The following is a 72,089-nucleotide window of genomic DNA, read 5'->3' as shown; positions in this document are numbered from 1 at the left end:
CCTTGCCAATTTGGGGCGAATTTGCCTTTTGCCTCGACCTGATGTGGGAGGATCTTCTTCAATACCTGCTGCCCTACTTCAAACTTCCTGGGGCGCACCTTCTTATTATATGTTCTTGCCATTCTCTTCTGGTACAGCTGACCATGGCACACTGCTGCCAATCTTTTCTCATCTATCAGGCTCAACTGTTCCAATCGAGCTTTGACCCATTCATCATCATCAATCCCGGCTTCAGCGACAATTCGGAGGGACGGAATTTCGACCTCCGCTGGTATCACGGCCTCAGTTCCATACACCAACAAATAAGGAGTTGTGCCTATGGAAGTCCGGACGGTAGTGCGGTAACCCAACAAAGCAAAGGGTAATTTCTCGTGCCATTGTCTGGACCCTTCCACCATTTTTCGCAGTATCTTCTTGATATTCTTATTGGCTGCTTCGACTGCTCCATTTGCCTTAGGACGATATGGGGTGGAATTGCGGTGTGTAATCTTGAATTGTTGGCATACCTCTCTCATCAAGCTGCTATTAAGATTCGCACCGTTATCCGTGATGATCACTTTTGGGATCCCAAATCTGCAGATGATATGGGAGTGAACAAAGTCCACCACTGCCTTCTTGGTTACTGATTTGAAGGTTTTAGCCTCAACCCATTTGGTGAAGTAATCAATGGTCACTAGAATGAACCTGTGACCGTTGGACGCTGCTGGCTCGATGGGCCCAATGACATCCATGCCCCATGCCACAAACGGCCAGGGTGCTGACATCGTATGTAACTCTGTTGGCGGAGAATGAATCAAATCTCCATGTATCTGGCACTGATGGCATTTCCTCACGAAAGTGATACAGTCGTGTTCCATGGTTAGCCAATAACACCCTGTTCGAAGGATCTTTCTTGCCAATACATATCCGCTCATGTGTGGCCCACAAACTCCAGCATGTACCTCTGCCATAACCGACGTTGCTTGACTGGCATCTATGCATCTCAACAATCCCAAATCCGGGGTTCTTTTGTACAATACTCCTCCACTGAGGAAGAAACCGTTCGACAAACGCCGAAGGGCTCTTTTTTGGTCTCCAGAGGCATGTTCTGGATATATCTCCGTTCTGAGGTATTCCTTGATATCATGAAACCAGGGTTTGCCATTTGCTTCTTCTTCTACGGCATTGTAGTAGGCGTGCTGATCACGGGCCTGGATGTGTAGAGGATCAACATACATTTTGTCAGGATGGTGCAGCATTGATGCTAAGGTGGCCAAAGCATCCGCAACCTCGTTGTGAACTCTAGGGATGTGTTTGAACTTCACCGATCGAAATTGCTTGCTCAGATCATGCAAGCATTGTCGGTATGGTACGAGTTTTAGATCTCGTGTTTCCCATTCTCCCTGAATTTGATGTATCAAGAGGTCCGAGTCTCCCAAGACCAAGACGTCTTGGACATCCATGTCAGCAGCCAGGCGCAGACCCAGAATGCAAGCCTCATACTCGGCCATATTGTTGGTGCAATAGAAGCGTAGTTGAGCCGTAACAGGATAATGCCGTCCTGTTTCAGAAATGAGTACTGCTCCTATTCCAACCCCTTTTGCGTTTGCAGCTCCATCGAAGAAAAGCTTCCAACCTGGTTCCTCAGGTAATTCCAAATCATTCGTATGCATCACCTCTTCGTCAGGAAAATACGTTCTTAAGGGCTCGTATTTTTCATCAACGGGATTCTCTGCCAAATGGTCTGCCAGTGCCTGGGCTTTCATGGCCGTCCTCGTTACGTAGATGATATCAAACTCTGTGAGCAGAATTTGCCACTTTGCCAACCTTCCCGTGGGCATAGGTTTCTGAAAGATATACTTCAATGGGTCCAAGCGGGATATGAGATAAGTAGTATATGAAGACAGGTAGTGCTTCAACTTCTGAGCTACCCAAGTTAGGGCGCAGCATGTTTTCTCGAGTTGAGTGTACTTGACCTCATGCACTGTGAATTTCTTGCTAAGATAGTAGATGGCTTGCTCCTTCCTTCCTGTGTCGTCATGTTGCCCCAACACACAACCAAATGAATTTTCCAAGACCGTCAGGTAAAGAATTAGGGGCTTCCCGGGCTTAGGCGGGACCAATACGGGTGGATTAGACAGATACCCTTTGATTTGGTCGAAAGCCTCCTGACACTCTGCCGTCCAACCTACCGCAGCATCCTTTCTCAGCAACCGAAATATGGGCTCGCAAGTTGCTGTGAGTTGAGCGATGAACCTGCTGATGTAATTGAGTCTACCCAGCAAACTCATTACCTCTGTTTTGTTCCTTGGCGGTGGCAAATCTCGGATGGACTCAATTTTGGATGGGTCTAACTCAATCCCCCGTCGACTGACGATGAATCCTAGCAACTTTCCTGATGGAACCCCGAATGCGCATTTGGCCGGGTTAAGCTTGATGTCATACCTTCGGAGTCTTTGGAAAAATCTCCTTAGGTCTGCCACATGGTCCTCCTGACGCCAAGATTTGATGATCACATCATCGACGTACACCTCGATTTCCTTGTGTATCATGTCATGAAACACAGCAGTCATTGCTCGCATGTATGTTGCCCCGGCGTTCTTTAACCCGAACGGCATTACCCGATAGCAGTAGGTTCCCCATGGCGTAATAAACGTTGTCTTCTCAGCATCCTCTTCGTCCATTAGGATCTGATGATAACCCGCATAGCAATCCACAAAGGATCCGATCTCGCGCCCAGCGCAATTATCGATCAGGATATGAATGTTGGGTAGCGGAAAATTGTCCTTGGGACTTGCTTTGTTGAGGTTGCGGTAGTCGACGCACACCCTGATTTTTCCATCCTTCTTTGGGACTGGTACCACATTGGCCAACCACTCGGGATATCGAGTGACCCGAATGACCTTCGCTTGCAACTGCTTAATCACTTCTTCTTTGATTTTTACACTCATTTCTGTTTTAAATTTCCTTAGTTTTTGCTTGACCGGAGGGTATGCCGGGTCAGTGGGCAATTTGTGAACCACTAAATTGGTGCTTAATCCAGGCATATCGTCATATGACCATGCAAAAACATCTTTGAATTCCATGAGGGTATCGATCAATTCTTCTCTGACACTCGGCTCAATGTGGATACTAATTTTGGTTTCTTGGACGTTATCAGCGTCTCCTAGGTTCACAGCCTCAGTGTCATTTAGGTTAGGCTTGGGTTTCTCTTCAAATTGGCACAGTTCTCGGTTTATCTCTTCGAAGGCTTCCCCTTCGTCACATTCAAATTCATCGTCACAAATGACCTCTTGCATCATTGAGTCGGTTTCAGATTGATTTATTAGACTAGGTCGAAGATCCGTTGTGCATGCCATGTCATTAGAACCAGTAAAAAGAGAACTGTTCAGAAAAAAGAACAAAACAAAATTAAAATGGAACAAAAGAAAAGAGCTTTATTAAACATTGCGGGATAAAAAAGGGTTCACACTTTTACAAAAACGAAAGTAAAAATTTGGATTACACCCTTGAATAATCCGGACAAACAAACAAACAAAACATTAATCAAAGCCTACTACCAAGACTCCCCTCGGACTGGAAGAGGAGTAGCCGTCCAATTGTTGGTCTTGGCCTCAGGCCCCACAAATTGTATCTCTGCTCTGCTGGAACCTTCTCCAGCTTCCACCGTATTGACATCCGCGAATAGCCTCTCAAATCTCTGATTCAGGTCTTCATTTATATCGATCAAAGGTCCTCGAATCTTTGGGACCGGTGACCCCTTGGCACTTGCTTTGACAAAAGACCTTGAGAGGCGTGGTACTGGTTTAGGCAGAAACCAGACTCTCTTCTTCATTTTTTGCGCTTGCTTCCTGTCTGCTGCGGTTGGTTTGAACCCCAATCCGAAAGTTTCCATATTTTTAGGAAGGGAGACAGGTTGGACTATCCCTTGAAGCTCGACTCCCAGGCCTTTTCCTGGCATGAATCCGTTTCCCAGCATTTCTGAAACCATCATGATTGTTGCGGCAGCTACCTTGGGGTGTGAGATGATTTCTCCTTCAGAAATTTTGTTGGCCGACCCTGTATTGAAAATCTGGTAGACCCAAGGCCCTTTGTCATCAGCGGTCTCTATGAAAGGTACAATGGTTCCGCCCATGGTGCATGTTGTATCCTCGCCGTGTAACACGACCTCTTGTCTTTCCCACTCGAACTTCACCGTCTGATGTAGGGTGGAAGGCACCGCCTTGGCTGCATGAATCCAGGGTCGTCCTAACAGAAGGTTATAAGAAACTGTGGCATCTAACACCTGGAATTCCATGGTAAACAGGACTGGCCCAATGGTCAGTTCAAGCACAACATCCCCCACAGTGGCTGTTCCGTTTCCGTCAAACCCCCGGACACAGATGCTATTCTTCCGGATTCTTCCGCGGTCGATCTTTAACTGGTCCAGAGTGGATAATGGACAAATATTGGCGCTTGAGCCGTTATCCACCAATACTCGAGTTACCACCGAGTCTTCACATTTGACAGCTAGGTATAGAGCTTTGTTATGCTCCGTACCTTCCACCGGCAGGTCATCATCTGAGAATGTTACCCTGTTCACCTCGAAAATCTTGCTGGCAATGGTTTCCAGGTGGTTTACAGAAATCTCACTGGGTACATGGGCCTCGTTCAATATCTTTAACAGGGCCCGGCGATGTTCCTCGGAATGGAGGAGTAATGACAATAGTGAGATCTGGGCAGGTGTTTTTCTCAGCTGCTCAACCACAGAATAGTCTTGCACTTTCATCTTCCTCAGGAACTCTTCAGCCTCTTCTTCGGACACAGGTTTCTTGGTTGCAACTGGGTTGGTTCTTCTTAGCTCCACCGGAGCAAAACATCGACCTGATCGAGTCAGCCCTTGCGCTTCACAACTGACTTCTTCCACCTGTTTTCCTTTGTACATCACCACCGCCTTTTCATATTTCCAAGGCACAGCCCTGCTGTCAATCATCGGCAGCTGGACCACAGGCTTTATGGTCACCCGTTCTCTACATACCCCTTTCAACACGACCGCCGGTGTGGGCGGGATCCCTGGTATTACCAACTTGCTTGGCTCGGGTTTGCTTGTTATGGCGGACGGGCTCTTTCCCAATATCACTACCGGCTTGACGCCTTCTCCCTGCGACTGTACACTCGTTCCTCCACTGGTTGAGACTTCCTTTGGGGCGGCTTGGATCATCATCACTGTTTGTGAAGGTTTTCTCAATTCTCCTCCTTCACACACCAACTCAATCATGTGAGTTTCGTGGTGCGCTGGCAGTGGGTTTTGGTTGATGTTAGGAGCTTCTGGTGTCTGGACCTCGATCTTATTGGTGTCAATAAGATCTTGTATGGCATGCCTTAATTTCCAGCACTTCTCGGTATCATGCCCGAGCATCCCTGAACAGTATTCACAACTGATTGATCGATCCAAATTCTGAGGTGGGGGATTTGGTTCTCGAGTCTGGACAGGACTAACCAAACCCAATTGCCGCAGCTTGTGGAACAAAGCGGTGTAGGTTTCTCCCAGCTCCGTGAAGGTTCTCTGCTTCCGCAACCTGTCATTCCTAGCATCTGGATTTCCCCGAAAGCCTATCCCTGAAGGGTTTCTATATGCCCTTGGTGGAGGGTAGGTGTTTTGCGGTGGGTAGTTATTATGTGGAGCTGGGTATGTGTTGTGGGGGGCCGGTGCGCGCCATTGTGGGCGAACCGGAGGCTGAGTGTATGCCTGGGCTTGGTGTACGGAACAATGTGGTTCTCGAGGTGGATAGAAATTTTGTGGTGGGCTGTATGGGTATTCTGACCTGTGAGGTCTGGGTTGGTTGTAGTGTGGCCTGCCAGCCCTGGACCAACTGCCTGCCTCGATCGTGGCAACCTCTTCTTTCTTTCTTCTCAACGCACCTCCCGTGCCGTTTTGAATGGCCTGGGTTGTGGCCTTGAGTGCCGAATAGTTCAAGATCTTGTCAGACCTCAAACCCTCTTCTATCATGACCCCTATCTTGACCACCTCGTTGAAAGATTTTCCAACCGTTGTCACCAAGTGACCAAAGTAGGTTGGATCCAATGTCTGTAAAAAATAGTCCACCATCTCTCCCTCTCTCATGGGAGGATCGACTCTAGCTGCTTGTTCTCTCCAGCGGAACCCGAACTCGCGAAAACTTTCCCCTGGTTTCTTCCCAGTTCTCAATAATGTGAGGCGGTCAGGTACTATCTCTAGATTGTACTGGAAATGACTTGCAAAAGCCTGCGCCAGATCATCCCATGTGTACCACCTGCTGAAATCCTGCCTGGTATACCATTCTAGTGCAGATCCGCTCAGACTTTGGCCGAAATAAGCTATCAACAGCTCATCCTTGCCGCCTGCCCCTCTCATTTTGCTACAGAATCCCCGCAAATGTGCCATGGGATCACCGTGCCCTTCATATAAATCAAACTTAGGCATCTTAAAACCAGCCGGGAGTTGGACGTCTGGGAAAGGACACAGATCTTTGTATGCTACACTGATTTGATTGCCCAGCCCGTGCAAGTTCCTGAAGGATTGCTCCAGGCTTTTGAACTTTCTCAAAACTTCATCCTGTTCAGGAGCCTTAACTGGCTTCTCAACCTCTGCCGGCACTTCCACATGCGGATTGTAAGCTTGAGGCTCGGGTGCATGAAATGTAGGCTCAGGGGGATAGTATTGTGTATCGTGAGCCTGAAACAATGGCTCACTGGTCGTCCTTTGCAAAGGGGCTGATGTTGGTCCCACAAAAATGGGAATATTGGGTGTTGGGAGAGGTTGATGGGGTGGTGGAGCTTGGGAATCATGAGGGCTTCTTTCTTGATGATAAAGGGGATTTGGACGGCTTGTGGAAGGGCCAGAGTGAGGGTATTCCGGCATGTGTCCCAGTGTTTCAGGGCTCTTTTGTGTTTTGGCTAGGGCTAGCTGCATTGCATTCATCTCTAGTCCCATCCTTTCAATCTTTTCCATCGCTTCTTTTAGCAACTGGCTCATCGGCCTTTCTTCCTCATTACTATTCTCTGAAGTAGTCATGCTTGTTGCTATCGGTCCTTTGGATCTGGTTTGGTAGGAGTGTGTTGCCAGAGTTCTTTAACGACTAACTTGTCTGAATCAGACAACAACAAACTTTGTTAGCGTTAGATTTTAACAGATTTGATCGCAACACATAGAGGATGCAATGCACCTAGGCAGTTAACCGTTTCTACATGCTTTGCTTCAAACAACATGCGTCATCCCGGTTTGCTCATTCGTCCCTTTAAAGTATTTTGGGAAACCCTGCATTTTATTTTATTTGTATTTTCTTTTCTTTATTTTATTAAAAGCGGTCGAATCTTATGGGGATTGCCTACGTATCACGTCCCCGCGTGAATCAGACCAGGCATAGTTCTGCCTCAAAATAAAGACACATAGAAATTCTTTCGGAGTCACTTAATTTAACAAAATTTGCTATTACACATTGCTTCAAACAAAATAGCAACAGTACAGACTCCACGGTTCTTTGACCCTATTTGATTGAAAGAAAAATAGAAAACAACATATGGGAAAGCATCAAAGCTCAACTAAAACAAGACTCGACCAGAGGTTAATTTTCCAACTTAGGGACCCGCGCGGCATCATTGGGTCTTTTCGCGGTTCTAGGTGCGAGATCCCTTTCGAGCTGCTCCAACTCGTGCATGGTCTGTTTGACATAACCTATCACTGCTGGGAGAACGGTAACGCAGGTCATGTTTTCGCACCGCCGACACCGTCTGATGATGGCATGGGCAATGGCCCTGATCTTATCTCTAGTTTGTTTCTTCTCTATGAGTAGGTGTCTTATCTGATCACTGCACGTCTTGAATACCTGTGAGTCTTGTATATGCTGATTCTTCAGTTGCCGTACTTCTGTCTTCATTTGGGCCAACAGGTCGTAACAATATCTACTCTCCAATTGGAAATCCCTGGCCCGCTTAACTGCTTTAAACTTAAGTGTAGCCATCTCTCTCTTTATTTTGGCAACAGTCTTCTCGTGGTCATGTTTCAATTGGTTCAAGCATCGGCGATGCTTATCTACTCGTGTATCCCACTGTGCCCTGAGCTCTGCTATGACGTTTTCGGATTTCTCCAAACCATCTTGCCATTCCCTGATTTCACCTTTTAGCCTTTTTATCAGCTGCTCGTCTGATCGACGCCTTGGCTGTTCATCCGCATTCATCCTTATCTGTTGGATCTGGGATCTGAGCATTTTGTTTTCCTGAATTAACCTGTTCCGCTCTCCTAGATTGGCAGCAGCTTGCACATTGTGCTCATATTTCAAGCTTTCCACTTGTTGTTTCAACCTGCTGATTTCGGCGCAATAGCCTCTTTCTTTTGCTAACCAATCCCATTGTTTTTGCGATGTTTCAGCGAAATTCAGGATGTGGGGTCTCTTAGCCGGCCTTTCATGCTCAAGTTCCCTTCTATACCACGCGAGGTAACCTGGTGCCGTCTCACCTTTGGCTCGATCCCGTATGCAAGTGTCTGATTTCAAATATTGACACTCACTCCAGACTTGGCGAATTTTCGCTTCTGGAAACTGTCCGTCAGGACTTATCTCAAGTGCTTGAGTGCTAAGATCTTCCTCATGAGGTACTGTCTGGCATCTTCCAAACTGTCTCAAAACTCGGCAGGGTGCGTAAGGTTGAATGCTCTTAAGCCCCATTAGTAAAGAAATGAGTTTTAGCTGCAGACATATACAGGATCTCATCAACAGGCAACCATCCCAACGTCCATTGTATTTGGCTGGCAGTAAGAGCTTGAAAGAACGAGGTCCATGCCAGGACTCCTTTGGGCAAGCTGATCTCTTTGGTTCTCGTGTAAGATTCTTCTATGCAGGTCTTTTCCGGGGAACCATGGCTCAAAATCTCGGAATGATGGCAGAGGTGCTCGGACATCCATATCTGTAGGAGCAAGTTACAACCTTCGAAGAAATCTCCCCCAGCTTTACAAGCTGTAAGAGCTCGAAAGATGTCAGATACCACCATAGGCGCGAGAGTACTGTCACTTTGCGTGAGTAAAGTGCTGACGACCCCGGATATCTTCAAATCAATGTTTCCGTCTTTCCTTGGAAATACCAGAAGGCCCAGGAACATCATCATGAACGCTACCCGTCTGTGCTTGTCCCACTTCTGACGAACTCCTTTGCTGCACAGTTTGTTGATTGGATTATTGAATCCCCCCTCGTGACCGTACCTATCATATATGAAGCATGGAGTACAAAATCCGGCTGCCAGATCCGGGTTGTGGACTGTTCTAGGTATTTTCAATGAATCTAGGAACCGATGTACCGTGACGACTCTTGGGGCGACCAAGTATTTTTCCCTCAAGGGAAGTTCAGTATTCCCGATGTATCCGGCCATTTCTTCCAAAGTCGGGGTGAGCTCAAAATCAGAGAAATGGAAAACATTGTGCGCCGGGTCCCAATAGGTAACCAAAGCTCTTATGATATCTCCCCGAGGCTGGATTTCCAACAGACCCACAAGACCTTTCAGATATTTCTTAACCTCATTTTGTCCTTCAACACCTAGATCATTCCACCATAGCCGTAACTTGGCAGGGATTTTGGTCATTATTGAAAAATGTTCATTTTGCATCGTGCTCATCCTGCACATTTATTAAGGTGATTTTAACAAAAATGACTTGACCCAAAATATTTTACAGAAGGGATCAAGTTTTGAACACGGCCTTTAAACATTTCGGGGACGAAGATCTTAAGGCTGTGTGGGTCTACTGGACAAGATGCTAAACAAGACCCAAAGGTGGCTATTTATGCAAAGTCAGCCTTCCGGCGTCCCTTTCGGGAACATTCGGCTATTTATGACAAAACAACGTCACCCGATTTTTTTTAAAAGTTTGAAACGCATTAATTTTGGCTATTTTAGCAAAAATGGGGGTTGAACCCGGCGAGGGTTGTCTACGTATCTCACATCCGGTGAGAATCAAACCGGCGTAGTTCGGGCATATCATAAATAGAGAAAAATCAAATAAACCTAGAAATCAAGAATAAGTATTTTTTTTAAGGCAATATTTGGATTATTAGTCTGAATTTGTGAAAGAAACAACATTTTTGAATTATGAATTTTCCGTTTCTATTTTTGAATTAAAATAAATACCCTTTCTCTTTTTTTTTTGATTTTGAAAGTGATAAAAGAAAATTTTTATATTTTTTTTCACTAAAAGGACAATTTCAAAATAAGTAATTATCTCCCTACGCTGCTATTTTTCCTCTTTTTTCTTTTTTTTTTTTTAGGAACCGGTCAGCATGCGGACCCGAAGCAAATAAATGCGCAAAACAAATAGGATGCAGCAGGGTGGTCTTTTCATTTCAGGTTGCCTGTCCTAGACGGACCCAACCCCTGTGTTGAGTCCCCTAAGTCAAATGCAACATGATGCAAATAAGCGTTCCTACTAGGGATCCGGCATGAAGTCAAGTTATTCTAGGTTCGTAACCTGGGTATTTGTTCTAGACTGTGTACCCGAGCGGACAACTCGAGTCGAGGAGGGGGCTACGTACCGGGGACCCGCGAGATCGTCCGGCTTTGTAACTTGTCCGACCTCTTTCTTATTTCAGGTATTGACACTAACAGAATAGGGAGTCTCGACCAGCGAGCTTCTCCCCGGAGGTAAGAAGAGAAGGGTTTCGGCACAGTTTATATACAGTTCAGATAATATCAAAGCGGTAAAAACAGCATTTAGCACATTAGGCTCAAAACATGTAATAAAATAAGATAATAAATAAAGCCAAATAATAACAATTATTCTAAGCTCGAATTCTTAACCCTGAACCGGTGGTTCTGGGTCATTTATCCCCAGTGGAGTCGCCAGAGCTGTCACACCTCCTTTTTTCCGGCACCGCGAGGTGCGTAGGGAGTTTTTTCCAATTAAAGGACAGTCGAAACGGGATTGGTTTAATTATTTCAGAGTCGCCACTTGGGAGATTTAGGGTGTCCCAAGTCACCAATTTTAATCCCGAATCGAGGAAAAGAATGACTCTATATTACAGTCTGCGTACCAGAAATCCGGATAAGGAATTCTGTTAACCCGGGAGAAGGTGTTAGGCATTCCCGAGTTCCGTGGTTCTAGCACGGTCGCTCAACTGTTATATTTGGCTTATTTATCTGATTTTAAATACAATATGAACTTATGTGCAAATTTTATCTTTCAACCGCTTTTATCATTTACTGTTATTTTTATCAAGAATTGCAACGTTATAAAATGTATCTCGAACCACGTTACAATCAATGTACCCGTGGTCGTCGACACACTTTGACTCCGTTGAGATTTGGATTTGGGTCACATCAATGTGCACCCGAGTTTAAGGAAATTAAATTATTAAAGGCGCGCCTAAAGCGACTAGCGTATTTATTTTGGGTAGGACCGTGGAATTTTACTAAACGGTCCATCCCGAAGTCTAAACAATTTTTAAAGCAAATATTTACTGAGGGCCCCGCAATTTGTATTTTATTTGGCGAGGCTCATCTCATTCTTATTTTTTTTAAAATGAATTTGCAACGTCATGGACACGCATCTCGAACCACGTCACAATCAATGTACCCGTGATTAGAAACACATTTCGACTCCGTTTATAACAGGATTCAAAATGCTTTTACAGAATAATAAAATGTGACTACACTTATGGACAACTAGTCGAAAATTATGGGCCCAAACCTAGCTCATGCGAGATGGCCAGACTTGGGCCCCTGTTTTTCCGATACGGGCCTACTTGATTTGTTTCGATTTTGGGCTCGGCCTTAATGAGGTTGAGGCCCTTGAACTGATTCTTTGTTATGTGAAATGAGTTTATCAATTTATATGTGACAATCTGACAAAAGAGGAAAGAACTTTAACTAGAGTGGATAGTTTTCCTATTTGGCCTACCTTAGAGAATATATTACACCATCAGACTAAGTCTAAGATACAACTTATTGCACTGGGAATATTTTCACCTAACAGCATACATATATGACTAGCATTCACTAACCTACATTGATATACTAAGCATGTAGACTACTTCTATTATCCAAACGAAAATGTAACTATTACATACTACATGACATTTAAGATAACAGTCCATGTATACATAAAAACAATATGCAGGTCCTCTCTTTTGCATTCATGCTCAAACTTTCAGTTACATTGGTGGTATTAATTGCGTACCTGGTAAGGAAAGAAAGGAAGAAGGAGAGTAATCAGTTGAGTAGTATGCAACAAACACAGCAGCAGCAGACACACAGCACCAGCACAACAACAAACCAACAATCAAAGGTTTTCCACAGCCCTCAGACAACCAACAATATTTCCTAGAAAAAGAGTACCAGCAAATAGTCGAGTACCAAACCAGCAATCCCAGAAAAATAGAGTAGGAAACAACAGCCCAGAATGTCGAATGTAACAGCAACAGAAATCCAATGACCACAAAGAAGCTTGGCCAATGACAGAAAAAAAACAAAACCACAAAGACAACTGATCAAACTGGACTCTTACACAGTTTCTTCTAGACAATGCTCATTCACAATGTTCTGAAGTTTATTTCTGTTTTTTCCTTTTTCAGTTTTCTTACTCACAGGATCTCTCAAGACTCAAAAATTCTTCTTTTCTGGAGACTAAAAGTCCAGCCTCAAGACTCCAAAATTCCTTTTCTTTCTAATCGAAGGTCTGCCTCTTTTATAGCCTAACCTTAACACTTTACAGTCTGTTTTTCAACTCAAAATTGCCCCCCCCTGTTGTTTTTCCACTCACTTCTTTTAAATAAACAAAACTCCCATCAAATCCCTGACAGCCCCTCTCTCTTTTGTTGTTAAAATGTACTAATCACTTGTTTATTTAATCAAAGTATGGGCAGTAGGAATATAATCTGACAGCACATGCTGTCCAATTATTTTAATTCCTTAAAGCTAACCATACACATGCTGCCCACGGTCTAAACCAAATGGCATCGTGTTTTAAAATCAAAGTCTGAATCTGCCATTATAACCTTTCCCCTAGATGTTCTTTAATTCAATTTGAACAAAATCAATAGGCAATACAATTCAGTTCCTAATGGGACTCAAATACGATCACAGCAGAAATAAGCAATACGAATCAAGTTGTTACCATTAACGATTGAAACTAATTGACGACATATATCGACTCGACTATATTAATCGTAACACATAACAATCAATCGTTCATACAAACAACACGTATAGAGTCCCGAATGACTTCAGACAAATTTGTTCAAACACTGGGAACTTATATGAATTAAACTCGTTTGACGACTAATCTAATTGATGAGCATGTATATCACAGGGTATATTCAGAACACAAACAGAAGACAATTGACCAAATAAAAAGGCCTTTAACAGAGATGGAAGAAATCCGAATGAAAAATAACAAAATAACAAACAAACACAACGAAACATGCTGACAACTTAATTAGAACTAAAACAAAAGAAAGGAAAACTTACCAAAAGAGTTTGAAATCAAAATGACCCAAATCTGACTCAACTTCGAACTCTTGAGGCCGAACAAACTTTAATCAGGGTGTTCTCACATGAGAACACCTTGATTAAGGTCTATTAGACCTCAAACCCTTGTCAAGACCGGCCGGATTCCCCAGGTGCATGTGTTTCAAGTTCTGGATTTTCAGATCTGGATTTTTAGGAGTTGTGGGTAGATTCGGACCAAACCAAGCTTGGTTTGGTCACGAGGAAGGTCAGGGGAGTGTCTGGTATGAAGATGGGGTGGTTTGGCATAGATCGAGTTTTGTCTCGAATCTTCAAATCCAGATTCGAGACGATAGGAGGTGATTCGAGGTTCGTGGTTAGTGGATTCGTGTTCAGGGTGGTTGGATGCTTTAGGGGTGTTCAGGAGGTGGCCACCGGCGTTCGTGCCGCCGACTTTAATGGCGAGGGAGACTAGGGCGGCTTGCTAGGGTTTGGGGTTTCAGGTTTGATCTTGGGGACGAAGGGATAGGGTGCTGGTATAGGGGGCGTGGGGTGTAAGGGAAGGTTTATATATGGTCTATGGGATTGGATCTGAGCCGTTAGATCAGATGATCTCAACGGCTTGGATCTGAGGGTGAGAAATGAGACGGGGTCGTTTGGTAGTTAAACGGGGTCGTTTGGTTTAAGTGAGGGGTTGGGTCAGACCGATTATTTGGGTCGGGTTTGAGAATGGGTTGCTAAAAGAGGTCCTGAGCCGTTGGATTGGCCTGGACGGACGGCTCAGATTGATTTGCCTGAAACGACGTCGTTTCAGGAGGTACCTGGGCAGGCCTGGTCTGGACCGGATCAGTGTTTTCGGTTTTGGGCCTCGTTTTGGGGCCCAATCAGATTTTCCTTTCCCTTTTTATCTCAACCAATTAATCCAAAAATTTCTAAAATAGGGTAAATAATTAAAATAAAACTTGCACACATATTGTGTAACACCTACAACAATAAACACACATAAATGGAATAAAAATAAAAATAAAAAATAAAGAAAATGGTTAGATCACAGCTTAGAACGAACGATGCATACATACGTATATTTTTTGAATTTTCTTTTAACGACACATATATATATTTTTTTTTGTATTTTTGTTTGATAATGACTAGATGCAAAATGGACAGACCCACAAATGACTAACAACACATGTCACAGAAAGATAAAAAAAATTGTACAGCGAAGCCATTTGTCACTATTTTTATTTTCTTTTGGAGCGATTGTCCGTGAAGCAAAAATCACGTGCTTACAGTACCCATGTTCAAAATCGTCACAAAAACTTATCCCTCTAAAGTTTGAACCAGTTCCGTCTCTAATAGAATCCTGACCGTATAAAATGCCTAGAATCTAAGGAAGCTTAACCGCTCATTCAACCTGAAATTTTAGGTTGATTGGACTTCTAATTGACTACAAAAAGTTGTCGTTAGTCATTAATTAAACCTCTTTATTTAAAAATCCATCATCACAATCATTGCTTCACTCAAAATTCTCTAAACCGTCGAATTTCTTCTGCTCTCCATTCTTCTCACTTCAAAAAGCCCAATTCAGAATTCATCTTCCAAAATTAGCAAAGATGTCTAACCCCCAAGATAACCTAGGCAATCCTCCACAACCTACCCCCTCTGATTCCTCCACTTCTCCTCAACCCAGCACAACACCCAACCTAGGAGAAGACGAGTGAAAAATGGTTGCTCGCAAAACGGTGGCTACTGGTTCTTTTTCAAAGAAATCAAACGCGAAATTAAAGGCAAGCCAAGCCTAAGATTCTGAGAACTCAGATGATTCTTTCAAATCTGCGAGTGAAGGGGAAGGAACTTGGTCTGCTGTCTCTGAGAAGGCTCAAAATTCCCCTTTTGAGGTACGTTCTGTTTTAGTTGAAAATTTAGACAATAAGTTTGTTATGGTTGGGTCTGTTAGGAATGTTGAATTGCCTGAGTCAAGAAGGATAGGTGGTAAAAATAAAGGTGAAAAAGAAAAGGAGAGTGAGGGTGTGCATAGTGATATGAGGGGAAAAGGGAAAGAAGTGGTTGATTCCTCACCCACTTCTGAATTGGTAAGACCAGCTATCTGTGGGGCTGAACATGCAATTGTGGAAGAGAGTAGCCAGAAGACAGGGGAAAGTGATTCAGGGGAGGCTGTTGAAGGGTTGGTTAACCTTAGTTCACAGGAAGATGAACATGGTTCATCTATTGAAGAGACCCTAGCAGATCTTCTGAAAAAAGTGGGTGCAAGCTATGATCCAAAGAAAAGGAGAACCCCAACACCAAAAGCCACCAACACTACAAAAGTTTCCAAGAAAAGAAAGGCTTATTCTCCAACAACTGCTGAGATTCCTCTACCAAAGGGAAGGGCCACAAGAAGCACAGTGAAGTAGAGTGAGAGTGAGTTACAGAAGGCTATGGCAGAAAGCAAGAAGAAGAGGATAAATAAAGGGAAAGCTAAGGTTGCAGAGCCTGTTGATGTGGATGAGATGGAACAGGTCCATCAGGAAGAGCACAGAACTGTGGAGGTTCAGAACCCCAAGCCCCAAAAGACCAAGACTTCTTCCAAGAAGTCTTCATCTGTGTCTAAGACTGCTGAACCTTCATTGGCCAAGAGGATAAGGTCTGGTGTGAAAAACAAGCAAGTTAGAATTACTGAGGAGGAGGAATGAAGTGGTGAAGAAGAGAGTGAATCTGATGATGAACAAGACAAGCTGGCCAAGTTTGGCAAAAGAAAAATCTTGAAGGGTAGACTTCTGAAGGATTTGATGGAACCAAGGATGGTTTGATTGGTTGATACTCTAGCTGTTCAAGGCTGGAAGGACATGGTCCTTCAGTTGGATGGTAGGCATGCCAGGAATGATATCATTGAATTCATGGCCAATGCAGAAGTCAAGGATGACGGAGTTACCAGCCAGGTGAAAGGGGTCCAAGTGACCTTTGATGCAAAGGAGCTGGGTGAGATTCTTGACATCCCCTCTGAAGGATATGATGATTATACAAGACAAAGATGTCCAAGTCTGGACTCCCTTCCTACTGCCCTTACAATCACTAGGAGATTCTGTGATGTCACTGAGGTGAATGCGGCCAAAGTTGTGCATAAGAGTGAAATGAAGTCACGCCACAAAGTCCTGTTTGAATTTGTCAACAAGTGCTTGCTGCCTAGGCAGAAAAGAAGGCACACTGCTAACTATATGGATTTGGTGTTGATGGAGTGTCTTGAAAGTGGAAGGCAGATCAACTCGCCTGCATTTATTATCAAGCTACTGGACAGGGCTATTAATGGCTCCAAAGCCCATGCCACTCCTTATGGGTTTATTCTGATTACTGTTCTTGATCGTTGTAAGGTGCCACTGAAGAAGTGGGAAATGACCACAAGCAAGGATCATTTTGGAATCAACGTTTTGATTGCTTGTGACTATGAGGTCACTGTCATTCCCAATGAACCTGGTTCATCCAAAAAGACACCGATCAACAACAAAGTCAGAGCTCTGATGCAAGAGAGTGGAGCAAAAGATGCTGAGATAGCTAGGCTAAAGGCTCGTTTAGCAGAGGTTGAATCTGAGAGAGATGCTCTCAGAACTGAGCTCACAAAGGAAAAGGAGAAGAATGATGGCATTCTTCAAGATATGTTGCACCTTCTCCAAGCCAAAACCCAACCCTCTAGTTCTTCCAAGCCTTAAATTCTTGAAACTTATCTAGACCCTTCAGTGACCTAGATTCGGGATTTTTCTTGTTTTGCTCATGTTTTGACTATTTTTGTTTCTTTTTGTGGATTGTAGTCGAATCATATTTGCTATCAATGAAGTTTGTTGTGTTTGCTCTTGATTAATTGTTTATTTTTCCTTGATAGTTTAAATATGTTTGGTTGATTACTGATGATTAATCCATGATTGCACTTGTAGTTGCCCCAGTAACCATGGGTAATTGTTAAAATTCTGGGAATCACACTATGTTTATGCAACTTTTCGATGATGCCAAAAGGGGGAAGAATAATGATATTGTGCTTGTTACATTCTGAATAAGTGATTTTTATAACCTAATGAACCTGGTCCTTGATGATAAGTAAAAATTCTCTAACTTTGCATTGATGAATAAGCTCAGTTCTGACAGGGCTGAAGTGAGTGAAAAACGCAGAGCTTGTCATCATCAAAAAGGAGAAATTTGTTGGCCCAAGTAAAGTTGAGTTTTGAAGACTGACAAAGGAACTAAGACATGGACCAGGTCCATCATAGTGAACCACAGATATGGTCAACTCAAGCATGTGAGATGCACGCAAATGAGATAAACCTCACTTACCAGAAATGATATCTCTTGATCCTGATAGAAAATGTTTGGATAAGGAGAAAGACTTTTTACACAAAGAGAACACAATTTAAGAAATGGATAGAGTTAGAGGATGAGACCAACTAGAACTCTTCCACCAAGGAAGAGTAACATCAGTATTCTAGTCAATCTCTAATTACTAACTCCATAAATACCAGAGTTGTTCTCTTTTACAGGTAATGCACATAAGCAGAAATTAAACGTGAGAGCAAAATAGCAAGGCAATTTTGCAAGCAATTTATATGTGATTCAAGCGTGCAATCCTGAAGCTACTTGAACCAGAGAGAAGAACCAGTTCCAAGTGTCTGTCTTTTATTCTAGTTGAATTGTAGTAGGTGTTTTCATATTATATCTTTCAACTTTATCTAGAAGTAATTATATTAGGTACTCAGAGTTTTCAAGTTAGAGTTAACATGAAGTTGTCGCAACAGTTGAGGCTGTGTGCTACAACGGGATTAGAGTTAATCCTAGGTTTACAAAAGAGTTTTTGTAAATGCAGTTTTTGGCTCAGTGATTTTAGTGGAGAGTTTGGGAAAATCCTACTGGAAGGTGGGTCGTGATTTCTTTCACCTTTTGAGCCAAGTGTTTTCCACGTAAAATCTTCGTGTTCTTTAATTTCTATATTTATAATTCCACAACAGTAGTAAATGGAACACATAGAAAAATCAGGTCCTTCTATAATCAGATTAAACGAAAAATTGGGCACCACACAAATTACCCCCTCTTGTGTGGTGTTGAAGTATAGAACATCATATATGGTGCTCCGTAAGAAGGGGGAAAAAATAAACGAGTAACACCTATCGATTATTTGAAACAAATATAAGAGACCACAGAATGAATTCAGCCGATCTCTATCGTTAAAGCAGTTGCTATGAAAAACAGTTGTTCCATTGTAGCCAACCAAATTCACAAACTAGATCTAAAAGAATGATGATTGCAAAGTTAAACCCTTAAACGCCTTCGTACACCATTTTCTCTTTTCCTTCAGTCTTTCAGTTGGTCACACTGCCACAGAAAAGAAATCTGGACAACGTAAATATCCTATGCTGATCTCATAAATGAAAGTGAGTCGAGATGTACCGATTTGTCAAATAAGAGTAAGTGACAACAGAAATATTTACAACAATTTTACATTTAATTGTCAGCCACAAACATCTTAACTAAGCCCACATTGTTTGGAACTTTCGTGGTAGCGAGTCCAATATACCTAATGCACTTGATAGAAACTAAACTGATATTCACAAGGTGGCAGCGACCATGATTTTACTTGCAGGTGAAGCAGCTCAGTTTGTAGGAGTTAAACGTGGAACAAAACCTGGAGGAAAGTCATCAACAGGTTCCCTTTTAACATCTACACGAGGAAGTTCCTTACCACCCTTTGAGGTTCTTGAAACAAGAGTAACTGATTCAGACCAATTGCAGATAGCAGCACTAACAGTTTCTTTAAAAGAGCTATCACAGCCATTTTTGGAAGTAATCTTCGGGACACAAATGTCTACCCTACCTATATTTTCTCCAGCTACCATGTCTATCTCCATGTCATCCTCATTGGCTTCTTTTAAAGAGCTATCAAAGCCATCTCCGAAAGTAGTCTTCGAGACACAAATATCCACCCTACCTACATTTTCTCCAGCTATCATGTCTATCTCCATGTCAACCTCATTGGATGTACAGACAACTTCCCCACCTATCATGTCTATCCCCATATCACTCACTTCGTTGCTGCCCCCTTCAGCACATCCAACTTTATCTTGCCTCACGTGGTGAAATAATCCCCACAGAAAGTGCTCGCTGTTGAATCCTGCAAGAACAACCACAAGGTGAAATGCAGCTCCGGAATTATCACATAATCTTCTTAGAAGTATTATCTTTTGAAGGGTAAGTCAAGTCTTCCAAAATTTTAGTGAACCACCATAACTAAAGTATGCATCAAGAAAAACCAGGAGTTAACATTCTGCTATAAATATTAAATAGTCCTAATAGCAGAATTCAACCCCTATAAGAGGAACTGTTAGGTGTCCATTCTCTTGCATAAATAAGAAAGCAAATTAGTAGGCTTACATATATATCTTTTCCTTTTCTTAATGGAGAAAATGCGAAAAGAAGGCAAGTGTGGGATATATATAGAAGGCAAGTATGGGATATATGTATATCTTTTCTTACACGTGTAGGGTTATATACACAGCACACATTGTCTTTGACTTTTACATGCCTGTGTGTTACGAGATAAACTTACATCAAGGCACACCAACTGCAGGAAACATAATCCAAGTTGCACGTTTTTCAGCCCCAGCGTGCAATAAAAGATTAGATAACTGATCTGGTCTTTGTCATGAGAATGTACATTCAGTACTTCTGCAGCTAGGCCTCTGGATGACTTAACGCATAAATACTTAACGAAACCAATCAAGATCCCCCACTTAAAAAGGCATAATCTTAGAGAGGTAAATTGATCTTCTTATGTATTACCTAAACAAAATATTGAAAGGTAATAAGGTAATGAGAAAAGAATATAGATATTATCAGTGTACGACTGTACGTCGAGAATCACTGCACAGGGTTGTGGATGCAAGTACAAGCAGCTCAACATCATTTCTGAACGCTCTCATCACCAAATCTTTGACATGCATGAACTCCACCAGAGCAATATATTTCTCAGACCTACAATTAATGGGAAATGCAAATAAATTTCTAGTAAAAACCTTCCTCGGCAAGGGGCGCCACTTCTGCTTTGCGACCCTTACCCTTTGCCGGTAGAGATATTAAGGCAGAAACTGACCTTTCTCTCTCACTTGCAAAGAAATACAATCCTATGTCTTCTTTACCCGGATAACGATTGTGGAATAAACTTGACCAGATATGTCCACGTGGAACTAGTTCAAATTGAAGAGTATCAGGCAATAGCCTCGAGAACTCATACACCTTACGTCTAACTCTTGAAGGAGGATAAGCCTGGATCAGATCTTTGGGCATCTCAGGTTTAAGATCACCAAAGATGACAAAACTTCCCCTAAAATGCAAAGAGGAAAAGAAAGACAAATAATTATATGGAAGAGAGCATGGATTCCTGTTGAAATGGTACAATTTCTTTAAGTAAAAGAAACATCAGTCTGCAGAATAATAGAAGGGAAAATTTTCTGTTTTTTACGCATGACAAAAGACATATTTGACTTTCAAGGACACAAAAAGATCCATTCAAACAATAGCTCAGACGAAAAAACAGCGAGAGTTTAGAAAATTAACTTGCAGAACTGAATTTTTTTTAGAAAATAAACAATACGTGGCTCCCATTTAACCTACAAATAATTGTTTTCCATATATGAACATAAGATGGCCATGATACAATGACGTAGAGCGGCAGTAACTTCAAGTAATGTCACAACTCTCAACTATGTAGGAGCATAAAGTCTTTCCCATAGTTGTGCATATATTTTAACAGTGCAGTATTACTATTGTTTTTGTTTGTGGGTGGGCGGGTGGGTTTGGGGAGGGGGGGGGTCATATTGTTGGCGTCCCAACCAATTTGCTCGCACCTTAAATAATTCACCGGCAACCTACCATCCCACAGGCACAGATTCCCAAGGGAATGCTGCCCTCCAGGGCTAGAACAGATGGGGGAACCAAGTGTTGTAGCTAGGATTTAAACCTGGGGTCTCCAAGTTGTTACACTATGCAACAACCACTAGGCCATCCCCTGGCGGACTAACATTCCATTATGAACTAAAAAGTATATGTTTCCTTACTTGTCAATGGAGAACTTACAGAGAAAAGGTCAATCAGTCAGCCGACAACCAGCCATAAAAAAAAAAAGCTAGCATGCAAAAATAGAGAGGAGCTGAATTTGCCCAGGGACTATGTTAATTAATGTTGGTAATTAAAGTGCATGATAAAGGGTACTTACTTCCAGGAAGGAACTCCAGCTGGATCACAAGGGTGTGTCTTCGGTGGAATCATCATTCGACTCGCATTCACAGCATCCGGGCTCCTAAGCTCCAGAATGGCAGAACCACCACAACCTTAAAAGTAGGCTACATCAGTTGGATGGAAGTACAAAAGTAAATAAATTTTGCTAACAAAGCTTTACTGATATACCTAGAGTCTGTTGGATGGTGTAAGGAAAATCATTTCCAAAGAGAATATTCAACTCTAGATATATCAGTGTCATTCATTTAAATTTTAATTGAATATATGATAGAACGTGAAATTTCTTAATGAGTAAAAGATATATGAAGAGAACGAATCAGAACAAGTAAAGAGTACAAGAGCTGTCTGTGAACACTTAAACCTTTAGATGATTGACCTGGTTTCTTGGTCATTTCAGTGATTTTGGCTTTTTGAGGATTCTGAGGTTTCAAACATCCTGCTGCACCTAAAGAACGCTGCACTGTACTCTTCTCAGGAAAAGAATTTGGAATTTGAGCTCTAGGCTTGTTAAAATTCCTCCCAGACAGAGTTGCCATGGATTTGGCGGATACAGGTCCTGAGGAGCCAGTAATTTTCAGCAGAGATCCATATGTCTTGATGCCTGATGATAGGCCAAGTGCTTCTTCAACAGACAGATATCTCGTTTTCCCAGTCTGTACCTCCTTTTCCCAGTTAATACAATGCCCACTGGGAAACTTTCTTGGTTTCTTGGGTAGCTCAGTGCTGTGACCAATCTTTGCAGCGGTATGTACCTTGGATCCCTCAGATAACTTATTTTCGGGTCCAGGTGATGAATACACTTTTTTTTCCTTGTCAATATCACATTCTTCACAGCACCAATCATTTGGGGCATTTTCAGAATAGGCTAGCACACAATACCTGGAAGTAAGAGAAAGGCAAAACTTTCAAAAGCAAGAAAAGGACTATGTGTGCAGAAAAGACAGACATTATTTAAGAGAATATCTGTTCAAACAAGTAAGGATTTTATAGATGACAAAAAAAGCAAGCACAGAGACAGCGCTTGTAGATTACATAATCTGGGATCCCCCTTATACAAAAACAAGAAGAGAGGATTCCTTATGCACAAGAATCTTATTCCTGTAGAGAACACAGATGTAGTCTACATGCTATTTCATCCTTTACATCTTGAACATTGCACCAAAAAGCCAAAAACCATAGACATCTAAACTTTCAATTATTTAGGAGAATTGAATGCCACATCATGCTAATGAAAGAATCAAAGTGTCCCTTAAGAGGAACCCAAGGTCCAATACCCTTTAGGATCCGGCAGTGGAAGAATCCAGAAAGACCAGACAATCCCTAAGAGGTTATTATATCAATTTCATTTAGGCTTTTTGTTCCATTATACACTTTATCCCCACTTAAAATTCCAAAAAAGGGGAAGAAAAGCTGGCAATCTAACTAGCAATTTCCTTCTAAGAGGAGCAGACCCTTGTGTGGAAAGATCAACTTCTCACTTAGAAATGTCAAATCACCCAAAAGAGAAGGGGTTTGGGATCGGGAAGTTTGTTCGTAAATCTACGGTTTCTTAGGAAAATGTTTGAGGTTTACAAAGAACATATAGTTATGGCATAAGGTGATTACAAGCAAGTAAAAATTAAGAGTCATGGAATACAGCTTTCTGCCCGATTGTCCACATGAAAGGATTGCTTCTTGAACACCAACATCATTCTGTGCAATCATTTTTACACACACACACACACACACACAGAGAGAGAGAGAGAGAGAGAGAGATTACTGATGGACATGAACATTTTTACACCGACAGCAGGTAATAATTGCTTCTTGAACACCAACATCACCGCAATTTCCACAAACTGTTTCCTGCAAGTTCATACAGAAAACACACAAAAATTCAGAAGCTGATTGAATCCAGCTTAATTGAAGATCTTATTGCCTTCTAGTTTTCGCAATGAACAAGCAACTTGGTGCTATCAAAATGCTCCTTTTTTATCAAGTTTCTATAAAAATTGCTTCCTTCAACTTCTTTTGTTGCATAGAATAAGATTACCATATGAATATCATGAAGAACGAGGAAACAAAATGGCATTAGCTACACAGCGCTAAATCATAATCAGCAAAATCAAGTTCTCGTGGTCTTTGAGCTCACATACTTATCTTCCACTATAAATCCTCCTTTTGCACCATATGCATATTCACCAGTGCATTCCAATTATTGTACAAACATATTACTTTCCCAGAATATTCTTGGTTACATTCTATCCAAACAGAAACACCTCCAGTACTCTTTGCAGAAGCACTTGAACGGAGTAAAGAACTGTAAAAGCACAATACCAGTTTTCTTCCTGCCATTGTAAATAAATGACATAAGAAATTCAATTTGCTTCTCTTTTGTACTTGTACCATTGGACACAATCTATGTTGCGCTATCAACATCCTTCCCTACATCTTCTTTTGGACCGGAAAGGAGATTTATCAGAACAATGAAGAAGGCCTGTTGTAGTTAGAGAAGAAATTCCTAAATGCACAAATAAAGCTCTCCAATCTACTTGTCCATCAATGCACTCTATCATATAGTAATGTTTATCTTTGCAGCAAAAAGAAAGAAAAAGAAAAACCTAACTGTAATGCAGTACTCATTGATGTTAAACTATTTTAACCAGGTTGACTCCTAGAGTAAAACATCCTAAACACTAGCTAAATTTTATTCCACATCTGCTAATACATGCACAGAGGTATTACTAGTAGAACAAGGTAGAAGCAAACATTCTTAGTAGCGAAGAAGCAACAGAATATCTGAACATGAGGCAAGCATTGAGTAAAAATCGATCAGGATATGGGATATTGAATTGCACTCAAGATAAATTAGGACTTGGGACAATAGAATTCCACTCATATAATAGATGCAGAAGTACTGAATATACAAGGTCAAAGCTTCACAGGTCTGACTGGTTATCCTATAGATAACCGCTTGTAATTACAGTTACCTAGCTATCTCTATTGACTAAATAAGAGCACAAAGCCTGAAACACCAAATTACATAGAAGACACGACAGAAAAATTAGAGCACGAAGCCTGAAGAACAACAAATTTAGCTAGAACCTTAAGCTCCAAGGTCAATTGTTCATTCCTACGGACAGCACGCAAGTGACAATGGAGAATATTAAATTCTCGTTTGAAACTTCAGGCCTACATGCTGTGGAATCATACTAATCTTTATGTGAACTAGGAGAAGAAACATCTGTTAAAAACTTGAACATGAATTAACAAGTTTTTCCTTGCTTGCCAGGTGGAACTCCAAAACCAACAAACCTTTCCTAATGTGCAAACACCACAAATAAGGGAACTAAGGAGTAGCCACAATTTCATGCATCGGTTGCTGCTTTGTAGTGTTTCCGCTCTCCAAACCAGGTTTCTTGCAACAACTCAAATCATCAACCTATGCAGTGGGACAACATTTCCATTGACCTTTACTGCTCCAAACATTCCTTTGCTCTAGAATAGAAGGGGGTAGTTAACTCAGACAAATGAGCTTGAGCCCAAGATGTCAATTTGGTATTAAAGAGTATGCTGAAAGTGCACGAAACTCAGAACTTAAACAGTCAACATCTTGAAGAAGACCATCTATACACTCTTTTCCAGTTATAAAGATCTTAAGCCAGAGATGCTTGGCAGTCTTGCTCTCTCGCATATTTCTGAAGTGGTAAACTAGAAAGCCAGAGGACAGTTATCATCAGGGAGTAACATATTGGAAGAACAAAAACTTGAAAAAGATCGAAAACAACTTTAAGACAATTTAGCTTCACATTAAGCCAATGGAGTTGGAAGATTTCCAAAAATCTAATGAGGTTTGGTCAATGCCTGTAATATATATTGAGAATCAAGAGAAGTTCATCTATAGGGTCAATACATGATATAAGACAATGAACAATCTTTAAGATAAGCTAGCTTATTTGCAAATTCAATTTGCAGTTAACTCTTGCTAAAGACTCTCTTCTTCTCACTTCCCTTTGCACCAATCGTCCCCAAAAATAAATAAAGAAAGAAAAAGAGCGTGATATAAGACAGTTTTTGATCTAAAACATTGTATCATACGGAGGGCCATCCCAGAAATGTGTAATTTACATAAGGAATTCTCTGGGAAATAATTGATCCTGGCAACAGCAACCAAGCAAATAAAATTTGGAGTACAGAAACTAGGTGACCATTATTGGGTTGAAACGTGATGACAATGCAAATAGTAACATGCTATGAGTCACTATGACAAAACAAAGGCTATATTATAGTGATAGAACCAGGGTGATGAGCACAATTAGCAAGAATTGGCATTATCTGATAACTGAATGCTAGAGATGGCAATTCAACGTATTGTAACTATAATCTAGCATTTATTGTACAACCAGAAGGACCCAACTCCCAGAAGCATATTGATTACTAGTGACTAATGGAGATAAAATTGAAGCTTGCTAATAGTTGTGGGACAGCAATATATGTCATAGATCACAAAAGTCGATACATTGTTTGACGATCAAATCCAGAATTTTATTACCACGCTGTTGATGAAGAGAAGAGGGCAATGTTATGAGTTAAATTGTTAAGGTTTTGTGTCAATCTAGTTGCCTTACTGATATAGAAGATGTTACTATAGTACTTGTACTGAATTCAAGCTTCTTATAAAAGGAAAACACACCAGACAAACTTACTTGAGAGTTGAGAATTTGAGAAAGTTAATGTTGTCTATTCTCGGTATGTGCAACATGTCACCCCTTACATCTGATGGACTATATCAATATTTGGAATATAAAGATACTATCCATCAAAGACTGTTAACCATAGGAAAATCATCTAGTGAGCTGGTCAAACGTACCAAATATTTGTACCACAAGGTATGACCCTCAAACAACACTGTCTATCAGGTATTGGCTAAAGGGACCATCCGAACAATATATTGTATAAGGTAACTTATTTTGGTAAGGCAAGACATGTGAAAATAATGACCCAGTAAGCACCACAACATATCCATTTATCGAGCAATTTTTGGTTGGAATGCAATTTTCCATCCCAAGTGTTGTATTTAACCGCTATAACACGATATCAACAACTGGAATAAAAGGGGCATATTTCGCCCTCCTTCCAAAATCAAGAGCATTAATTTGCACATATATGCATATAAGGATAAATTGAAAATTTTAGTGTAAATAATGAAGTGAGAATCAAATGTGAGTTAGCTTCTTAATAATACACTGCTCAAAGTAGAACCACTAATGCGTCGTTTGGTAGAATTCATTAGATAAAATAATGCATGCATTAGCTTTGTGTATTAATAATAACTTGTTTGGTAGATATTTTGAACCTATGCATTAGTTATGCAGGCAATAATTATACATTCTATTTGGTATTATTCTATGCATAACTAATGCATAGAAAACAATGGTATTAACAATGCAATGGGTTTTAATGCATGCATTAGCTTAGTTAAAGATAAAATTGGTCTTCAAAATTTATGCTTGATTAAAATATGTTAGTTAATATATTAATGCAAGTATAAAATAATCCAAATAGTGAGAAATAAAATTATATCTCTTGTAAATAAATAAATAAATAAATAAATAAATACTTAGCATATTTCCTTTTTCTATAAATAAATATTTGGTTCTATATCACAATATAGGTAGACAAATTAAATAATTTTTTTAAAATTTTTTCATATAAAAATATTTCTCAACATATGTTTCTTTTAAAAAGTTAGAGTGATAGACTGGTTTTGAGGGCATTTTTGAAAACAAACAATTCTTTTAGAAATTGTACAATGCTTTAATACATCAAATCAATCAATTGATAAGAAATATGTTAGCAAAATTAATATCAGCATAACTAATGCAAGCATAACTAATACCAGCATTACTGATACACCTTATTCAGCATTATTCTTATGCACCCTACCAAACGACCCCTAAAAGTTTAGATATTAATAAGCTCAAGAAGATAATTAGAGGACAAAATGCATAGAATTAAAAATTGACCGGAGCTGATCAGTCCTTTTGGCCCGAGAATTAAAAGCATGAATTTTCTTCTTGTTTAAGTGATTTCAAATTTAAAACTGACCCGCAAAATTATAGTCAGTTTTCTTGGCCTTTTCTTTTTGTACTGGTAAGAGCTAAATTTATAAATGTCAACAGCCAAGCTCAAAGACAGTGCTTGTGAGTGACAAGATTATGGATCCCCTTATATAAAAGCAAAAGGCAGATAGTATACTCCTTCGTCCTTAACCAAAGGTCTCAGGTTCGAGCGAGCACTTGGTATGGAGTCGCCTTTGTTAGGGAGCGTTTTACCCCCAATATGGGACTTACCGACGCGAATGCGGTTTAGTCGGGTCCCAATATGGATACCGGACACCGGGTGGAAAACCCGAAAAGAAAAAAAAAAAAAAAAGGCAGATCGTAACTACACAAAAAAGAAACTCTATTCTTGTAGTGAGTTTATGAACTCTAACATGCCGTATTCGTCTTTTAGATCTTAAATGTTCCACCAAAAAGCCAAAAACCACAAAATATTGTAATACTTATTTATCATGGAAACTGCTAATCAATGCCAGATTTTCTATTAATGTAAAGAATTTTTTCACTATCAGCTTACCTTTACTTATAGCACATAACTTGCATTATCTTCAAGGCTACAATCTCATTTTTATTAGGGATACCTATAATATCTTTTGGTTAACCTGATAATCTGAAAATTCTTTACACTATCGGTGTAAACATAAGTTAAACTATTTAAGTGTACTCGTCTAATTGAAACAATAAGGGTAAAAAAAATGACTTTTTGATTTTTTCTTTTTTAAACTTCAAAAATTTTAAGCAAATTCAGTTAGCTGAAATGACTAATATTTAGGACCAAAATTAGGATTAATTCTAATAATCTATTTGTGCCGGGTATGGTATAACTCCAATTCAACGCACCAGAAAATACATTTTAAAAATGCTACAGAAAAGATAGGTTTAGCGACACTGACTCGAGGCATACAAACACCAAAAACTGAACAAATCCTTCAGACATTTTTAGCAACCTCTATACGAACATTGAATCCAGTAAAGATCAAAAACTCGACATCTTATCTAACCTTTTATTTTTAAATTATTTATTTTCCTTTGAAAATAATACAAGAAACATAAACACTCTACTATTAAATACTCCCTCCGTATCTATGTGAACTTATTTCCTTTTTGGTCCGTGACAAAAAGAATGACCCCTTTACTTATTTGGAAATAATTTAACTTTATGCAATTATTTATAACCGCACAAAATATATATGTTTTATTTTACACCACAAGTTTAAAAAAATTATCTCTTTTCTTAAAATTCGTGCCAAGTCAAATGGGATCACATAAAACGGAGGGAGTAGTATATTTACAACCTTGCCCTTGTAAGTTTTGCTTACAAATCCGCTCTTCTTTTAATAAAAAAAGGAAAAGTGAAAGAAAAAGGAACAGGGACACACATAAACCCACAGTAATCATCTCAAAAAGAATGTCGGCCTTTGCCATTGGAGTGGCTGTGAATGTCACTTAAAAACAAATGCAGAAGCCAAATAAATAATAAAATAAGTAAGGAATATAGCAACAAAAAACCTAGGGTTTTACCATGTGGGCCTGAAATGCTGCTGTTTGGTTCCTTTTGCCTCGGACAGTGAATGGTCAAATGCGTTCCACGGCGGATCACCGACAAAGAAGAAAAAAATGCAAGGGTCCTACACAGCACCCAACTTTTGGCCTTTTGATTATTTACGAATTAATTAATGAGGAAAAAAAATCACAGCATTTATCTTCGGGACAGTGCCAGTTGAAAACGCCGGTTCATCACTGCATTTAACTGGCACAATTCGTGTTTTCTGGAAAGTGGAGAGACCAGTGAGAGATTCTTTACATTTATTTTCTCGTAAAAGTCCTGTACTTTTAATAATTGTTCGTTTGCACCTTGTGGTTTTGATAATTGCACTTAGACGTTTTGCTACTACTAATTTGGGGCAATAGGTCCCAAAAACTAAAATTGGTTCATTTATTTGCAGTTAGTCATAAAAGTGAGAAGTCATGTATTCTGTATGTTAGTGAAAAAATTGCTTTATTGTTAAGAGGTCGACATCAAAAACTTCGTTTTTAGGAAAAAGTCTTTAATTTTTACTTCAGAGCGGGTGTTCGTGGTTCAGTTTGGATCGGTTTTTCCCTAAAAAGAAATCAAACCAAGTAAGTCGGTTTTTCAAATATTAGAACCAAACCAAACCAATTAAGTCGGTTTTTCTCGGTTCGGTTTATGTCGGTTTTTTCTTAAATATAAGACATACACTAGCAAACACATATTCCGGCAACCACATTTTCAATGTAACACTATCAAATCAATTGCCCTTTGAGAAATCTATTATTTACCAAAATATATTGATGATAAGTGAATCAAATAGTGATGAATAATTTAAGGACTCAATTAAAAATATGTTATTTTAACACGAAATAGACTCTTACACTAAACAAAAGAAAACTATCAATCTAACTAGAATGTAAAGGTAAAGAACTATATTAAAAGTGCAAACTATTAACATTTACCATAAAGTTTTGAAACTTTGTATAACAATATATATATATATATATATATATATATATATATATATATATATATATATATATATATATATATATATATGTGTGTGTGTGTAATAATAAATTTGAAATAGCTACTTCTATAGTCGGTTTGGATCGGTTTTTTCTGATTAAAACCAAAACCAAACTAAATAAAAAAGTATCGATTTTTTTGATCGGTTTGGTTTGGTTTTCGGTTTGGTTCGATTTTTTGGGTTTTTGTGAACACCCCTGCTTCGTAGCAATGAAGTAAAATAAGTAAAGGTGGCACATCATATATTAATTCTCGTACAGCATGAATATTTTAATTCCAGAAACTGCATGTTATTTTCAGAACGTTCATTTCATGGTGGAAAAGGTACATTGTACTAACTTTTCGTCGATTAGTGCCATTTACAATGACTTTATAAAATTACTAAAATGCCAAGGGTAGCAGAACGACCGACTACGCGTATTCGGAAGGGTAATTAAGTCAATGACAATGTCGGTTTGTTAAATATATCTTCAATTTAAGTCAAACTAACATAGTTTTTTCGACTTCAGTCTTTTCAAATCATATAACATAATATATCATATTCTTCCAAGTTTTACAAGGATATTTTATATATAAACAAAATTAAAGATATAAAATGAAATATTAGTGAGGTACTATATCTTTAGTAAAAGTTTCAAAAATTGACCATCATGAAATTACATTACAATATAATGTAGGGTGAGGAAATTTAGTGACATGACCTGCAGAGCTATAGTGTTGCTTGTTTTACCATCAAAGGATGTGGTGCAGTGGATGAGACTGATCCTCCTTAACCAGAGGTCTCGGGTTCGAGCCCTGGGTACGGAAAAATTCTTGGTAGGGAGCGCTTCCTCCCAAATGGGGTCCTACGCGGCACGAATCCGAATATAGTCGGGCTCCAATGCAGGTACCGAATATCGGATGGGAAATAAAAAAAAATAGTGTTGCTTGTTTTAGACATCTAAGTAAACTTTTAGTGGATATACTTGTAAACTAGATACAATTATATTTTTTTGTTGCTAAATAAGGTCATATGGATTATAATGCACATAAGTAAAATAAAGACCCTACACCGTTAAGTGGGGTGTACATAGGTCAAGTTGGTTCGAATTCTACAATTACCAAACCAAATCAATTGTATCGGGTTATTAAATCTACAGACCAAACCAAACCAATAAAACTCGGGTTTTTCACTCTCGGTTTTTCTCGGATTTTCTCGGATTTTTGGGTTATTCGGGGTTTTTTCCCTGGTAAATCTTCATAGAACAAAACATATAAATTATGCTCAAAATATTTCTTTAATCTTAGTAGATACAAGTATATAAAGTATTTTCCAAGAAAATAATACGAAATATGAGATGTGTCATGACAATATCCTAAAATATTCTACAATAAAGACAATAAAATTATGTAATATATATAAATATTGCTAATTAAAAAGCCATAATAAAAATAAGCATAATCTAAAAGTACTAAGTCATGCTAAAATAAGTAGACTAATAAAGGAGTATTAATTACATGACTAAACGCTAAAGAAAAAATAAAAATAAGTTACGCATTTTTATCTAAATTATTGCAAACAAAAAATAGATATTCAATACATTCTCGTTCGTAGTATTGAATTGAATGTCTTTTGTTAGCATTAGTATTGATTTGATTTTGGTTTGGTCTTTTGTTAGCATTATTTAATTTACAAGTATTAATGACTATAAAATTTATTGGAACATTCAAAAGTTCTAAGTCCAACCTTGAAATAATACCTTAAAAGATAAAATTATGAAATTTATAAATTTTTCAAATGCGTGCTTGAAATATATTTCAACATACGTACTAGTCAATTGTGACTCAAATAAGGGTACAATTATCCATCGCCCAATTAATGAAAAGACCACAACAAAGCGTCGTTGTCACCCTTATTTTGCTGCAGCCTAAGCGGTTGTTTTATTTCAATACAATTTTTTTTTAGCGTGACTAAGATATATAGTCATATAGTTACCATGTTTTAAAAGGTGAAGTTGTTGTTTACTTATAACTCACGTCTAGGCAAATTACTTATAAGTTCAACAAGAATAATGTATATGATAAAATATGTTCATACTAAATGATCGCATGAGAAAGCGATACATGGAGCCGAGGACAGAAGACAATCGGGTTCGAAAGCAACGATCTCGTTTGTTATCGGAAAGAATGGTATTCGTAAAGGCGAAATAAATGACTGTCACTCGGTAACAATTAATGGAGAATATTCTATATCATTAAGTATATATAGTCTGTTATAGAGAATATGACATTTACTGCATGTCGTTACACATTCTTCAATGACCCTCATAATTGTCATTAAAGAGAGACTTGATCCTAGGACTTTGTTCCCTTGGTGCAACTATAAATAGTAAGCTCTAAAATCATTGTAAATGACCCGAATTTTCTGACAAGCATACACTATACTCTATTCAAAGCTCAATAAAATTTTACCTTCTTGGTTGTTTATATTGTTATTACTGCCTTCAGAAACTCTGCTCCCGGAACCAAGATTTCTGTTGTTTTGTCTCAACTTCAAGGTTAAGTTTTACATTTTTGTCTAATTTATTTATCATTTTAGGATCAAATTGATTCAATTGTCTATAAATCATGTATAAATTCAATTGTACCGTTTTATAGGTAAACAAATAATGCCTTGATAAGTGAGGCATTCGATAATACGCCTTAAGGTGGTCTCTTTACGTCACGAGAACGACTATGCAGGTTTCATGCCATGTATTGTCCGTCGTTTAGAAAACTATGTTTTTAAAAATGAGTATACGTAACCTTTTTACTTATATAATCTACATGTGATTCTATATTTGGAAATTTGATGAGTTAGAGCATTATGACTCACGTAAATATTTACATAAATATAGCATATATAAATATCAAATATTTATTGTTGTAATTTTATTTATACTTTCTACACTGTTTCTTTTAAAACCTATTTTAAACAGAGTATGTTTATTTTGATATTGAAAATTAGCAAATCATTACCTTGATTTTCACACATCCACTCAGGGATGCAATCTATGTTCTCCCAACATGTGCAAGGGTCTGATACAACAACAACGACGACGATCCAGTATAATTCCACAAGTTGGGTCTGGGGAGGGTAATATGTACGCAGACCTTACCCCTACCCCGAAGGGTATGATAATAGAAAAGAATATACAAGTCATTATCATGTATATTTTGACTTGCATTTGATTTTGATTTTAGGTAGTTGAGTACGGTTTCACTGTTGATCAACTAAAAGCGGGCTACGAGTCCGCTCTAAACTTGTTTTGTATATATTATTATTATTTTTTTAATTTTTTTTGTATCAAGAGTTTAAAAAGTGGTCACTGGATTTGAACCAACAAAAAAATAAATAAAAAAATAGATTGGAAACAAAAAGTTACTAGTACTATTATCTTACGACATTATAGAGGGGAAGGTAAAAACAAAATCAAGGCAGTCCTAACATACCAACTTATAGTACATAATAGCATAACATGCATATATATGCCAACTTCAGCACATAAATTTTTAACATCGACCCACGACTATCCTATAGTACAGACAATAGAACTTCTCTTGTTCCAGTTCAAATTAATGCAAGTGCAGAAATAATAATGGTTATAAAGGAAAAGAGGCTGGCATTTTGCAGTGAAATCCCAGCATGACTTATATCTGTGTTCATGCCAGCACCCGACGGGCCTAAACCATTGTTAACACCTCCTAATATGCCTGTGTTTGTCACGTATGGAGATCCGCCTGTGGTGGCTGTGCTAGTCGATGGTGTTTTTGTGGTGGGGCTGGTAGTCCCTGGAGTTGTAGGGGTGGCGCTGCGAATTAAAGAAGCAACTTGTCGTTGTTAACCTCAGAACAATTCAGGACACAAGTAATCAAGAGGAAAAGAGAAGACCAAGATACACTAATTAACATGGCATCTCAATCGGCAACTTACTAAGCTTCGCCCCATGCGCACGGCACCTTGCGGCGCTACTTGCACGATGCTTAGCCGTTCTGTTGCCAAAAGCCATCAGCCGCCACGAGCGGTTCCAGACACAACCCACAACAACCGATGGCAATCGGCAACTTACTAAGCTTTGCCCCATGCGCATGGCACCTTGCGGCGCTACTTGCACGACGCTTTGCCGTTCTATTGCCAAAAGCCATCAGCCGCCACGAGCGATGTCGCCTCCCGATGTTGCCCGCAACAACCGATGGCAATCGACAACTTACTAAGCTTCGCCCCATGCGCACGGCACCTTGCGGCGCTACTTGCACGATGCTTAGCCGTTCTGTTGCCAAAAGCCATCAGCCGCCACGAGCGGTTCCAGACACAACCCACAAAGGTACAGATAGTAACAACATAAAAAGGTTTCTTCTTTCCTTGAGGCATGCATGTTAAATAATTAATTGGAACGCGTGGTCTAGTTTTTATAAAATAATCCATCAAATTATACCTCTTTATTTCAATCAATTTCAATTTCACATTGCAGCCTTTGAGTTTCAAGTAGTAAATTAGATGGTTACTGACCGGCTTAGTTTTACTGTGGCTTTAGTTAAAACAACAATGCCATGCCTAAGCCAAAACACCCTTTTCTTTGCTACATTTTTAATGTGAAATGTCACTCCATTTCAGTAGAATGTGCATTACCTACATAAATTGCATCTAGTTGCTCAATATAACCACAAGAACATAATGTAATGAAGACCTCAGTCTAAAGGGCCCAAAGTTAAGTACAAAGGAAAAACTTTTAGCCAATAGATCCCATACACAAGCTTAGTATTATTCTCAGTTAAATTTACTAAGCTATAATATTATATCTTGTCCAGCAACATCCTTAATGTAGTAAAGCTAACCTATTTTGAAGATCACTTCTATCTCAACCATGGCAAACTCTGATAAGACCCACAGCAAACGTCCTCCTCTAATTAGTTGAATCACATGTCTATTTTCAAGATTACTTCACTCAACTTTATGTTTTTTACCCTATACATCTTATACCTCCTCCCCCCACATTTATGCCTTCTCAAAACACCCCCAATAATATATGTCAATATTAATTTATAAAGATTCAACACCAAAATTAAGATGTAAGATTATTGTTATAAAGATATTACATAAAAAATAATTAGGCATATTAGGGACCTATATGAAAAAAGTAAAATTTATAATATGTTAAATTAAAAATATTATACAATAAAAAATAATAACAAATATTGATGAAATAGTAATGGTGTTGATGAATAGTATTACACTAAATTTAGTATAACACTATTCACATACCAAAATGGTGTAAGAAATAGTATTGGGTTAGACCATCTCCAACACTAACACCAAATTTCACATCAAAATGGTGTAACACCAAATTAACTCCAACCATTATACTAAAAAAGAATATTTCTTTTTATATTTTTCTCTCTTCTATATTATATTATTATCTTCTATTTCCTTCAAACAAATTCTATCTTTTTTCCATATTCATCACATTCACCACTTATATAATCATTTATTACAAAATTATTTTAAAGAATAAATTAACTAAAAGTGAAATCATTGATAAAAGATAATTAAATAAATATTACATCATAGTCAAATTTAATTTAAGTATCACGTAAATATTCAACTTTTGCCTCTATTCTCCCATAAATGCTCAATTAATGCATTACGAAATGTGAAATGCGTATTTTTATCCTTAATTTTTTTGTGTCGAGCTAAATATTGTTCAAATCGGTGATCTTCATCTACTGTCATTTCTACCGTAGGAGCTGGACATTCACGTGCATCTTGAATTGGTGCATTAAGATCACGCTTGTCCTCAATTATCATGTTGTGCAGTATAATACATGTGGTCATTATATCACGTAGCACCTCTTTTCTCCAAAAACGTGATGGACATGCAACAATTGCAAAACTCTGAATACAAGTTCAACATGATTCTTGTTTCATTGCAAAATATTTCTTCTTTGCTGAACGTGGCTCCCGAATGGTTTGCACAATAGTAGACCATTTTAGATATATACCATCAGCTAAATAATAACCCATGTCATATTATTTTTCTTGAATAACATAACGGGCTGGAGGAGCAATACCATTGCGAGATTGGAGAATAAATGTGATGATTCTAAAATATTAATGTCATTATTGGTGCCGGGTATACCAAAATATGCATGCCATATCCAAAGGTCGTAATCAGCTACAACTTCAAGAATAATTGTTGGGGATCCACTACATATTGTCGAGCTAGGGGTGTTCATAAAAATCCGAAAACCGAACCAAACCGAAAACCAAACCAAACCGATCAAAAAAAACCGATACTTTTTTGTTTGGCTTGGTTTTGGTTTTGAAATTTAAAACTGATCAAATTTGGTTTTGATTTTAGTAAAAAAAAACGAACCAAACCGAATATAGGAGTAGCTATTTTAAATTTAGAATTACACTTATGTATATGTATACTTTTATACAAAGTTTCAAAATTTTTATAGTAAATGTTAATCGTTTGCACTTTTAGTGCAGTTCTTTACCTTTACATTCTAGTTTGATTGGTAGTTTTCTTTTGTTAAGTGTAAGAATCTATTCCATGTTAAAAATAATATATTTTTAATTGAATCCTTAAATTATTCATCACTATTTGATTCAATTATCATCAATATATCTTGGTAAATAATAGATTTCTCAAAGGACAATTGATTTGATAATGTTACGTTAAAAATGTCGCCGAAATATGTGTTTGGTAATGTATGTCTTACATTTAAAAAAAACCGACAAATAACCAACTTAATTGGTTTGGTTTTAATATTTAAAAACCCGACTTACTTGGTTTGATTTCTTTTTAGGGAAAAACCGATCCACCATATGTCTAGCCCATGCCGTTGGACAATTTTTCCATTTCCAATGCATGCAATCTAAACTGCCTAGCATTCCTGGAAAACCACGTTGTTCACCGTTGTACAGAAGCCTTGCAACATCGTTAGTGATCTCAAATACTGATCGCCAAAAACCACTACGACAGCTCGACAAAATCTCTCCATGCTTTCAATTGTAGTTGACTCTCCAATTTTGACATATTCATGCATCTACCGGCAAACCATATGCCAACATTCTAAACACGGCTGAAATTTTTTGTAGAGTGGATAATCCAAATCTACCCACCGCATCAGTGCGTTGTTCGAAGTACATATCATGACCTTTAATTGCATCAATAATTCGAAGGAATAAATTTCGGGACATTCGAAATCGACGACGGAACATACCCTCATTAAAGCGTGGATTATTCGGAAAAAAAATCGAGAAATAAATTATTATCAGCACCTTCCCGATCTCGATGGATTACCAAGTGACCTGGAATGGAGCCAACTCTCCTAGGATAATTATTTTGATATTCTTAAAAATGCTGCAACATATAATTGTTCATTTAAGTATTTTGCATGAATAATTACTACTTAACTTCATCATCGGCGGTGAAAGATGAAGAGGAATTTTCATCATCATTATTAAATGAACCTCCCATATAAAAATTTATTTTCACAAGAAAAATAAGAACACTTGATTAAATTTTGAAATGAATTGAATGCCCGATATTATTTTCTAAATGATGTTCGATTTTATATAGTGAAAAATGTGTAGAGATAATTTTAAAAAAAGAAATGTAGAGATAATGAGGAAATCCATCCTACGGTTGATAATGGAATGAAATCCGATCCGAGGGTTGATATTAAGATAAGAGATATTTTTTTTGTTTAAAGATAATGAGAAAATCCATCCTACGGTTGGTAATGGGATGAAATCCATCCGACGGTTGATATTAAGATAAAATCTATCCTTTGTGTCTACTTTATCTCTATATATTGAAGTGGGAACATACTAATCCATAACCACAACTAGCTTTTGTTTTTCTGTAATCATATAATCCATTTTTCCTCTAATCACTTAAAAATGTCCGGTCGATCGGCAGGATACACTGCAAATGAAGATAAGTTATTATGTCAAGTTTATTTAGATGTTTCTCAAGATCCTGTAACAGGAATCTATCAATCTAAAGATAATTTTTGGAATCGAGTAGTTGCAACTCATAATCGTTGAAAGGAAGAGAATTGGGTGGAGTGCAACCAAAGATCGATGCAATGTCGACTTCAAAAAACTGAGAAGCCTGTCATAAAATTAAACGGATGTATTCGGCAAACCAAACATCATTTAGAAAAATAACATCGGAAATTCAATTCATTTCAGAATTTAATCAAGTGTTCTGATTTTTCTTCTGAAAATGAATTTTTATATGGGAGGTTCATCTAATAATGATGATGAAAATTCCTCTTCATCATCATCATCTTTCATTGTTGATGATGAAGTTGAGCAGCAATTATTAATGCAAAATACTCAAATGAACAATTATATGTTATAGTATTTCCAAGAATATCAAAATAATTATCCTTGGAGAGTTAGCTCCATTCCAGGTCACTTGGTAATCCATCGAGATCGGGAAGGTGCTGATAATAATTTATTTCTCGATTATTCTTCAAATAATCCACGCTTTAATGAGGGTATGTTTCGTCGTCGATTTCGAATGTCCTGAAATTTATACCTTTGAATTGTTGATGCAATTAAAGATCATGATATATACTTCGAACAACGCTGATGCAGTAGGTAGATTTGGATTATCCATTCTACAAAGAATTACAGCCGTGTTTAGAATATTAGCATATTGTTTGCCAGCAGATGTCATTGATGAATATGTCAAAATTGAAGAGTCAACTGCAATTGAAAGCATAGAGAGATTTTGTCGAGCTGTCGTAGAGATTTTTTGCGATCAGTATTTGAGATCACCAACAACTAATAATGTTACAAGGCTTCTGTACATCGGTGAACCACGTGGTTTTCTAGGAATGCTAGGCAGTTTAGATTGCATGCATTGGAGATTGAAAATTTGTCCAATAGCATGGGCTGGACAATATACAGGTCGTAGTGGATCCCCAACAATTATTCTTGAAGTTGTAACTGATTACGACCTTTGGATATGGCATGCATATTTTGGTATGCCAACATTAACAATGACATTAATATTTTAGAATCGTCACATTTATTCTCCAATCTCGCAATGGTATTGCTCCTCCAGTCCGTTATGTTATTCAAGGAAAATAATATGACATGGGTTATTATTTAGCTGACGGTATATATCCAAAATGGTTTACTACTGTGCAAACTATTCAGGAGCCACGTTCAGCAAAGAAGAAATATTTTGCAATGAAACAAGAATCATGTCGAAAAGATGTTGAACGTGCATTCGGTGTTTTGCAATTGTTGCAGGTCCGTCACGTTTTTGGAGAAAAGAGGTGCTACATGATATAATGACCACATGATATTGCACAACATAATAATTGAGGATGAGCGTGATCTTAACTCACCAATTCAAGATGTACGTGAATGTCCAGCTCCTACGATAAAAATGGCAGTAGATGAAGATCACCGATTTGAATAATTTTTAGCTCGACACAAATAAATTAAGGATAGAGATGCGCATTTCGCACTTCGTAATGCATTAATCGAGCATTTATGGGAGAATAGAGGCGAAAGTTGAATATTTATGTGGTACTTAAATTAAATTTAACTATAATGTAATATTTATTTAATTATCTTTTATCAATGATTTCACTTTTAGTTGATTTATCCTTTAAAATAATTTTTTAATAAATGATTATATAAGTGGTGAATGTGAATTATATGTAATGAATATGGAAAAAGGAAAAAAGATAGAATTTGTTTGAAAGAAATAAAAAATAAAATTTAAGTAGAAGATAATAATATAATGGCGTAATGGCTTCCTGACCACTTAAACTTGTAAGGCTTTTGAAAGCCGATACACAAACTTTGGACTTTCCCATTTGAACACTCAAACTCATGAAACCCTTAACTAATAAACACATTTGATCCTTGACCCTACGCGCGTGTATTACACATTCACAGACTTGTCCATCCAGTCAGCAAATGACCAATGGGATTGTTACACGTCAAGGGCCACTGTGCTGGAATAAATTTATTAATTTATAATTTTTCTTCTATTTCCCTTATTTTCTTCTTCACCAACTGATAGAATTAGGAGGCAGGAGCTTGAGATAGTGATGGGGAATGAGCACATATCATTCACTACATCTAAGATTGGTTCACTGATGAATGTGCAGACCAGTAAAGATCCTGACGGACTTCGTATCTTCTATTATCTTGTCCAGGATCTCAAGTGTTTTGTGTTCTCTCTTATCTCTCTCTATTTCAAGATCAAACCCATTTAAGTCGTGATTTTGCCATGGACAATCCCTCAAACAAGAAAAAATTAAAGATGATATTCATTTTAATTTTTTGCAGAGAAGCTTTTAATGAAGAAAAATAATTGTCTATTTTGATTTTTAAGGATAATATATTTTTGGGTATTTTTCAGCAGTTTTAATTGGGAAGGAGACAAAGGTTAGTAGGTGTAGGAGATATTGTGATATTTAGGAAGCTAGACCATTGGTTTATTTGATGTACTTTTTTCGAGCATAAATCCACCATTGTTGTGCAATGAAGAGCTTCAAAGCCTCTAATGAAGAAGGGGAGGGGGGAAGGCACTTTTAGGCGTAGATGGGGAGAAGGGACTGGTTGGGTTCGTTTGGACGTTGTTGTGGGTTATGGGTGAAGCCTTTTTTCTGGTCGTTGGGAATGGTGCGAAGATACAGGGGTGGTGTATAGAAGGCGAGATCCGGGGGGGGGATGTTTCGATTATGGAAATCGGCACACACACGTCATTTGAATGTGACTTGTACGCACTATGTCCACGTAAGATAAGCTACCGCCACATAAGCATAGTCAATGGTCAAATGTGTTTATTAGTTATAGGTTTCACGAGTTTAAGTGTTTAAATAGGAAAGACTAAAGTTTGTGTATCGGCTTTCAAAAACTCTACAAGTTTAAGTGGTCAGGAAGCCATTTCGCCTAATATAATATAGAAGAAAGAGAAGAATATAAAAAGAAATATTTTTTTTTGGTGTAATAATTGGAGTAAATTTGATATTACACTATTTTGATGTAAAATTTAATGTTAGGGTTGGAGATGATCCGAGCTACCGTCCCTCTTTGAAGGTTTTTACAGTTTTCAATTATTCATTTTGTAAATACTTGCCACTTGCCAGCAAAGACTAATTTGTTACTTCAATGTGGACAAGGACAATACCCTCTCTAATGGTCAGTGTCCGATGACACGTATCCCCACCACGCCATCAAATTTTGACCACATAATTTTTCAGGTACAACTGTGATTTACCTTTCTCTGTGTATGAACAGTGTTAACTAGGGTTCCGTAATAACTGTAGTTTTACTGAAGTGTGAGAAAAAGATGTGAATATCGTGTGATGTTCAATAATTGCAGCATCGTAAAAAAGCTAAAAATCAAATAAAAAAGTTAAAAAAAGAAAAGAAAAACCTAATGAATAGTACAAAAGCAATAATTTTGTCAATCAGTCAAAAGCATCATGATGCCAGTGCGATGCCTTTTCAACGATGGAGACAAAAAGAGAATAGATTAGATCAAAAGTGAAAAACGAATTAGAGGTAATTGGATTTGATTTTGAATATATATCGATTAATTTCTAAGGCAAAGGAATTTGAAAGATTGAGACTCAACTGCTTTATCATTTTACTCTTTATCTAATCTATTCTCTTTTGACCAAATTACGTACTTTCTTCAGTAGTATATTTAAAGAATAGGCATGTCAAGTATATTCTGTGTGAAACCAACTAGCTGACTATAGAAAATTGGTGAGTTGAGAGCTTTAGATCTCACTATTTGGACCTTATTAAATGATGAAATACTTTTGGAGTTCAAATTCTCTCGTTAATATTATTGAATAGCTGAAGTAGCTTGAAAGTTGTGAAATCATTGTTTTTAACCAATAGCCAAAAAGATGGCCAAGGAATGGAGGGGTAGAAGTATAATTTCTTTTCTCCTTTCTTTTGTTTCCTTCCTAACAACCTATTAGCTATGTTGTTAAGCAAATGCGGATCCAAAATTTTAAGCTTATGAGTTCCTACAATAATCTCAAATTAATCTACATGATAATTGAACCAATGAACTGGTTCCAAGCTAAATATTGTTATACTTTTAATAAAAATTTTACTAGGTCTATGCAAAAGTTACTGGGTTCACAAAAACCCGTATTCTTTTCTCTAGATCCGCCCATGTTGTTCAGATTCTCTTCAAAAAATGAGTATTAATTTTGGAGGAACTAACACGCACTCATCAATATTTTCAAAGAGTCCCAACAATGTAACTTATTAGAGTGATGCTTCTATCCTGAAGCTGTAAGGCATTAACTGTGCATTAAATAGGTAAAAACAGCACAGTAGCAAAAAGGAAGGCTATTTTGAATACCTAGCCTTCGCATTAAAAAGCATGATTTAATTTTGACTTCAAGCGGACCAAGAATGGAAACGGAAGCAGTGGTGCTTCAAAACATTGACTGCACCAAGGGCGGATTTAGGGGCGGACAGCGTCACCCTAACCGCCCTTTATCAAAAATTATATTGTATATATTATATTTTAAATCTATTTGACATAGCTCAAAAGAATAGTTTAATGTTTAAGGAGATTCAAAAATTTGGTGAGAACATTGGTTCAATTTCTATTAGTTATAATATTTTTTTTAACTTTTTTCTTTTTTGAACCCTTAGTAGAAATTCTATCTCTGCCACTGAACTGAACTATAAAAAGAATACTTACATTCTACGAGATTAAGTAGTAGCAGTGTAGTGCATGAACACCTTAATTAAATATGTAAAAGAACATCAGGCAATCCGCTGAAACAAAATAGGACAAAACCAAAGATTGCCCCGGGTTAAGGACCTGGTAAATGAGAGAATTAAACTTATGTATATTGTCAGTATAATTAATATTTATATTATCATTATAATTTATTATGCATTTTATGGTTTTTTGAGCCGAGGGTCTCATGGAAATAGTCTCTCTACCCTTCGGGGTAGGGGTAAGGTCTACGTACATATTACCCTCCCCAGACCCCACTTGTGGGATTATACTGGGTCATTGTTGTTATATAATTTAATATGCTGTAGCAATTAAGTAAATTTTGTTGTCATGTTACTAATTACAATACATATTTTATTAATAACTATTAAAGTATCGATAATTATATTTCAAGTGATGTAACACAAAGTGGAAAAAATAATAATAGTAACACCGGTAAAGAAGTCTTACTTACCTTGCACTAACAGGGTAAGCACAGCCAGCTGTGCCTGCGTACATCAAAATAAAGCGAAACATTTATCACCACGAAAAATCTCCAAGAGATAAATAGTGGAGTAGTACTAATAACAGAGCTATAGTGTATGGAAATAATTTTAGTGATGTGTGTAAGCAGTGGCGGATATACATTGGCATTTGTGGGCGCTTAAGCACCCATTATCTTTAATCATATATGGTAAATTTGTATAAGTAATTATAAAAATATGAAGATAAATACTGAGTTAACACCTACAATTAAATTTCTTTTTTCTCTTTTTTTGAAATTTACGTAAGAATTGACTTACTGGGGTCAGTAGCAGTAACAGTGGCAGTGCCAGCAAAATCACATGCTGTTGAAGTTTGGCCCTTCTTCTGGAAATAGCTGTTGACAGCATAATTGCAGTGAGCTCTTACGGTGTTGGGATTAAAGCAAGGGCCATTTGTATGGATCGGATTGCAGTCTGCTCCAGCTCCACAAGCATAGTCCAATGTCTTTTGCAAAGCTGCATCACTCAATCCTTTGCAAGCACACCATGCAGCACCTACGCCCAAAAATCCCAAAAAAAAAAAAGATTCATTAGAAATACGAAGGCCAGAAAGTACGTGGTCTTGCAAATTCAAGAAATTACCAGGGGTTCGAGAATCTAATTTGTTTAAGTTAATGGATTCTAAATTAATAAATTATTCATATTCGATGAATTTCTTAAGATATATACATGATATGGAGAAAAACTATTGTGTTCGACCGAAACTCTAAGTCGTGTTCTAGCTCCGTCCCTACATATGAAGCATATGAAATTAAAATATGTAGCTCATTTATTGTGGTTTATGCACGTATGGAAGGTGAAGGAATTCAGAGGGAGGAAACAAGATACTGTAGGCCCATTTGAAATGAGAAGATAACACATTTTTGCAAATGTAGAAAGAATATAAGGTGGATGTGAATGGCTAAAAGGCAGACAACAACACTAGTTAGTTAGATGCAGCTTTCGGCAGGAACAACATAAATAACTTTAAAAATGAAAGATAAAAGCTTACTAGAGTGGCCAACCATGGCCAAAAAGAGGAGTGCAAAGAGAAAACCAGCCATGAGAAAAGGATAACAGAGCTTGGGATGAAGAAGAGGTCACAATATTTAGAAGATAAAACACTAATGCCAGTAAGCAGAAGACTGTGAGTGGAGAGTGTGATGATAGAGTGAGGAGTGTAGAGTAAAGTGATGGATTAATTCAGACAGAAAAATACAAGCAAGTTGATGCAGCTATCTGGATGATGCGGATAGAATTTTTATCAAGAGGTATCAAAATATGAATAATTAGATATATAAAAAAATCAAGAAAAGTCAACATATAATAAATATGCAAAAAAATTAAAAATAATTATCTAAAAAAATAATATAATTTTCGAGCGAAAGGGTGTGACTTGACACCCCTTACGGCTCCGCGACTGACATGATGGTATATAGGTGGCCCCATGGTAGCCTTACCTTTTGTTAAGTTTTTCGGGCATGGTGCATAATTAGCATATCCTCTTTTTTATTTTTGTTTATTTTTTTCAATTTCCCTCTCTCTAGATCGCCAAAAGGTCCGGATAGCTTCTTTATCCATGTAAAATTAATTGGGTTAGTACTTTCTTTGTCATTTTTCGTTCCTTTCCGCTAGATTTAATTGAAATTTAAAAAATAATATCATAAAAGATAATTTTTAAAAATTAAAATTTTGTTAGGACATGTATTTTACTTGAAAAAAGTTAAAGTTTTATGAGTAAAAAACTGAAAAACTAGTCTAAACTGAAAAAGCTTTTTAAAATATTTTTGGAAAAAAAAAATTATGATCAAACGGAGGCTTAATTTTGACTAATATGATTTGAACTTGAAACATAAATTACTGTATTATATTTACGAGTAGTAATTCTTATTGAGCCATATACACAATTTTTATTACTATGGCTTTTGTGCTTTGCAAATAAAATAAAAGGTTAAATTACATTTGAAGTAGTGAAAGTAGGTCCCATAAAGTTCTTTTTGCAATATTAAAAGAATTAAAATAAGCTACATAAAATATTTTTGAAGAAATTACATCAGATATTATTTGGGCCATATAGCCCATTCGAAAATAGCCAACATTTGAAGTCATTATCTGGTTTAGCCCACATTGTATATATTGTGAAATTTAGTTTTCACCGTAGCCCACAAATATTAAAACAAGGATTTTCCTTTTTAAATTTCAATTTCTCTATTTCTTTTTCTCTCTCCTCCTCACGCTTTTCTCAGAGACGAAGGCAACCGACCTCCATTGTTGGGTTTCAAGTACTTTTTCGAGCTTTCACTCTTATTTTCAAGTAATTTTCGTTTCATTTTATGCTTTTACCACGGTTTTGGTTTTGAATTTTGGTTTGTTTTTAATTTTTTTTGCTTTTCTGATTATGACTATTTTCTTTACAATGTTGTTGTATTTTCGTTTGATTTTGTGTTCCTTCTATCTTCGTTCTGGGCCTAAACTTGATGTTTCAGTTTGTATACTTTGTTATTTCGACTTTTAGAGTAAATTTTTTTTTTTTGAGTTTTGTTACAATTTGGGAAAATTAGCCTCTGCTTTGTGTGCATGACCTTTATTTTCGGTTTGATTTTTATGTTTTCCTTCACTTGTCTTCACTTTTGTTAAAGCTTTGTTTGTTTATTTTATTGTAGAAAATGCGTTCAAAAATACATGCTTCTAAAAGCAAAATGAAGGTTGCTGGAAAAGGCGTTAAGTTCGATTTTGCGAAAAGATTGAGGGACTTGCCCTCAAGCCCTGATTCTGAAGCTAATGTGCATGTCCAGGCCCCAGATGATGATGATTTTGAGTCTCTTGCTCCTCCTAAAAACTCGCAACAAGAGAGCAGTCGAATGACTCGTTCGCAAACGAGGAATACTCCCACTCCAGTTAAATCATCGAGGGACTTGCCCTCAACACCTGCTTCTGAAGCGAATAGGCATGTCCAGGCTCCTGATGATGATGAATTTGAGTCTCCTACTCCTAAAAAAAGTTGCAACAAGAGAGCAGTCGAATGACTCGTTCACAAACGAGTAATACTCCTACTCCGGTTAACATCATTAGAATAAGGAGTAAGAAATGTGGGAGACCTGAAAAATCAAAAGAAAAGCTGAAAGTTGATTTGGTTAATGAAGATGATATAAGCCCTAGTGTTACTCTGAAAAGGAGAAAGATCAAGGACGATGGTGAGAGTGGTCTTGATTGCATATCGAAAGAACAAAGGTTTGCTATTTGCTGCAAATTGAATGAGAGAAAAGCTAAGCTGAAGGTATTCCCTGTGTTGCTATTAATTTTATACATGCTTATACAATTTCATACAAAGTTATACAGTTGTTTATACATCTTTATACAAGTACTGCTACACTGATTTATACATGTTTATACAATGTTTTAGTATAGTTTTTGTTCTTGATCTATTTCTTGTTATTTTTCCATATGCAAGGTTGGAGACTTCTATATACAACCAGTTGATCATTTTCATAATAGGATTAGTTCCCATACCGAGACTGATATTGTGAGCATTTTGAAGCAATGTTTGACTGACACGCAGCTTCAAATGTTCTGTGCTAGTTATTTTGGGTACTTCTTGGACATCCCACAATTGAAAATTCATTGTATACTATTGAGGGAAGTCATCCCAGGACGTGAAAAGGAGTTGTGGGTGAAAATTAATGGTTGTTTTGCTGCGTTTTGGCATTGGAGAGTTTGCTGTTATCACTGGTTTGAAGTGTGTAGAAGAAGATACCACTTTCTATGACAAACCAAATGTCAATAGGTTGCTAAAAGAGTATTTTCTAGGAGATGAAAAAAGGCTATAATGAGGGGGCGGCTTCTTGATCGCTTCAAGAAAAAGGACTGGAAGTCGGACGAAGATGCGTTCAAGATGGCCTTTATGATGTTTGTCCATCATTTCATATTCTCATATGATAATAATCATGGTATCAACAAAGATGATTTTGATATCATTGAAAGTGGTCAATATCAGACGTATGCTTGGGGAAAAAATCATTTGAAGATATTTTAAAGACAATGAGGGACAGACAATGTGACTATTTGACAATGTATATGCTTAGAGGTTTGCCACTTGCATTACAAATATGGTTTTTTGAGTGTTGCTCTATGGTTGACAAGCATATAGATGTTTGTGTTGTAACAAATGTGCCACGCATTCTTAATTGGAAAGTCACTGAAACTCCAACATATGTGAATTTGACTGGCGGGGTGATCATGTCTAGTATCGACAAGGTAAACATTTTGTACCATAATACTTCTTCATATTTGATTTCAATTTTTCTGTAAGTGGGTATATTTATGAATATGTTACAATTTCTTTTTTCTACTATTGTAATCCAGTTTTTCTTCTTGTAGTTGAACTATAGGAATATTTCCCCTACTCGTGAAGAGATGTCAACTCTTAACACTGACACGTTTTTTGAAGTCAATGTCGATGATGTTGCATCAGGGGAGGTGCCTGCCTTTCACACTGATGATTCTATTGCTGCATCTCCACCTTGTCCTCAAAATATGGAGCAACAGTCTAAACGACCTTATCCTTATAATACGGAGCAACAGTCTAAACGACCTTTTCCTCAGAATATGGATCGACAGCCTAACCCGAGTTATGATCCTTCGGTGCGCATTGATCTGTTGAATGCTGAAGTTGAGGAGCGCTATTGGAAAGGTACTGGAGCTTTAGCTTTTCTGTAGTTTATCGGTACTTTTTGTATATACATGATTTTTTGGTTATAAACATGGTTGTTGATTTACTTTTGTTTTTTTTTTGTAGTTGACTGATATAGTTACGACACTCAACAATTATGTAGTTTCTTCCTTTGAAAAAGTGTTCAGTTTTCTGAATACGAAGGAAACCAAGCAAACGAGGGAGGATGTTACTGATTCTAAGGTAATTTTTTACCAATAAAACCAAATCACTCAACAATTATGCCTTCTCTGAATCATCGCTCAACAGCTATGCCTTCTCTTTCTATTATTTTTTTATTAGATTCGTCAACGCGTGTCTGATGACAATACATCTGGTCTCGACGAATTTGATGGCTATCAATATGATGTTGTTCTTGAATTTGTCGATCAAGTGAATCAAGATAATGCGCTAGCTGACAAGGGAGTTACTGATGGTGTCGATCATGGTATTCGATCTGAATTTTATCTTTTTTGTCTTATTTTTATTTTCTTCATTTTGAAAGTTTTTTATTATTGGTTTTCTCTGTCTAAGGGGCAGCAGGTGACGTCAAGGGTGACACATTTTGGGATGACATTGGCGATGAAGATTTAGCTGCGCTACAGATGTCCCAAATTGTGCTTCACAAACCATCCATCATAGACGTAGAAGATGATTACATTTCTCCTCAACAGTTAGTTCGAATGAAAATACCATGAAAATATGCCTGTAAGCACGTGATTTTTGCTTCACGGACAATTGCTCCAAAAGAAAATAAAAATAGCGGCAAAGGGCTTCGCTGTACAATTTTTCGGTCTTTCCGTGACATGTTTTGTTAATCGTTTGTGAGTCTGTCCGTTTTGCATCTAGTCATTATCAAACAAAAATACAAAAAAGGCCTGTCGTTAAAAGAAAATTCAAAAAATGTGTGTATGTGTGCATCGTTCATTCTCAGCTGTGAGTTAACCATTTTTATTTTTATTTTATGTTAAATTGTTATAGGTGCTAACCAATATGTGTGTAAGTTTATTTTAATTTTTACAATTTTTAGGAATTTTTAGTTTAATTTGTTGATTTGAAAAAGAGAAAAAAAAAAAAAAGTAAGTAAAAGAATGAGGGAAAACCGGTTTGGGCCCAAAAGAAATGAAATAAAACAGGCCCAAACCAGCACTCAGACCCAGTCCAAGTCCAGGCCTGCCCAGGTGCCTCCTGAAACGACGCCGTTTCGGGCAAATAAATCCAAGCCGTCCGTCCAGGCCAATCCAACGGTTCAGAATCCCTTTCAACAACCCGTGTTCAAACCCGACCCAATAACTAATCCGACCCAACCCCTCACTTAAACCAAACGACCTCGTTTAATTACCAAACGACCCCGTCCCATTTCTCAACATCAGATCTAAGCCGTTGAGATCATCTGATCTAACGGCTCAGATCCGATCAACCTCACCATATATAAACCTTCCCTTACACCCCACGCCCCCTATCCGAACCCCACCCCTCACTCGTCTCCTTCCCTGAACCCTGAAACCCCCAAACCCTAGCAGCCGCCCTAGTCTCCTTCGCCATTAAAGCCGGCGGCACGAACGCCGGTGACCACCCCCTGAACACCCTAAGACCCCCTCACTCCCCTGAACACGAATCCACTAACCACGAACCTCGAATCATCTCCTATCGTCTCGAATCTGGATTTGAAGATTCGAGACAAAACTCGATCTACACCAAACCACCCCATCTTCATACCAGACACCCCCCTGACCTTCCTAGTGACCAAACCAAACTTGGTTTGGTCCGAATCTACCCACAACTCCCAAAAATCCAGATCTGGAAATCCAGACTTTTGAAACACATGCACCTGGGGAACCCGGCCAGTTTTGACATAGGTTTGAGGTCTAATAGACCTTAACCAAGGTGTTCTCATGTGAGAACACCCTGGTTAAAGTTTGTTCGGCCTCAAAAGTTCGAAGTCGAGTTTGATTTGGTTCTGTTTTGGTTTAAACGTTTTGGTAAGTTTTCCGTTCTTTTGTTTTATTTCCAAATAAGTTGTCAGCATATCTCTTTGTGTTTGTTTGTTATTTTGTTACTTTTTCCAGATTTCTTTCATCTCTGTTAAAGACCTTTTATTTGGTCGATTGTCTTCTGTTTGTTCTGAATACACTCTGTGATAAACATGATCGTCAGTTAGATTAATCGTCAAAGGAACTAATTCATATAGGCCCAGTAATTTAATAAAAGTTGTCTGATGCCCTTTGGGTCCCTAAACGTATTGTTTATGTGAGCGATTGATTATTATCTGTTATAATTAGTATAGTCGACTCGATAAATGTCGTCGATTAGTTTTCTATAACTAATGAAACAAACGAACTAATAATGTCGCATGACTAATGAGCCTGTATTGTGGTTTGAATTGGGCATTGCCTATGAATATTAGTTTGTAACTACCTTGTAAACAATTAAAAAAGCCAGGCTGGGGCAATTCTGAAATCGAATGGTTAAAGCCCAAAGTGCCCTGATACTGCAATGGGCAGGGCAGTGATAATCAAGGGCTAGCAAGGGTAGTCTGGGGTTTGAAAAGAACAAAAATGATTAGTTTAAATGAGCTGACAAGTAGGGTACTAATTTGGGATTAAATTAATGCCAATGGGGAACAAGACATAAGAGCATGGGAATTTAAAATGAATACTAAAAATGAACCCATAACTCTTGATTAAAGAAAGCCAGGCGTGGGGAACAAAAAGGGCTGGCATCAAAAGATGCTTAGGATGGGCTTAATAGGGATGGGCAGACTGCAAAGTGGAGGAGGCAGGCAGCTTAGCTGCACTAGGTCGATTAGCTTATAAATAAGTTGTTTTAGAACAGAAGGGGGGGCTGAAGTTTAAGGGTCTGAGGCTGGACTTTTAGCTTTCAGAGAAAAAAAAAACAAAAGGCTGTAAAATTTTTAGTCTAAAGAGAGGTCTAGTGAGCTTAAAGAAAACTGAAAAGTATAAGGCAGTTTCCAATAAACATTGTAACCAAACACTGCCTGAAAGTTGTATAAGAGTGCATATTGGTCAAGCTGTCTTGGCCAAGTTCTATTGTTTGCATTGACTGAGCTGTTTGGGGTTGTTGAACTGGTGGTTTTGCTGCATTGAACACTCAGTTATTGCTGTTGTTTCATTATTCTTTCCTGGGATTGCTGGCTTGGTTTCGACTATCTGTTAGTCCTTGTATTCTGGGAGATATTGTTGGTTATCTGTGGCTGTGGAAAACACTTGGTCTAGTTGGTTATTGCTGTGTTGTTGCTGCGTGTCTGTGTTGCTGCTGTATTTACTGCATACTGCCCAGCTGATCATTTCCTTCTTCTTTTGTCTCTCTATACCAGGTACATGACTAATACTCTGTCAAATGTAATTGGAAAGTTGAGCATGAATACAAAAGAAAAGACCTGAAGAGTGACTTTTATACATAAATTGTTACATTAGACATCATGTACTGTATAATGATTTTCATTTCTGTTTTGACAATGGAAGTAGCCTGTATGCCCAGTATATATCAATGTGGATTAGTTGAATGTTAGTTTATATATGTATGTTGTTAGGTGGAAATATTCCCAATATAATAGGTTGTATCTTAGACTTAGTTTAACTGTGTAGTATATTCTTTAATGTAGGCCAAGCATGAAAACTATCCCCTACTAGTTAATTTCTTTCCCTTTAATAGGCGATCCCTTTATACCACGCCAATAGAACCCAGAACGAGTTCACGGCCTCAACCTCACAAGGGTCGAGCCCAGGTCGAAGACAGACTAGACAGGCCCGCATCGAACGAGCAGTGGCCCAGGTCTGGCCAACCGCGCGTGGGCTGGATTTGGGCCCATGATTATTCGTTTGGCCGACTGTGCACGCAACTTCGGTCCTGATTTTGAAGCATTTCCTAATTACATCACAAACAACTTGCAAGCATATAATTAATTAGGACTATCTACTGTTCTCGATTGATAGAGACGAACACGACAAGAAACGTAGTTGCTATAGGATATCCTTTAAAAAAAATAAGAACGAGATGAGCCTCGACGAAAAATAAACAAAACACGCAGATGCGGGGCCCTTGTTAAATGTATATTATTGAAGCATTTAGTTTCCGGGACGGGTTGTTTAGCAAATCTCACAACCCTCCTAAAATAACAATACGTTAGTCTCTTTAGGATGCGCTTTAATAAGCCTTGCCTTCTTAAAAACTCGGGTGCACATTTATGTGACCCAAATCCAAATCTCGACGGATTCGAAATGTATTTCTAATCACGGGTACATTGATTGTGACGTGATCCGAGAGGCATATCCATGACGTCGCTAATTCCTTTTAAAAGTAGAACGAGACGAGCCTCGTCAAAAAATGAAAAATGTACACAGCCACGGGGCCCTCCAACTGTATATATATTAAAACACTTAGAATTCGGGATAGGTCATTTAGCGAATGTTACGGCCCTCCCCAAAACAACCATACGTTAGTTGCTTTAGGCGCGTCTTAAATAATTTATTTTTCTTAATTCGGGTGCACATTTATGTGACCCAAATCCAAATCTCAGCCGAGTCGAGATATATCAATAACCACGGGTGCATTGATGTAGCGTGGTTCGAGATATGTTTTCACGACGTTGCAAGTCCTATAAAAATAACGGTGAACGATAAAAGCGGATAAAAGATAAAATTGGCACATAGGTTCATAATTGTATTAAAAATCAGATAAATAAGCCGAATATAACAGTTGAGCGACCGTGCTAGAACCACGGAACTCGGGAATGCCTAACACCTTCTCCCGGGTTAACAGAATTCCTTATCCGGATTTCTGGTACGCAGACTGTAATATAGAGTCATTATTTTCCTCGATTCGGGATTAAAATTGGTGACTTGGGACACCCTAAATCTCCCAAGTGGCGACTCTGAAATAAATAAACTAATCCCGTTCCGATTGTCCTTTAATTGGAAAAACTCCCTTGCGCCCTCTCGGGTGCGGAAAAAGGAGGTGTGACAGCTCTGGCGACTCTGCTGGGGAACATAAAACCCAGAACCAATGGTTCAGGGTTAAGAAGTCGAGCTTAGAATAATTGTTATTATTTGGCTTTATTTATTATCTGATTATTACATGTTTTTGAGACTAATGTGCTAAATGTTGCTGTTACCGCTTTGATATTATTTGAACTGTATATAAACTGTGCCGAAACCTTTCTCTTCTCACCTCCGGGGATGTGCTCACTGGTTGAGACTCCTTATTCTGTTAGTGTCATACCCTAAATAAAAGAGGTTCGGAAAGTTTCTAAGCCGGCTGGCCTTTTGGTTCCCGGAAAGGAGCTCCTTCCTCAACTCGAGTTGTCCGCTCGGGTACACTGTCTAGAACACCGACCCAGGTTTTGAACATAGAATAACGTGACTTCATGCCGGATCCCTAGTAGGAACGCTTATTTGCATCACGTTGCATATGACTTAGGGGACTCAACACAGGGGTTGGGTCCGTCTAGGACTAGCAACCTGATATGAAAAGACCATTCTGGTGCATCCCACTGTTTTCCGTGCATTTATTTGTCTCATGCCCGCATGCTGACCGGTGTTTGAATATTTGGAATATTGTGAAAAAAAGGAAATAACGGTTAGGAATTGATTGTTTATTGTTGAAAAAAAAAACAAATACTGTCAAAACTCTGCCAAAATTTTGAAAAGTCGTTGTTCTGCCTTTTATAATAAAAAATATATCAATAGAAATATAGAGTTGTCTTGTCATAAAAATAAAAAAAATCTTATTTTAAAATTTTTTTTATAATAAAAAAGAAAGTCTTGTGTGGTCTTTACTTTTATTATTTGTTACAAATATATGTATATATATATATATATATGAAAAATTCAAAAGTTTTGCTTTATTTCAAAATGTATATATCTTTATTTATGGCAAAAGTATTTATCTTGTTAAAGGTCTAGAAAAGTCCTTTCAGGCTCCCAGTTTTTCGAAAAAAAAAAAAAAAAAAAAAATCCAAAATATTTTCCGTTATTGACTTCTTTAGAAAGTTTTATATATATATATATGAAAATTCAAAATTCACAAAAAATCGCATATATTTTTGTTTTTAGCAGGATAAGTGTCGTTTGTTAAAATCTTGTTAATAAATGTGCAGAATGAGCACGATTCCGAATGAACCCTTTTCAATCATGAATAAAATTCCCCTCCAATTGCGGCTCTGGTGGAATGATTTGGGCAAAGAGGGGCATGACGAAATCAAGAAGTATCTGAAAGGCCTCACGAGTTTGTTGGATATCAGGCCACGAGGAGATATCATAAGGGCACTAGTCCCCCACTGGGATCCTGCGCACAATGTCTTCCGCTTCTCAGATTTCGAACTTACCCCAACTTTAGAAGAAATAGCAGGGTATATCGGCAGCACTGAGACTCCTTTGAGGCACAAATATCTGATTGCTCCAAGAGCTGTAGCAGTACACCGGTTCCTGGACTCCTTAAAGATAGTCAGAACAGTTCATAACCCTGACTTGGCAAAAGGTTTTTGCAGCACGAGTTTCATATATCAAAGATATGGTCACATAGGAGGATTCGACAAGCCAGAAAACCAGTTGTGCAGCAAAGGTAATCGCCAGAAGTGGGAAGAACATAGACGAATTGCTTTCATGATAACTTTCTTAGGACTACTAATATTCCCAAGAAAAGATGGGAATATTGACATAAAGATAGCAGGGGTCGTCAGTACGTTGCTCACACAGAGTGATAGTACGTTGGCGCCCATGATAGTATCTGATATATTCCGGGCACTCACTTCTTGCAAAGCCGGAGGAAGCTTTTTCGAGGGTTGCAATTTGTTGTTGCAAATGTGGATGATCGAACACCTATGTCACCGAGCCCAGTTTCTGAGCCATGGATCCGCTGGAAAGACCTGCATAGAGGAGTTCTATACCAGAGTTGATGAAACCTACCTACCAGAAGGAGTTGTAGCATGGACCTCATATTTCCAAACCCTCAACGCCAGTCAAATACAGTGGGCGCTAGGATGGTTACCGATCGACGAAGTCATATACATGCCAGCAGCCAGGCCCCATTTTCTTTTAATGGGACTTAAGAGCATTCAACCATACGCGCCGCATCGGGTTTTAAGGCAACTTGGGAGGTATCAGATAGTGCCGAAAGACGAGGATCTGAGCATCCAGGTAATCGAGATCAGTCCCGACGGCCAGTTTCCTGAAGCAAGGGTTCGTCAAATTTGGAGCCAATGTCAATACTTAGAAGCAAATACTTGTGTAATGAATCGGGCAAAAGGGGAAGTTTCGCCCGGGTATCAAGCCTGGTACAAAAGGGAGACATCACCTGGAAGACCGACCAAAAGACCTCACCTGCAAGAATTTGCCAAATCTTCACAAGAACAGTGGGACTGGTTGGCCAAAGAGCAAGAATATCTTGTCAAAGCAGGCAAACTGAAGCAACAAATCCAGGATATGAAGTTTGAGTGCCAATTACAGTCTGCTGCCCACAAGGGAGAAAAGAACCAGTTAATCAGAGAAGGCGAGATCCTCAAAGCTCAGATCCGGAGAATGAAAAAAGAGGCTAATAGCCAGCTAAGAAGCCAGGCAGATAAAAGATTGATAGCAGGGTTAAAAGATCAGGTTGCGGAATGCCAGGAAGATTTGGAAAAAGCCAGGGCCAGCACAGCAAAATTGCGAACCAAGTGGGCAAAGGGTGCGATGGCTCGGAGGCAGCGCCTGCAACAAGTCATAAGGGAGTATGAACTGAGCATCGGGACATTAAGGGAAACGAATGCCTCTCTTCGAGAAAGGATCCTCAAGCAAACACGAAATGCCCAAGACGACAGAAGGCAATATTACGATGCAATGACCAGAATGGAAAGGCAAATGGAGATGTTCCAGGATCAGCTTGCCAACAATGCGCAAACACTGGGATTGAAGAACCAACAGATAAGGCATTTGTTCACAGAAAGGGACAACATCCGGGGAAGGATTGATGAAATAGGGCATTACATCTACATGAAATGCTTGGCATATGAGCGAACACCTCGGAAGACCCTCCTTGTTTCCATCATGGGTTGCGTCCGCCGGATTATGAACGAATTGAAGAGCTTGCAAAGAGACCTTACACCTAGAGCCGCAAAAAGGCCGGATGATGCCTCACGGCCCCTTAAATTGGAGAATTAGTTTTGGTCAAGTCCTGTTTATTTGGCTTTGGTTGTTTTTCCATATGTTGTTTTCTTTTTCGTTAAACCGAGTTTGAAACCGTCGAGTTTGTACTATTGCTATTCCTTGCTTGATGTAATTTGTAATAGCAAAACTTTGAGAATGAATTCAATGATTTCACAAAAATTGTGTGTTTTTACTTTAAGGCAGAACTACGCCTGGTCTGATTCACGCGGGGACGTGATACGTAGGCAATCCCCATAAGATTCGACCGCTTTTAATAAATAAAGAAAAGAAAATGTAAATAAAATAAGACGCGGGGTTTCGCAGAATACTCTAAAAAGAGACGAATGAACAAACCGGGATGACGCATGTGGTTTGAAGCAAAGCATGTAGAAACGGTTAACTGCCTAGGTGCATTGCATCCTCTATGTGTTATGATCAAATCTGTTAAGCTCTAACACTAACAAAGTTTGTTGTTGTCTGATAACCAGACAGTTAGTTGTTAAAGAATTCTGGCAACACATTCATACCAAACCAGATCCAAAGGACCGGTAGCAACAAGCATGACTACTTCAGAGAATAGTAATGAGGAAGAAAGGCCGATGAGCCAGTTGCTAAAAGAGGCAATGGAAAAGATTGAAAGGATGGGACTAGAGATGCATGCAATGCAGCTAGCCCTGGCCAAAACACAAAAGAGCCCTGAGACACTGGGACACATGCCGGAATACCCTCACTCTGGCCCCTCCACAAGCCGCCCAAATCCCCTCTATCATCAAGAAAGAAGCCCTCATGATTCCCAAGCTCCACCACCCCATCAACCTCTCCCAACACCCAATATTCCCATTTTTGTGGGACCTGCATCAGCCCCTTTGCAGCGAACGACCAGTGAGCCATTGTTTCAGGCTCACGATACACAATACTATCCCCCTGAACCTACATTCCATGCACCCGAACCACAGGCTTACAATCCCCATTTGGAAGTCCCGGCAGAGGTTGAGAAGCCGGTTAAGGCCCCTGAACAGGATGAAGTGTTGAGAAAGTTCAAAAGCCTGGAGCAATCCTTCAGGAACTTACACGGGCTGGGCAATCAAGTCAGCATGGCATACAAAGATCTGTGCCCTTTCCCAGATGTCCAACTCCCGGCTGGGTTCAAGATGCCCAAGTTTGATTTATATGAAGGGCACGGTGATCCCATGACACATTTACGGGGATTCTGTAGCAAAATGAGAGGGGCAGGAGGCAAGGATGAGCTGTTGATAGCTTATTTCGGCCAAAGTCTGAGCGGATCTGCACTGGAATGGTATACCAGGCAGGATTTCAGCAGGTGGTACACGTGGGATGACCTGGCGCAGGCTTTTGCAGGTCATTTCCAATACAATCTGGAGATAGTCCCTGACCGTCTCACGTTATTGAGAACTGGGAAGAAACCCGGGGAAAGTTTTCGCGAGTTCGGGTTCCGCTGGAGAGAACAAGCAGCTAGGGTCGATCCTCCCATGAGAGAGGGAGAGATGGTAGACTACTTTTTGCAGACATTGGATCCAACCTACTTTGGTCACTTGGTGACAACGGTTGGAAAATCTTTCAACGAGGTGGTCAAAATAGGGGTCATGATAGAAGAAGGTTTGAGGTCGGACAAGATCTTAAACTATTCGGCACTTAAGGCCACAACCCAGGCTATTCAAAGCGGCACGGGAGGTGCGCTAAGAAGAAAGAAAGAAGAGGTTGCCACGATCGAGGCAGGCAGTTGGCCCAGGGCTGGCAGGCCACACTACAACCAACCCAGGCCTCACAGGTCAAACTATCCATACAACCCACCACAAAATTTCTATCCACCTCGAGAACCGCATTGTTCCGTACACCAAGCCCAGATATACACTCAGCCCCCGGTTCGCCCACAATGGCGCGCACCGGCTCCCCAGAACATATATGCACCACCACAAAACACTTACCCTCCACCAAGGGCATATAGAAATCCTTCAGGGGCAGGTTTCCGGGGAAATCCAGATGCCAGAAATGACAGGTTGCGGAAGCAAAGAACCTTCACCGAACTGGGAGAAACCTACACCGCTGTGTTCCACAAGCTGCGGCAATTGGGTTTGGTTAGTCCCGTCCATACTCGGGAACCAAATCCCCCGCCTCAGAATTTGGACCGTTCAATCAGTTGTGAATACTGTTCAGGGATGCTCGGGCACGATACCGAGAAGTGTTGGAAGTTAAGGCATGCCATACAGGATCTTATTGACACCAATAAGATCGAGGTCCAGACACCGGAGGCTCCTAACATCAACCAAAACCCGCTGCCAGCGCACCACGAAGCTCACATGATTGAGTTGGTGTGTGAGGGAGGTGAATTAAGAAAACCCTCACAAACAGTGATGATGATCCAAGCTGCCCCAAAAGAAGTCTTAACCAGGGGAGGAACAAATGTACAGTCGCAGGGAGAAGGTGTCAAGCCGGTAGTAATATGGGGGAAGAACCCGTCCGTCATAACAAGCAAACCCGAGCCAAGCAAATTGGTAATACCAGGGATCCTGCCCACACCGGCAGTCATGTTGAAAGGGGTATGTAGAGAACGGGTGACCATAAAGCCGGTGGTCCAACTGCCTGTGCTTGACAGCAGGGCTGTGCCCTGGAAATATGAAAAAGCAGTGGTAACGTACCAAGGAAAACAGGTGGAAGAAGTCAGTTGTGAAGCGCAAGGTTTGACTCGATCAGGTCGATGTTTTGCTCCGGCGGAGTTAAGAAAAACCAACCCAGTGGCAACCAAGAAGCCAGTGTCAGAAGAAGAGGCTGAAGACTTCCTGAGGAAGATGAAAGTACAAGACTATTCTGTGGTTGAGCAGCTGAGAAAAACACCTGCCCAGATCTCACTATTGTCATTACTCCTCCATTCCGAGGAACATCGTCGGGCCCTGTTAAAGATATTGAACGAGGCTCATGTACCCAGTGAGATTTCTGTAAACCACCTGGAAACCATTGCTAGCAAGATTTTCGAGGTGAACAGAGTGACATTCTCAGATGATGACCTGCCGGTGGAAGGTACGGAGCATAACAAAGCTCTATACCTAGCTGTCAAATGTGAAGACTCGGTGGTAACCCGAGTATTGGTGGATAACGGCTCAAGCGCCAATATTTGTCCATTGTCCACCCTGGACCAGTTAAAGATTGACCGTGGAAGAATCCGGGAGAATAGCATCTGTGTCCGAGGGTTTGACGGAAACGGAACAGCCACTGTGGGGGATGTTGTACTTGAACTAACCATTGGCCCGGTCCTGTTTACCATGGAATTCCAGGTATTGGACGCCACGGTATCTTACAACTTGCTGTTAGGACGACCCTGGATTCACGCAGCTAAAGCGGTGCCTTCCACCCTACATCAGACAGTGAAGTTCGAGTGGGAAAGACAAGAGGTCGTGTTGCACGGTGAGGATACAACATGCACCATGGGCGGAACCATTGTGCCTTTCATAGAGACCACTGATGACAAGGGTCCTTGGGTCTACCAGATTCTCGATACAGGGTCGGCCAACAAAATCTCTGAAGGAGAAATCATCCCGCACCCTAGGGTAGCTGCCGCAACAGTCATGATGGTATCGGAGATGCTGGGTAACGGATTTGTGCCGGGAAAAGGCCTGGGAGTTGAACTTCAAGGGATAGTCCAACCTGTTTCCCTTCCTAAGAATCTGGAAACCTTCGGGTTGGGGTTCAAACCAACCGCAGCAGACAGGAAGGAGGCGCGAAGAATGAAGAAGAAGGTCTGGTTTCTGCCTAAACCAGTGCCACGCCTCTCAAGGTCTTTTGTTAAAGCAAGTGCCAAGGGGTCAGCGATCCCAAAGATTCGAGGACCTTTGATCGGTGTAAATGAAGACCTGAATCAGAGTTTTGAGAGACTATTCGCAGATGTCAGTATGGTGGAAGCTGGAGAGGGTTCCAGCAGGGCAGAGATACAATTTGTGGGGCCTGAGGCCAAGACCAACAATTGGACGATTACTCCTCTCCCTGTCCGAGGGGAGTCTTGGTAGTAGGCTTTGATTAATGTTTTGTTTGTTTGTTTGTTTGATCGGATTATCCAAGGGTGTAATCCCAATTTTACTTTCGTTTTGTAAAAGTGTGAACCCTTTTTATCCTGCAAATTTAATAAAGTTCTTTTCTTTTGTCCCATTTTAATTTCTGGTTTTGTTTTCTTTCTGAACAGTTCTCTTTTTACTGGTCCTAATGACATGGCATGCACAACGGATCTTCGACCTAGTCTAATAAATCAATCTGAATCTGACTCAATGATGCAAGAGGTCGTTTGTGATAATGAATCCGAATGTGACGAAAGGGAAGCCTTCGAAGAAATAAATCGAGAACTATGCCAATTTGAAGAGAAACCCAAGCCTAACCTAAATGACACTGAGGCTGTGAACCTAGGAAACGCTGATAACATCCAAGAGACCAAAATTAGCATCCACATTGAGCCGAATGTCAAAGCAGAATTGATCGAAACTCTCAGGGAATTCAAAGATGTTTTTGCATGGTCATATGATGATATGCCTGGATTGAGCACCGATTTAGTGGTTCACAAATTGCCCACTGACCCGGCATACCCTCCGGTCAAGCAAAAACTAAGGAAATTTAAAACAGAAATGAGTGTAAAGATCAAAGAAGAGGTGATTAAGCAATTACAATCTAAGGTCATTCGGGTCACTCGGTATCCCGAGTGGCTGGCCAATGTGGTACCAGTCCCAAAGAAGGATGGAAAAATCAGGGTGTGCGTCGACTACCGCAATCTCAACAAAGCAAGTCCCAAGGACAATTTCCCGTTACCCAACATTCATATCCTGATCGATAATTGCGCTGGGCGCGAGATCGGATCCTTTGTGGATTGCTATGCGGGTTATCATCAGATCCTAATGGACGAAGAGGATGCTGAGAAGACAGCGTTTATTACGCCATGGGGAACCTACTGCTATCGGGTAATGCCGTTCGGGTTAAAGAACGCCGGGGCAACGTACATGCGAGCAATGACTGCGGTGTTTCATGACATGATACACAAGGAAATTGAGGTGTACGTCGATGATGTGATCATCAAATCTTGGCGTCAGGAGGACCATGTAGCAGACCTAAGGAGATTTTTCCAAAGACTCCGGAGGTATGATATCAAGCTTAACCCGGCCAAATGCGCATTCGGGGTTCCATCAGGGAAGTTGCTAGGATTCATCGTCAGTCGACGGGGGATTGAGTTGGACCCATCCAAAATTGAATCCATCCGAGATTTGCCACCGCCAAGGAACAAAACAGAGGTAATGAGCTTGCTGGGTAGACTCAATTATATCAGCAGGTTCATCGCTCAACTCACAGCAACTTGTGAGCCCATATTTCGGCTACTGAGAAAGGATGCTGCAGTAGGTTGGACGGCAGAGTGCCAGGAGGCTTTCGACCAAATCAAAGGGTATCTGTCTAATCCACCCGTATTGGTCCCGCCTAAGCCCGGGAAACCCCTAATCCTTTACCTGACGGTCTTGGAAAATTCATTTGGTTGTGTACTGGGGCAACATGATGACACAGGGAGGAAGGAGCAGGCCATCTACTATCTTAGCAAGAAATTCACAGTGCATGAGGTCAAGTACACTCAACTCGAGAAAACATGCTGCGCCCTGACTTGGGTAGCTCAGAAGTTGAAGCACTACCTGTCTTCATATACTACTTATCTCATATCCCGCTTGGACCCATTGAAGTATATCTTTCAGAAACCTATGCCCACGGGGAGGTTGGCAAAATGGCAAATTCTGCTCACAGAATTTGATATCATCTACGTGACAAGGACGGCCATGAAAGCCCAGGCACTGGCAGACCATTTGGCAGAAAATCCCGTTGATGAAAAATACGAGCCCTTAAGAACGTATTTTCCTGACGAAGAGGTGATGCATACGAATGAGTTGGAATTACCCGAGGAATCAGGTTGGAAGCTTTTCTTCGATGGAGCTGCAAACGCAAAAGGGGTTGGAATAGGGGCAGTACTCATTTCTGAAACAGGACGGCATTATCCTGTTACGGCCCAACTGCGCTTCTACTGCACTAACAATATGGCCGAATATGAGGCTTGCATTCTGGGTCTGCGCTTGGCTGCTGACATGGATGTCCAAGACGTCTTGGTCTTGGGAGACTCGGACCTCTTGGTACATCAAATTCAGGGGGAATGGGAAACACGAGATCTAAAGCTCATACCATACCGACAATGCTTGCATGATCTGAGCAAGCAATTTCGATCGGTGAAGTTCAAACACATCCCGAGAGTTCACAATGAGGTTGCAGATGCCTTAGCCACCTTAGCATCAATGCTGCACCACCCTGACAAAATGTATGTTGATCCTCTGCATATCCAAGTCCGTGATCAGCACGCCTACTGCAATACCATAGAAGAAGAAGCAGATGGCGAACCCTGGTTTCATGATATCAAGGAATACCTCAGAATGGGGATATATCCAGAACATGCCTCGGGAGACCAAAAAAGAGCCCTTCGGCGTTTGTCGAATGGTTTCTTCCTCAGTGGAGGAGTGTTGTACAAAAGAACCCCGGATTTGGGATTGTTGAGATGCGTAGATGCCAGTCAAGCAATGACGGTTATGGAAGAGGTACATGCGGGAGTTTGCGGACCACACATGAGCGGATATGTATTGGCAAGAAAGATCCTTCGAACAGGGTGTTATTGGCTCACCATGGAACGCGACTGTATCACTTTTGTGAGGAAATGCCATCAGTGCCAGATACATGGAGATTTGATTCATTCTCCGCCAACAGAGTTACATACGATGTCAGCACCTTGGCCGTTTGTGGCCTGGGGCATGGATGTCATCGGGCCCATCGAGCCAGCAGCATCCAACGGTCACAGGTTCATTCTAGTGACCATTGATTACTTCACCAAATGGGTTGAGGCTAAAACCTTCAAGTCGGTAACCAAGAAGGCAGTGGTGGACTTTATTCACTCCCATATCATCTGCAGATTTGGGATCCCAAAAGTGATCATCACGGATAACGGTGCGAATCTTAATAGCAGCTTGATGAGAGAGGTATGCCAACAATTCAAGATTACACACCGCAATTCCACCCCATATCGTCCTAAGGCAAATGGAGCAGTCGAAGCAGCCAATAAGAATATCAAGAAGATACTGCGAAAAATGGTGGAAGGGTCCAGACAGTGGCACGAGAAATTGCCCTTTGCTTTGTTGGGCTACCGCACTACCGTCCGGACTTCCATAGGCACAACTCCTTATTTGTTGGTGTATGGGACTGAGGCCGTGATACCAGCGGAGGTCGAAATTCCGTCCCTCCGAATTGTCGCTGAAGCCGGGATTGATGATGATGAATGGGTCAAAGCTCGATTGGAACAGTTGAGCCTGATAGATGAGAAAAGATTGGCAGCAGTGTGCCATGGTCAGCTGTACCAGAAGAGAATGGCAAGAACGTATAATAAAAAGGTGCGCCCCAGGAAGTTTGAAGTAGGGCAGCAGGTATTGAAGAAGATCCTCCCACATCAGGTCGAGGCGAAAGGCAAATTCGCCCCAAATTGGCAAGGGCCTTATATTGTGACCAGAGTCTTGGCCAATGGTGCCTTGTGTTTGACAGATGTCGAAGGTGGATGTGTCGACATGGCTATCAATTCAGATGCAGTCAAGAGATATTATGCGTAATTTCTTTAAATTATGGCAATTTTGGTTTATTTGTTTGTATTTGGCATTTGTTGAATAATGAGATGACGGAGGCAATTCTTTCTTCTATCCAAACACTTTTAACCTTCGCTTTCCCCTTTGAGCCTTGAGCAAATTCTTTCAATACCCCTCTTTTGGAATCACTAATGGGAAAGATATAAAAAAAAAAAAAAAAAAAAGAAAAGAAAGGAAAAGAAAAGAAAAAGAAAAAGAAAAGGAAAAGAAAATGAAAAGAAAGAAAAGAAAAATCAAGGAATATAAAACCGTGGGAACTACGTTTGACCTGATTCCTCAAAGAGGATACGTAGGCGCCTCACGGCTCGGTCATAGTATGCATCATAGCAAATATAGGATGCATAATGTACATAGTGTGCACAATATAGCACAATGTGCGTAACGCACGTAACTCAACATAAGCATAAAAAATAAAATTCCCCAAGCAAGAAAACTGGGGCAGAGGTTATGTTTTAAGTTCCAACAAAGGTTAGATTCCAAAAGTTGTAGCACATCACCCTTCAAATTGTTTTCATTTTTGTAGCCTTTCTTCAATCCCACACCAAAACCAACGTCAACATCCAAAAGACCTCCCGATCAATGTTCGAGAGATGCCAAATCCGGCAAATAAGGCCGAGAATAATACACCAAGCCCCAGCAAAGAAGAGGATCGTAAGATTGGGAACGAATTGATAGTCAAAGGAATCTCCAGAAAAGAGGGTCGTATCTACAACACCCCGATTCCTCGAAAGAAATAAAATGAGAGAGTCTCATCGGTGAAAACCTTCGCAGGCACCGAGAGGCGATGTAAGATGAGGGATATAAAATGAGAGAGTCTTATTGGTGAAAACCTTCACAGGCACCATAAGGCGCCGGGAGATGAGAGAAAAGAGAGAGTCTCATTAGTGAAAACCCCTCGAAGGGCACTATGAGGCGACGAGACAGATCAGCGAAGCCTACCACATTTGCAACAAGATGAACATCCATTTATCATCCCCAGCAAGTCAGACCGTCGGACAAATTGATTGATACAAATAGACTGGGTCGGGAATCTATGGTGCACGTCATGATCACGGGGACCAATTGTGTCCTCCAGATAAGTTCTTTGGATTGTCTCCTCCCACAAAAATATTGGTTCAGAAAGTTTTTCTTTTTTCCATATCTTTATTTCTTTTCCTAAAATGTGTCTTGAAAGGATTTTTCAAAGCTTACTACCAGAAACCAAAGGAGAATTCATCCAAATGCCGGATGATACAAACAGTCGTAAAGGCCGGTCCCAGGCAATGCAGGGATTGTGCCCGGAAATTTTGGAAGAAGTAAGCTCCAAAAGGGAGTGGTTTCGGGAGTTAGAAGCAGACCCCCACATCATGTGTTTAAAGAGAAAGAAGAAAAGGGGATAAATTGAAAACCGATCCCCAGCAGGCGAGAGACCCCCAACAGGCAACTTTGCCCGCCAACCAATTATGGGGACAAAGAGCAAGAAAAGGGGAAGAAAGGAAGACCATCCGCCAGAAAGGCACCCTCTACCACCACGATAAAAACTAATTAAATCCTTCTGTCTGCTGCAGGAAAGCAAAGGATTGACGAGAACAGCAACGCCAAGGGAGTCACCAAGACCGGGGCAGAAAATTTTCTGCCGGTTGTCGAAAATTTTCTCGGAAGAACGAGGAAGCAATTTTAATACATTTAAGTTCTAGGTCGCCCACCAGTATAATGCGGGAATACTTTTAAGTTCTAGGTCGCCCACCAGTATAATGCGGGAATACTTTTAAGTTCTAGGTCGCCCACCAGTATAATGCGGGAATACTTTTAAGTTCTAGGTCGCCCACCAGTATAATGCGGGAATACTTTTAAGTTCTAGGTCGCCCACCAGTATAATGCGGGAATACTTTTAAGTTCTAGGTCGCCCACCAGTATAATGCGGGAATACTTTTAAGTTCTAGGTCGCCCACCAGTATAATGCGGGAATACTTTTAAGTTCTAGGTCGCCCACCAGTATAATGCGGGAATACATTTAAGTTCTAGGTCGCCCACCAGTATAATGCGGGAATACTTTTAAGTTCTAGGTCGCCCACCAGTATAATGCGGGAATACTTTTAAGTTCTAGGTCGCCCACCAGTATAATGCGGGAATACATTTAAGTTCTAGGTCGCCCACCAGTATAATGCGGGAATACTTTTAAGTTCTAGGTCGCCCACCAGTATAATGCGGGAATACTTTTAAGTTCTAGGTCGCCCACCAGTATAATGCGGGAATACTTTTAAGTTCTAGGTCGCCCACCAGTATAATGCGGGAATACTTTTAAGTTCTAGGTCGCCCACCAGTATAATGCGGGAATACTTTTAAGTTCTAGGTCGCCCACCAGTATAATGCGGGAATACTCTTAAGTTCTAGGTCGCCCACCAGTATAATGCGGGAATACATTCAGCTCTAGATTTTGGAATCAGTCGCCCCACCTGAAGACGGAAGGGTACAACAGAGATCCCCAAACGGGAAACAATGAAATCCCCAGCACCAAGAAGCAGACAACTGCAGAGGCAAGCGCGCCATTCAAAAGGAAAAAGGAACAGTTTGGGAACGTTGTAGCATGCCTAGTATAACAATTCTGATGAAAAGCCATACCGCTGAAGAAACCATTGGAAGATTTAAAGAAGAAAGCCGTATCCCCAGCAAATCAAGCAAAGTGATGAGAACTGACAGTCAGAAAAGGTGAAGGACCAGCATCATCTCCAAGTTCACAAAATAAAGGCGTCAGAGGAAAACGTTAGCCGACAAGAAAGCAAGGCAGCAAGAACAAGTTGAAGATGGATGAGATCTCAGGATCCTCAGTTTAGCTTAGCTTCTTGTTTTCCTTTTAGAGCAATGTAATAGGGGGATCGGTTGAGCAGTAGCATCCTACAGCAGCATACAACAGCGCACAACAACAGCAAACACTACAGTCGCACGGTAGTCCCAGCTACCAAAATTTCCCGAACTACATTGACCTGATTCCTGTTTCAGCCCAGGATATGTAGGAAACCTCTGAAGCAAAGGTTCGGTCAAATCATTTTCAAAAAATGCTTCACACGGAGTATTCGGACGGGCAAAAATCGCTCGCTTTATCTTTGCGCAAAAACCCTTCGTGTCTTCGTGCAAAGAGGGGCAGCTGTAAGCACGTGATTTTTGCTTCACGGACAATTGCTCCAAAAGAAAATAAAAATAGCGGCAAAGGGCTTCGCTGTACAATTTTTCGGTCTTTCCGTGACATGTTTTGTTAATCGTTTGTGAGTCTGTCCGTTTTGCATCTAGTCATTATCAAACAAAAATACAAAAAAGGCCTGTCGTTAAAAGAAAATTCAAAAAATGTGTGTATGTGTGCATCGTTCATTCTCAGCTGTGAGTTAACCATTTTTATTTTTATTTTATGTTAAATTGTTATAGGTGCTAACCAATATGTGTGTAAGTTTATTTTAATTTTTACAATTTTTAGGAATTTTTAGTTTAATTTGTTGATTTGAAAAAGAGAAAAAAAAAAAAAAAGTAAGTAAAAGAATGAGGGAAAACCGGTTTGGGCCCAAAAGAAATGAAATAAAACAGGCCCAAACCAGCACTCAGACCCAGTCCAAGTCCAGGCCTGCCCAGGTGCCTCCTGAAACGACGCCGTTTCGGGCAAATAAATCCAAGCCGTCCGTCCAGGCCAATCCAACGGTTCAGAATCCCTTTCAACAACCCGTGTTCAAACCCGACCCAATAACTAATCCGACCCAACCCCTCACTTAAACCAAACGACCTCGTTTAATTACCAAACGACCCCGTCCCATTTCTCAACATCAGATCTAAGCCGTTGAGATCATCTGATCTAACGGCTCAGATCCGATCAACCTCACCATATATAAACCTTCCCTTACACCCCACGCCCCCTATCCGAACCCCACCCCTCACTCGTCTCCTTCCCTGAACCCTGAAACCCCCAAACCCTAGCAGCCGCCCTAGTCTCCTTCGCCATTAAAGCCGGCGGCACGAACGCCGGTGACCACCCCCTGAACACCCTAAGACCCCCTCACTCCCCTGAACACGAATCCACTAACCACGAACCTCGAATCATCTCCTATCGTCTCGAATCTGGATTTGAAGATTCGAGACAAAACTCGATCTACACCAAACCACCCCATCTTCATACCAGACACCCCCCTGACCTTCCTAGTGACCAAACCAAACTTGGTTTGGTCCGAATCTACCCACAACTCCCAAAAATCCAGATCTGGAAATCCAGACTTTTGAAACACATGCACCTGGGGAACCCGGCCAGTTTTGACATAGGTTTGAGGTCTAATAGACCTTAACCAAGGTGTTCTCATGTGAGAACACCCTGGTTAAAGTTTGTTCGGCCTCAAAAGTTCGAAGTCGAGTTTGATTTGGTTCTGTTTTGGTTTAAACGTTTTGGTAAGTTTTCCGTTCTTTTGTTTTATTTCCAAATAAGTTGTCAGCATATCTCTTTGTGTTTGTTTGTTATTTTGTTACTTTTTCCAGATTTCTTTCATCTCTGTTAAAGACCTTTTATTTGGTCGATTGTCTTCTGTTTGTTCTGAATACACTCTGTGATAAACATGATCGTCAGTTAGATTAATCGTCAAAGGAACTAATTCATATAGGCCCAGTAATTTAATAAAAGTTGTCTGATGCCCTTTGGGTCCCTAAACGTATTGTTTATGTGAGCGATTGATTATTATCTGTTATAATTAGTATAGTCGACTCGATAAATGTCGTCGATTAGTTTTCTATAACTAATGAAACGAACGAACTAATAATGTCGCATGACTAATGAGCCTGTATTGTGGTTTGAATTGGGCATTGCCTATGAATATTAGTTTGTAACTACCTTGTAAACAATTAAAAAAGCCAGGCTGGGGCAATTCTGAAATCGAATGGTTAAAGCCCAAAGTGCCCTGATACTGCAATGGGCAGGGCAGTGATAATCAAGGGCTAGCAAGGGTAGTCTGGGGTTTGAAAAGAACAAAAATGATTAGTTTAAATGAGCTGACAAGTAGGGTACTAATTTGGGATTAAATTAATGCCAATGGGGAACAAGACATAAGAGCATGGGAATTTAAAATGAATACTAAAAATGAACCCATAACTCTTGATTAAAGAAAGCCAGGCGTGGGGAACAAAAAGGGCTGGCATCAAAAGATGCTTAGGATGGGCTTAATAGGGATGGGCAGACTGCAAAGTGGAGGAGGCAGGCAGCTTAGCTGCACTAGGTCGATTAGCTTATAAATAAGTTGTTTTAGAACAGAAGGGGGGGCTGAAGTTTAAGGGTCTGAGGCTGGACTTTTAGCTTTCAGAGAAAAAAAAAACAAAAGGCTGTAAAATTTTTAGTCTAAAGAGAGGTCTAGTGAGCTTAAAGAAAACTGAAAAGTATAAGGCAGTTTCCAATAAACATTGTAACCAAACACTGCCTGAAAGTTGTATAAGAGTGCATATTGGTCAAGCTGTCTTGGCCAAGTTCTATTGTTTGCATTGACTGAGCTGTTTGGGGTTGTTGAACTGGTGGTTTTGCTGCATTGAACACTCAGTTATTGCTGTTGTTTCATTATTCTTTCCTGGGATTGCTGGCTTGGTTTCGACTATCTGTTAGTCCTTGTATTCTGGGAGATATTGTTGGTTATCTGTGGCTGTGGAAAACACTTGGTCTAGTTGGTTATTGCTGTGTTGTTGCTGCGTGTCTGTGTTGCTGCTGTATTTACTGCATACTGCCCAGCTGATCATTTCCTTCTTCTTTTGTCTCTCTATACCAGGTACATGACTAATACTCTGTCAAATGTAATTGGAAAGTTGAGCATGAATACAAAAGAAAAGACCTGAAGAGTGACTTTTATACATAAATTGTTACATTAGACATCATGTACTGTATAATGATTTTCATTTCTGTTTTGACAATGGAAGTAGCCTGTATGCCCAGTATATATCAATGTGGATTAGTTGAATGTTAGTTTATATATGTATGTTGTTAGGTGGAAATATTCCCAATATAATAGGTTGTATCTTAGACTTAGTTTAACTGTGTAGTATATTCTTTAATGTAGGCCAAGCATGAAAACTATCCCCTACTAGTTAATTTCTTTCCCTTTAATAGGCGATCCCTTTATACCACGCCAATAGAACCCAGAACGAGTTCACGGCCTCAACCTCACAAGGGTCGAGCCCAGGTCGAAGACAGACTAGACAGGCCCGCATCGAACGAGCAGTGGCCCAGGTCTGGCCAACCGCGCGTGGGCTGGATTTGGGCCCATGATTATTCGTTTGGCCGACTGTGCACGCAACTTCGGTCCTGATTTTGAAGCATTTCCTAATTACATCACAAACAACTTGCAAGCATATAATTAATTAGGACTATCTACTGTTCTCGATTGATAGAGACGAACACGACAAGAAACGTAGTTGCTATAGGATATCCTTTAAAAAAAATAAGAACGAGATGAGCCTCGACGAAAAATAAACAAAACACGCAGATGCGGGGCCCTTGTTAAATGTATATTATTGAAGCATTTAGTTTCCGGGACGGGTTGTTTAGCAAATCTCACAACCCTCCTAAAATAACAATACGTTAGTCTCTTTAGGATGCGCTTTAATAAGCCTTGCCTTCTTAAAAACTCGGGTGCACATTTATGTGACCCAAATCCAAATCTCGACGGATTCGAAATGTATTTCTAATCACGGGTACATTGATTGTGACGTGATCCGAGAGGCATATCCATGACGTCGCTAATTCCTTTTAAAAGTAGAACGAGACGAGCCTCGTCAAAAAATGAAAAATGTACACAGCCACGGGGCCCTCCAACTGTATATATATTAAAACACTTAGAATTCGGGATAGGTCATTTAGCGAATGTTACGGCCCTCCCCAAAACAACCATACGTTAGTTGCTTTAGGCGCGTCTTAAATAATTTATTTTTCTTAATTCGGGTGCACATTTATGTGACCCAAATCCAAATCTCAGCCGAGTCGAGATATATCAATAACCACGGGTGCATTGATGTAGCGTGGTTCGAGATATGTTTTCACGACGTTGCAAGTCCTATAAAAATAACGGTGAACGATAAAAGCGGATAAAAGATAAAATTGGCACATAGGTTCATAATTGTATTAAAAATCAGATAAATAAGCCGAATATAACAGTTGAGCGACCGTGCTAGAACCACGGAACTCGGGAATGCCTAACACCTTCTCCCGGGTTAACAGAATTCCTTATCCGGATTTCTGGTACGCAGACTGTAATATAGAGTCATTATTTTCCTCGATTCGGGATTAAAATTGGTGACTTGGGACACCCTAAATCTCCCAAGTGGCGACTCTGAAATAAATAAACTAATCCCGTTCCGATTGTCCTTTAATTGGAAAAACTCCCTTGCGCCCTCTCGGGTGCGGAAAAAGGAGGTGTGACAATGCCAAATCTCCATATTTGCCAATTTGTTATTCGGGGGCATCAGGATCGGCGCATACGCTCATTTTTTATATCAAGCGTCCTTTCATGATCGAAATTGATGATTTTGATCCATTGTCGCTATTGGCTGAAGAGTTTTGCGCGTTTGTTGATAATGGGATGGATACGAGGCGAATGTATCTTCACTTTCTTTAATCTTTCATGTTCTGATTTTATACTTGTCAATGAAGGTAGTTCTGATTACTTTTTATTTTTTGTGATTTGAAGTGCCAAAAAATATATACCGATAAAGTAAATAAGCTTGTAGAAGCTTTTACTTTTGGCTCGTGTCATGTGACCACGAAGGATTGGTTCCACTCACTTGCGTATTGTGGTCGACCTTTGATTGACACGGTATTTAATAACTTTATGTTCTAATGCCTTTTTTATTTGTTGCATATCTTTATTGTTCGAGACCCCCATAGTGTATACATAGCTTTGGATAATCACAGTATAAGACTGTATAAGATTGTA

The 72,089-nt window shown here is 39.6% G+C and overlaps 2 protein-coding genes across 5 annotated transcripts; both read right to left on the bottom strand.

Moving 5' to 3' along the window:
- Positions 1-18,675: 18,675 nt before the first annotated feature.
- Positions 18,676-29,553, bottom strand: LOC104241184 (PHD finger-containing protein 6). 4 transcript variants are annotated; one of them, XM_009796101.2, is made up of 7 exons: positions 29,316-29,553; positions 23,453-23,538; positions 22,055-22,572; positions 21,671-21,785; positions 20,549-20,779; positions 20,309-20,430; positions 18,676-19,570 (listed from the first exon to the last, which is right to left on the bottom strand). In XM_009796101.2, exons 1-7 carry the CDS (start codon positions 29,316-29,318, stop codon positions 19,053-19,055), a joined length of 1,593 nt encoding a protein of 530 aa, XP_009794403.1. In that variant the 5' UTR covers positions 29,319-29,553; the 3' UTR covers positions 18,676-19,052. The 4 variants fall into 4 exon arrangements, with proteins under 4 accessions (XP_009794403.1, XP_009794402.1, XP_070027602.1 ...); XM_009796100.2 differs by lacking the exon at positions 29,316-29,553 and adding an exon at positions 24,988-26,351; XM_070171501.1 differs by lacking the exon at positions 29,316-29,553 and adding an exon at positions 24,988-26,351 and having other exon boundaries at positions 22,070-22,572.
- A 4,223-nt stretch (positions 29,554-33,776) lies between these two features.
- On the bottom strand, positions 33,777-44,887 carry LOC104239132 (PLASMODESMATA CALLOSE-BINDING PROTEIN 3-like). Its single transcript, XM_070171500.1, has 4 exons — positions 44,634-44,887; positions 43,901-44,137; positions 43,573-43,606; positions 33,777-34,166 (listed from the first exon to the last, which is right to left on the bottom strand). Exons 1-4 carry the CDS (start codon positions 44,683-44,685, stop codon positions 33,926-33,928), a joined length of 564 nt encoding a protein of 187 aa, XP_070027601.1. The 5' UTR covers positions 44,686-44,887; the 3' UTR covers positions 33,777-33,925.
- Positions 44,888-72,089: the final 27,202 nt, after the last annotated feature.

This window comes from Nicotiana sylvestris, chromosome 3, assembly GCF_000393655.2.
Source record: "Nicotiana sylvestris chromosome 3, ASM39365v2, whole genome shotgun sequence".
Taxonomy (NCBI): domain Eukaryota; kingdom Viridiplantae; phylum Streptophyta; class Magnoliopsida; order Solanales; family Solanaceae; genus Nicotiana; species Nicotiana sylvestris.
This window is presented reverse-complemented; position numbering and strand designations above follow the sequence as displayed.

What these genes read in the sequence shown, in the direction of transcription:
- LOC104241184 (XM_009796100.2), bottom strand. Translation starts at nt 25,044, where the DNA reads ATGAAATTGTGGCTACTCCTTAGTTCCCTTATTTGTGGTGTTTGCACA. An exon ending in GTGTTTGCACATTAGGAAAG is followed by an intron (nt 23,539 to 24,987) that starts GTTTGTTGGTTT and finishes ATGAACTTGCAG; the next exon opens with GAAACAGTTTGTGGAAATTG. An exon ending in AAAAATGTTCATGTCCATCA is followed by an intron (nt 22,573 to 23,452) that starts GTAATCTCTCTC and finishes TCTTACTTCCAG; the next exon opens with GTATTGTGTGCTAGCCTATT.
- LOC104239132 (XM_070171500.1), bottom strand. Translation starts at nt 44,685, where the DNA reads ATGGCTGGTTTTCTCTTTGCACTCCTCTTTTTGGCCATGGTTGGCCAC. An exon ending in TGTTACTGCTACTGACCCCA is followed by an intron (nt 43,607 to 43,900) that starts GTAAGTCAATTC and finishes TGATGTACGCAG; the next exon opens with GCACAGCTGGCTGTGCTTAC. An exon ending in GCTTACCCTGTTAGTGCAAG is followed by an intron (nt 34,167 to 43,572) that starts GTAAGTAAGACT and finishes TTTAATTCGCAG; the next exon opens with CGCCACCCCTACAACTCCAG.